Raw genomic sequence first — 72,089 nt, forward strand, 5'->3', positions numbered from 1 at the left:
TCCGGATTGAAGGCCAGAGTAGCTGCAGATGCGATCTCCCGAACACTGTCCGACGGCAGAGTTACGTCATGGTCGTCGTGATTGTGCGGCGCACCTGACATGGGCTCGAATCCGTCGAAGATCAAGTCTCCGCGGATGTTGGAAGTGTAGCTTAAGTTTCCGAACCTGACCTGATGGCCAGGGGTGTAGCTCTCGATCTGCTCCAGATGGCCAAGCAAATTTCCAGGGAGGAAAACCTCACCCTGGACTGCATCGTTACCGATGATCGAAGGGGCCATCGAGCCTTATGGTGATGGCACAGTGGAACTCTCAATGAAAGAACCAATGTCGGTGTCAAAACCGGCGGATCTTGGGTAGGGGGTCCCGAACTGTGCGTCTAAGGCGGATGATAGCAATAGGCAGGGGACACGGTGTTTACCCAGGTTCGGGCCCTCTTGATGGAGGTAATACCCTACGTCTTGCTTGATTGATATTGATGATGTGAGTATTACAAGAGTTGATCTACCATGAGATCGCAGAGGCTAAACCCTAGAAGGTAGCCAATGGTATGATTGTATGTTGTCCAACGGACTAAACCCTCCGGTTTATATAGACACCGGAGGGGGCTAGGGTTACACAAAGTCGGTTACAAGGGAGGAGATCTACATATCCGTATTTCCAAGCTTGCCTTCCATGCCAAGGAAAGTCCCATCCGGACACGGGACAAAGTCTTCAATCTTGTATCTTCATAGTCCAATAGTCCAGCCAAAGGATATAGTACGGCTATCCGGAGACCCCCTAATCCAGGACTCCCTCATTACCCCTTTCTTATTCAGTACATTGGATTGTGTGAAGATTACCCCTCTTGCGACAAACCTACCATGCGGCTATGCCTCTAAGTCATGCCCCGACACGTGGGAGATATAGCCGCATTGTGGGTGTTTTAATATATCACCATAACACAAACATAAAAGATTCTACCTTGCTAGTCAAATTAACCTCACTGCCGGCTGTTCATCAAGGTGATGCACGACGACCTCGCGGGCCCACAGAAAGCGTCACACGCGAGTATCGAGTGTCGTGTAGGACAACCATCAACTTCATGTGGCTAAAACATGTATGTACGACAGGGTTGTGTAATGTTTGAAATAACGATTTCACGACTCTGATGTGGCGTCGGCCTGCCTAACAAAACGGCCAACCCACACGGTGGCTCACAACTCATAGTGTACTGCGAGCCACCCGCCAACCCTAGACGCACACACCCACACACACACCACGAATCCACCGCAACTACGATGCATGTTAAAGTAATTATCCCGCGGTGAACATATATGTTAGCAAAGGAGGGACGTTTTAATTTTAAAAAATCACATAGATCATTAAGACGTTTTAGTACATTAATTGATTGATTTTCTACGGGTATAATGTGCAAAAATCAAATTTGAGCTACATGCACACCTGACAATGCACCTAAATGGATTGCAAAATACATGTGTCTCACTGGGTGCATGTTTACTCCCTGTGCAACAAATTTCAAACATTGAGAATCTTGGTTTTTAAATTCTAGTACATCCAAAACTTATTTGAAGTTCATGAAACTTATCGTGTTGTCATATGGACACCAATACAAAGTGGCATTGTACTTTTTTTTCAAATTTGAGACCAGTTTTGATGTAATCTTTATCTAATTACAGAAGGGAGATTATTAATAATTGGGAACCAATATCCCAAACGGATTATTTATTCGAACCGTGAGTGTTAGACCAACAATGGATACGTACCATGCTTCGGTTAAGAAATTGATAGAGGCAAAGGTGTCCCGTCTTTCGATGAGATGGTGGCTATCGTTTTGGAGGAAGTCGACTTTGATGATCCGACTACGAATGTGCGAGGACGTCACGCCTTCGCAATCGCTAAACCAACTCCCAGAGGTTATTGACCACGCTGGAGCACGATCAACCTAACCACAAAGGTCTGTTCTTGTAGGAAAACGAATAACAAGCAAGAAACTAAGATTGCAATCTGGATATTGCGAATATAAGAGGACAACTTTATTAATCAAAGTGGGGTTCCGTGAGGCCTTTGTCTGGTCGTTGAACACAAACGAAATATGTGAAGTTGCAGCTATGGCAAGCTTTAATCTAAACAAAACGCAAAGTCTAAACGACGCCCTAAGGGCTATATATATGGAGGAAGAGGGGGGGGGGGTTTCATGGCCCTTGGAGGAGGGGTCCGAAACCAACCCTAACTCTTGTTTCCCCACTCATACGGACTCTAAAAACATCCTATACTTAAGTATTTCAAAAATACATGGTCCTGGCCCAATAATAAGGTGACACAACACCTAGAATATCCTCTGGACGAAAATTATGAAGTGGCATCTCGTATATTTCGTCCAAGGTTTTGTGCACTCATTATGGTGGCTTCAAAGTCCTGAAATCATCACTTGAAACTCCGTTCTTGTTTCCCTTGCACATGCCATCAACTCCATGCTTGTCCTTGCTCCAATGTTCATCCGTCTCCAAGCTAGGCCCTTCATTTGTAAGCAAAACAAATGTATCCAATTTAGGCAGCATCATATTCTCATAAACATTAGAATCATTACCAAGAAATGAATGTACCTGATAATTTAATTGGTGTGTGCGAGCTCTAGTAATTGGTCTAGCATGTATAGCAGCAGGGGGTGTGGGTGTAACAATGGTATTGATGTCCTCATCATCCTCCCCTTCTTGAAATGAAGTCGTCCTTGATGGAAGTTCATCTTCCTCACCCAAATAAGCTTCAAATCTGGAATCTTAAAATTGGGACTAACCCCAAAATCTGCAGGCAACTCAAGTTTATATGCGTTATCATTTATTTTCTCTAACACCATAAAAGGACCATCAGCACATGGCATTAGCTTTGATTTACGCAAATCAAGAAATCTATCCTTACGCAAATGTAACCAAACAAGATCTCCAGGTGCAAACGCAATATGTTTTCTACCCTTATCTCCGCCAAGTTTATATTTAGCATTCATACGCTCAATGTTTTCCTTAGTTAACTGGTGCATTTTTAAGATCAATTCAGCATGTTGTTTAGCATCAAAATTAACCTTCTCCAAAGATGGAAGAGGCAACAAATCAATGGGTGCACGAGGAAGGAAATCATACAAAATTTCAAAAGGGCACATCTTAGTAGTAGAATGCAACAAACAATTATAAGCAAATTCAATATGAGGCAAGCATTCTTCCCACATTTTCGTATTATTCTTCAAAACAGCCCTAAGCATAGTAGACAATGTTTTATTGACTACTTCAGTTTGACCATCAGTTTGGGGGTGACAACATTACAAAAAAAGACACATCCGTGACATTTTGGGCTGAACGAAATTTTGTTCTATCATACATATGACACTTCTATGACGATAATTGTGAAAAAACCCAGTATCATCATAGATGTGGTGGGCTCCTACTTCTATGACAAAAAATCATGATGGAAAATGGGCTTTTCGTCCTGGGCAGGCCGGAGATGCAGCTGCATGACATTCTTTGGGTCGTCCATGACGGAAAAAACCATGGTAGAAGCGAGGGGGAGGAAAATTTTGGGGAGTTCTCGGTTACGGTGGGAGGTCGAGGGCCGAGCGATGCGCGTTCCTCTCGTACATGTACGCGCGTGTGTGCGAGGCGTTGGCTCTAAGTGAACCCGAGCGAGGCGTTGGGCTCTAACTGAATCCGAGCGATTTCACTGCAGGCTACGCGTTACTGAACCCGAGCGGTCGATCGATGGTTGTTAACTGAACCCGATTGAGCGATTCCTTCGCTACTGCTGCTAACTTAAGCCGGTCAATGTTGCCTCTGGGATGAACAGTGAGCGTTGCGGGGGATTTAATGAACAGTGAGTGGTGGCGTTGCCTCTGGATGAACATGACCCCGTGGTGTGGTGGAGGGCTGGATGAACAGTAGATGAAGGAGGGGTGCCCGTGGAGGGGTGGTTGAACAGGACCCCGTGGTGTGGAGGGCTGGATGAACAGTAGACGGTGGAGGTGTGCCCGTGGAAGGGTGGTTGAACAGTAGCTGATGGAGTAGCATGCGGTGGAGGCTGGATGAACAGGAGCCCGTGGAGGCTGGAGGAGGTCGACGGTGGAGATGAACAGTATCCCATGGAGTCCCGTTTTGCGGTACGCCACACCCCTCCCGATGAACAGGACCCCTGTTTTGACCGTAGCGCTCCAACACAAGTTCGTTTTGTCCGCTTTGCGGTACACCACAACCCTCCCGATCAACAGGACCCCCGTTTCGACCGTAGGAGGTCTGTTTCCTCCGTTTTGCGGTACGCCAGACCCCTCCCGATCAACAGGACCCCATTCCGAACGTAGGAGGTCCGTTTCCTCTATTGTGTGGTACGCCAGGCCTCGTTTCCATCGCTTGTTCCGTCCAAGCCCTCAAGATGAACACGACCACGCATTCCGTTCCGACCCAGCCGGTTGGCTCCCACGTGTTCCGTTGCCTCCCGATGAACATGACGCATTCCGTTGCCTCCCCATGAACACGAAGCATTCCGTTGCCTCCCCATGAACACGACGACGATGTTGTTTCTCCGTTCCGACCCAGCCATGTACATGAGCCCTGGCCGTACGTATGCGCAAGTAGGCGTTCAAGACCCCGCCCGTATGTACACATATGTGGCCGTATTTTCTTTCTTGCACCCTGGCCGCTGTACGTACGTGTCCATGCTACGTGCGCGCCTCTACTATGACACGTACGCGCCTCTACTACGACATGTGCACGCATCTACATCCACCAGTATATATGTACGTACACATTTGCGACCAGAATGATAATGCTACATACGCTTCGACCAGGTGGGTCCCGACTGTCAGGCACTTCCTTGCCTGCGAAGATGTAGCTGGTGGGTCCCAGCAGTCAGGGGGGCGAATCATTTTTTTTGCCCGGAAGCACTTCCTTGCATGAGAAGATGTAGCTGGTGGGTCCCAGCGGTCAGGGGGAAATGTTTTTTTCGTGAAATACAGTGGCCCGTCCGGTGGGTCCCAGCTGTCAGGTGGAGGAATCATTATTTTCCGCGTAATAAGGAGGCACTTCCTTGCTGCGGCCGTGGACCCAGCTGTCAGCCTCTCCACGTACAGTCCACGTCTGATGGAAGTCGTTCCTTGACCACGTTGACCACACCGCACCAAGAGTACCAGGGCAATGGACGACGGCGAGGCCTAAGAAGGGGACGACGGGGAGCCGGGGAAGACGCGATAGTGGAAGCCCACGCGGAGAGGAGTACGAGGGTTCACTGGTTCGGCTGCGGTGTGAGGCTGCCGCCGCCGCAGGGCCTGGCCAGCGGTGGGAATAGTAGGGGGCTATGAGGCCTCCGTGGTAGCATAGCCGACCATGTGAGGCAGGAGCATGCGGCACGACCGGCGCTTCTTTGGGCGTCTCGAGCAAGAAGACCAGAGGTTGAAGAAGCACTACGGCTGTTGGATGGACATCGTACGGTCACTGGAGCTAGAATCATTTATATTGAATAAGTTGACAAAGCCCTCCGTCCCCATCAACTTAGTAGGCCCACAAGTCGCCCTCCCACCAAGGTGGGTCCCAGCTAGCAGGGGGTATTCATTTTTGTGCTTAATAAGGAGGCACTTCCGGTGGGTCCGAGCTGACAGCAGGGGGGACATTTTTTCGCGAAATATGGTGGCCCTTAGGTGGGTCGCAGCAGTCGGGGGCAAACATTTTTTTCGCGAAATACTGGTGGGCGTCCGGTGGGTCCCTGCTATCAGGTGGAGGAATAATTATTTTCCGCATAATAAGGAGGCACTTCCTTGCGGCTGCCATGGACCCAGCTGTCAGCCTCTCCACGTATAGTATTCTTCCGATGGAATCCGGTCGTTGACCACATTGACCATGCCGCGCCGAGAGCACCACGGCGGTGGATGACGGCGAGGCCTAGGAAGGGGACGACGCGGAGCCGGGGAAGACGCGGCAGTGGATGCCCACGCGGAGAGGAGTACGAGGGTTCACTGGTTCGGCTATGTTGTCGTCGGTGCAGAATAACAGGGGGTGTGGGTGAGTGGAGTGGAGGGATGGCCTAGCCAACGGTGGGAGTAGTATGGGGCGGTGAGGCCTCCGCGGCAGCACAGCCGGCCACGAGAGGCAGGAGCATGCGGCACGACCAGCGCTGCTTTGGGCGGCTGGAGCAAGAAGACCAGAGGTTGAAGAAGCACTACGTCCATTGGATGGACATCGTACAGTCAGTTGAGCTAGAATCGTGCATATTGACTAAGTTGACAAAGCCCTTCGTCCCCGTCAACTTAGTAGGCCCACTATACTGGGTCCCAGCTAGCAGGGGGAGTATTCATATTTTTGTGCGTAATAAGGAGGCACTTCCTTGCGTGCGAAGATATAACTGGTGGGTCTGAGCTGTCAGCGGTAGTAACGTTTTTTTCGCGAAATACAAAGGCCCTTTCGATGGGTCCCAGATGTCAGGTGGAGGAATCATTATTTTGCGCGTAATAAGGAGGCATTTCCTTGTGTGCGGCCATCGACCCAGCTGTCAGCCTCTCCATGTACAGTCCACTTCAGATGCATGTCGGTCGTTGACCACGTTGACCATGCCACGCCGAGAGCACCAGGGCGGTGGACGATGGCGAGGCCTAGGAAGGGACCGACACGGAGGCAGGGAAGACTCGGCAATTGTTTTTGTTTCCCACACGGACGGGAGTACGACTGTATGAGGGTTTACTGGTTCGTCTGCCGTCGCTGGAGAATGACAGCAGGTGTGGGTGATTAGAGGGGTGGCTAGGCCAGCGATGGGACTCCGATGGGGCGGTGAGGCCTGCGCGGTAGCACAGCCGGCCGCGGGGAGGAGGGAGCAGGCAGTCCCGCTGGCGCTTGTTTGAGTGGCTGGAGCAGGAAGAGCAGAGATTGAAGAAGCACGACGGCCGTTGGATGGACATCCAACAGTATATAGGCCATCTGTCGAAAGCCTCAAATCTGTTGAAAACAGCATACAGCCCATCTGCCATTATTTCAAATAATTTACTACCCATTTTCTAATTCTTACGGGTTTTTTTGGATCCCATATTCTTTTTATTAGCATTACAGCCCATATTGTGGCCACGGTTAAAAAATTATATGAAATTTTGCATATGTCGGTACGGTCTGAAATGTTTTTAATCCCGAAATTTCGAGTCACATTCAGACTGATTTTAAAAATAAATGTATATCAATATAAAATCCAATAAATTGTCCACGCATAAAAATCAATGCAATTTAAAATCTCGAAATGAAAAAAAATACATTTGAAACTAATTGCCGGTTTGATGTGTTTTAAAAATGTACAACCCATTTCTCATTACTGATAGGCCATTTTATCGGCCAGCCGAATGAAGCTCTCCTCGTGTTGAAAGATTTGCAGTGCAACAGGCCTGATAAAGCGACTTACTTAACAAATCACAAAAAAACTGGGCTAGCCATTTTTAGAAAGAAAAAAAAACTATTGGGCTGGTCTGTGGTAAACATAAAAGAAAAGGCTGTCTAGACAGGCCAGAGTGTCCCACACAGCCCAGTTGACACCCTGCTTCCGTCTCAAAAACAAATTAGATAAATGCCACTCCAATTATGGCGATTCATAAAAATGCCACTGCAATTTCCAAACTTTGAAAAATGCCACTACAATTTTTACAAACTTTAAAAAACGCCACTGCAGTTTGCAAACTTTGAAAAACGCCACTCCAGACTTCGAAAAATGCCACTAGAAATGGCATGAAATGGAATTTTTCAAAGTTTGGAAATTGCAGTGTCATTTCTCGGATACACCAGATTGGGAGTGGAATTTATCAAAATAACCCAAAACAAAAATAACTGGGCGAGCTGCTGGGTCCCTGGTGTCAGCCGCTCGTTGTGTAATTCTCTCGTTTATTGACTACGTTGACAATGGCATGGGACCCAAATGTCAGAAATCCACTAGGAGGAGCCTTTTTTTATTGGCTTGAAATAAGGAGGCACTTGCTTGCGTACCGCCATGACCTTGGCGGGTCCCTGCTGTCATCCTCTCCACGTACAATCATCTCCTGATTGTGTACGCGTCAACTTGCTAGGCCCACAAGTCAGCCTCTAAACCCGTGGAGGACAAATACAACCCATTTAAAAAAATAACAGCCCATTCCATATGTTCAAACGGAAAGTTCAACATTCAGAGAAAGTAACAGGTCTGATCCACATATAGAGTACTGAACTTCCACGTTGACAACCATCATAGCCAAGTTAACTATCTACTCCCACTAATACTCTAGTAGCGTACAAGTACTAACTTACTCTTAGCTAACTAGACGATGCCGGCCGCCAACTGTGGTACACGCTAAACGCCGTCACCGGCGTCGTGCGCCTCGCCTCGGACTTGCAAGAGGTGCGATAGGGCGCGTTGCTCGTGCGCGTTGGCCCTTTCCATGCCGGCGTGGTCCACCGAAGCTTCGGCTTCCAAGCGGGAAACCCACTTGACGAGCTGGTAGTAAAAATCGGCGTCCCGAACGTGTGCGTGCCCGATAGCTTCCAGGGCTATTTGCCGGGCGCCGGCCTCCACGTAGTCGGCCCAGTTGCAGGCGCTCTGCTCGCGACTCAGAGCGTCGGTGCGCTGCTGCTCCATGTCCCGCTGGCGGCGCAAATCGGCGATACGCTGCTCCTCTGCCAGGCGGTCGCGCTCCAACAACTCCTGCTCCTCCGCCATGCGGTCGCTCTCCAATAACTCCTCGATCTCCGTATTGCCATCTAAAGACAGATAGAATGCCTCCTCCATTCGTCTACCTTCCGGTGAAAACCCGAACACTAGTTCCGACGGTGACCGCCTCTGGCATCGCCTACCGCGGACGGGCGGGGGCATGGCGGACGTGGCAAGCGACGTCGGGCCAGTGGGGGCTTATGAGGATATGACGAGTTGGGTCATGGTGGCACCGGAGAAGGCCGGGAAGTAGTACTTATAGGCGGAAGGTAGCGCGACGGTCATCGGAATTCAGTGCATAATGGCTTAGCGCGCCAGCTTGCCATGGAAAACTAGAGAAACTGAAATTATCATTGTGCCATCCCGTCCCGTCTGGGTCGCACACCGGCATGCCGATCAAATGAGTGCACTCGAACATCTCCCTCCTTGTCAATAATGATTCCACAGACTTAAAAAGCCCGCAACAATTAAATCATATCTTTTTTCGCATCAGTTAGCTGCCTGAATTACGGCCGGCTGCATGCAGGCACTCAGAATCGCTCGCAGGAAGTACGTGAAGCAGCATGCAACGAGTCGCAGCCGAGGGCACACATGGAGCCACTTAAATCGCTGGAATTAATTAGGCTTAAACTTCTGATGCCGTTAATTATTGCCATGCCTTGGTCTTGCTGCTTTGCTCATGGAATTAATTAGGCTTAAACTTCTTCAGAGGTAGGCATTTTTATCCGTGTAGGATCGATAGTGTAGCTTGTCAGTTTCTTTAGAGGTAGGCATTTTTATTCAAAAAACAGCCACTTCGCATCTTGCGTCACAAATAAAACTGCCAGGAGCGCATTTGTAGGCTAGCTAGTGATCGATCAGTAACTTGTAAACATTGAGCGAACAAAAATAAGTAACTGTTGATGCATCTCAATGATTCACAGATCATATACAAATATGTAGCTCCAAAAGCAAAGATCAGCCACTTCGTATCTTGCATTGCAACTAAAACTAACTAGTACGATTCCCATACATAAGATCAACATGTTAATGCATCTCAATGATTCACAGATCATATACAAATATGTAGCTCCAAAAGCAAAGATCTAGAAAAAACATATGTTCTTCCTACTAACATGGATGCTTCTCTTTGCCAACATTAAGTATAGACTGAAAGACAAATTTGTTTGTGAAGTCTACAATTCCTCTTGCAAACGTAAGTGGTTTCACCAACAGCTGGAACAATGAGAATGAACCACACATGATGGAGGAACATCCACTACAATATGATTTGGTCTTCTCCTGATCACACCGCGAGACTATTTTCGGAATACAAACTTTAACTTAGGAAAATGATGCCCATTGTATAATCAGACCAAAGCAATGAAGCACCTAGTGTCGGCCAATAAATAGTATAGTACTACTTTTCTGCAGTCCATGAAGTGACTATCCAATCTTTCTGTGTCTATTTTCAAATGTTACTGCATACAGTGACTATACTATTCTCTTGTGCAGTTCAACCAAAATTGCGGACACTTTGTTTGTTTGCCAAATAGCAATGGGCAGACATCTCTATCTGCACAAATATCAAGCAGCTAGTAAACATATACCACACCTTGTATTTTCAGTTTAAACATGTCTCTTCTGCTTAGCATCTGTCATGTTCTGCACTGGACAATCTAATACAGTTATGTTTTGCCCTGGACAATTTCATACTGAATTGATTTGCTGGTTTAGAGCAGAAATATAGCGCCTATTCTTTATCAGACCAAGGATATCCATGTTCGCAGTAATGGAAGAGGTGAAATCAATACAATCGAAATTGAGCATCCAATCATTGAATCATGTCCTGCACCTCCAATGTAGGTCCACCCTGCCAATAAATTCACATGCAAACCACTAGTATTACTATCTAATGACAGTACAAAAAGAGTAGCAAGATAGTAGCAAACCATGTACCTTCGTAATGAACAGCTCATAGTGCCACCAATTGGATATAAAGGTTTGGAAAAAAAACATGCTCCTAATGTTGAACCAGTTGGACTTTTTGTGCAGTTCCACTAAAATCGAGCATCCCTGTTTGCATAGATATTGAAAGTGTGATTACTCTAAAAATGGCACTAGTTGAAGCATAGGCTCACAAATATAAGCATTCCAATTTCTTAATGGGAAAAGGTAGCAATACTGTTTCTAACCACCTGTTTGAAGGAATAAATAAAGCAACAGCGGCTAATGTCAGGAAGGCATACATAGTTTTTTCTGAAAAACTGAGCCATTCCTGACCTTTCCTCTTAAGAAAATTTTGTGCAGTTCTACTAAAATAAAATGCCATCACCGCCTTGACAATTCAGTGACACTGTACAAAAGGAAATGACTTAACATTACATCATGATGTCAGGTATGTAGTCGACAGGCATTAGAGACAAACATACAGACCTCCTCCGATAACATAATGAACATTAATTTTAACAAAGGTGTGACTAGCCTTACCGGGATAATTTGAGTGAACTCTACACCCTTTGTTCCTTAATATAAGACGTTTTTGAGGTTCAATTTAAAGTACCCAAACGTCTAGTATTTGGAAAAACAGGTAGTAGTTTTCTTGAGCACATATATGGGAAAGCTTGACACACTTTATTTATGTCCATACGCTAATGCAACACCATTCGAATACTACAAATATACACTAATCCAGTGGCTAGTGCAACAGTGCAGTAGTTAGTTTATTATAGGGTATAGTACAATGGTTTTACTGAACAGATTTCAATAAACTCTAGCACTGGAAGGTTTATATAAGAATTAACAATACAAAATGTAAAGGTAACAAGTTTCAGCATTGGTATACTAGTTGTGCATGAGCATTAAACCAAATACAAAAGTCTGAAGGTAACTAGCATTATTAACTAATGATAGTATAAAAAAATTGCAAACCATGTACCTCCAAGGTAAATATCATTTCGAACTCGGGGGGACCTTAAAAATTGCTATCCCAATCTTGATAATCGATCAAACATAAAAACTTGATCGAACGAATCAAGAGAACAGCCGGAGGAGGAGGTGCCCACTATTGACCTTTCCTCTTGTCTTCATAATTGTCTGTGCAGTTTAACCAAAATAAAATGACATCAGCGTCTTGGCATTTTGGTGACACTGTACAAAACAATTAACATATCTCATGAAAGTGAGGTATGTAATCTATAAGCATTAACAGTGCAAAAATCTGAAGGTAGTAACAAGTTTCATCGTTGGTATACTGGCTGTGCAACATCATTAGAATGCCTTAGCTGAAAAATCTTTAATACATTCACAATCAACAGCTAACCCTGAAATAATCCAGTGACATTAAATGGCATTGCTTAAATTTATCGGTGGCATTAGACTGAGAGCGACATTAGTTAAATGTGGCATCACTTTAGCAGTAGCATTGCTTGACTTGACCGCTGGCGTTATACTAACAGCAAAAAAAGTGGCAATAAGAGCATGGGAGGCCCATTCGGACAGTGGGCGCACCAGTACGATGTACCTCCACGGACGCAGAGTGGTGAGGGAGGTATGGTTGCCCAAAGCAACAAATATCCAGGCAACATATGTGGATTACGTCCCATTTTTGTTCTCTTTAGACACCTTTTTTCCTATGCGAGGACAACAAACCGATCGACCTGGTCATTCTCTATTGCGTTGTCATGCCTTTCTACCATTCTTCAACCAAGAGACACGAGACTCGTTCCTTAGCTACTGATTTTCCCCTTTTCAACCTAGATGCGGGTTCGATGCCTACTCTCTTGGACAGTACAGTCTCCCTTCCTTCCCTTATTCAACCCAGACATGGATTAGTCTGCATGAAGTAGGGCTTCCTTTAATAGTGCAAATTATGGTTTTCCTCTGCGTGGCTAGCAGAGCAGAGGATAGCAAATTGGGAAGATGGTGGAGTGGAAAAAGATCCACATGCAATGACGTGGTAGATGGGGCAATAGAACAAGGTTATGGTTCGAAAAGAGGTAGCATACCTGAGGGTTGGTGGGAAGTGGCTTCGCTCGTGGTCATCGTCCTCCGCACACACTACGGCAGCGAGCTTGGGGACGGAGGCCATCCCGTGTGGGCGCTAGGTCTGAGAGGACGGCCTTGTCGTTAGTGCATGACCTCGCTCGCCGATGACGAGTGCGTCAACGCTGCACGTCCTTTTCTTCCCAGGCGGATCTGTGACCACCGATGAGGAGGGAGAGAGGGGCCTTCTTTTTAGATCTGGAGAGAGGGTGGTAGTGTGAGAAGCAAGTGGGCAGCCCTTAGCAAGAAAGCGCTCAAGCTCCAGCCTATATATCTTTTTTATACTACTAGTACTGGAGGTGGAGTAGTGGTAGAGTAGTTTATATTTTCTCTGCGTACAGTACCAGTTAGTCGTGCTTCAAAACTGATCGGCACGCCATTAAAAAAATAAAGGTTGATAACTAATGCGGCACCTCGGGCCAACGCGGCCAGATCGCATTTTGCACGAGAAATTACACACCATGTTTCGTTGACATGTGGCCCCGTTCCAACAAATCAGTGAGACGACGGCGAGTAGTAGGAGTATTTCCGAATGGCCGTGTAGGCCGGGGCACCTCTTCGTGAACCGTGGAAAACTCGCAACCGTCCACCAACTCTTCGCCTTTCCCTCTCGATTTGGAACTGTTGTCGCACACTCTTCCTCTCCGTCCTCCATTTTCCTTCAGCCCTTCACCCTTTCTTCTGCCATTGTTCGATCGTCTTCTCCATGGAGGGAACAGGCCGGAAACGACCCCGTTATTCTTGCCCTGATCTGAAAGATGACGTGGTGGATGAACTCATTGATCGGTTAGCATGGCAGGTTCGTTCAAGCCCATTCTCAACTCAACTAATAACATCATTACAAAGAACCCAAGAGTCAAGGAGCGGTTTGATCTCCCCTATCTTCTTCGCCGTGACCCTGATGACTGGCGCCGGCATGATGGAGGCCTTGCCTTGTGCCAGTTGATGCCGCTTGATAATGATACGTATGATGTTAAGATGCCATCGCTTGAGGGCAAGGCTTGGGCGGGCGCAAATGGAGATTGGTTGTTTACATTGGGTCCAACTGCGAGTGGGAACTTGTGAATGTGTACACTCATGACCGGGTTCCACTTCCAAAAATCTCAGCAGACTGCCCAGAGGTTGAGCACACCGGTATTGTACGCATGTTCAAATACGATCATGGTGACTGTCTTCTACGGAAGATAGCAATTTGTCGAGTTCACAACCGCTCTTGGAATTACAACAACTATCAAGTTTTTGCTATCTTCGACAAGCTTGTTGCCGTCCTTCGTGGTTCGACTCGATGGATATTGCTCAAAAATCAGTTTCTGTACACGGATGAGTACTGTGATGCAATTCAATACGAGGGCCTTGTGTTTGCTGCCACCACTCGTGGCACTGTTTTTGCATGGGATCCTCATAGTTTCGGTACGTTTGTCTTCCACCGTAATTATAATTGTTTCATCCACATCCATGCGGGTTAGCAAGTTTCCCTTTACTAATTAACCTTCTTCTTGTGTTTCCAAGGTCCTGTGAACATCCCACCACCTATACTTGAAAAAAAATTTAACCAAGGGGGAGATGATGATGGTGATGATCACGAGCATGAGGACAAGCAGCGCCCATATTCTCTGTAGCGCCTGGCAACTAATTCTGATGGATCACCTCTTCTTTTGTGTATACAGCCCACTGATGATCTTACTTCTAAGGAAGCAGGTGTAGTCTCCCATGGTCGCACTCTCCGGACCTATTCCAACACCCGTTGCATGGTATTCGGGATGGATACTAGTGTGCTAGCACCAACTCCTTCTCCCTGGTACAGAATTGATAGTCTTGGAGAAAACTCGCTCTTCCTTGGACAAAACTATCCGATGATGGTGAAAGGCAATCCAACTGTTGTTGACACAACGTTAACAGTACCATTTATGAGAAGCAACTGTGTCTATACCTCGGACATTTGGGTGGTTCCCTACCATGGTACTGATATAGTAGGCCGCTTCAGCCTGGATGACCAGTCCTGCGTTGGTTTCCAGATCGACAATCGATGGCCCGTCCCAGCGAATCACTTGTGGTTCAAAGCAAGCGTTTCCAACGCCGAGGAATGGTTGAGTTGAAGTTCATTTCATTGCTTGTTATTTGTTGTGTGTTGAAAACTTTAGTATTTATAATGTATCCCCGTTGTCGATGTGGGTTGATGACCTATTGTATGTAATAAAATGATATGCCTGTGATAAACTTACTAAATTTATGAATGGCTTTCGAGTCGCTTCTCTGAGTGAGTGGTGCGACGAGGCAAAAATATATTTTCCGAATACATAATTGTACGTGCATTGCAACAGGTTATCGGATGAGGCCAATCAACAATAGTAGTACACTATTTGTACTAGCTTCACATGCTTCACGCGTCGGGTGGGTGTTTTTACTGTAGCCATATGTTAATGTGTTCGCTGTATGTAACCAGCACCTCGAATCCTCAATACTAGTACTATATAGTAGGAGTAAGTAGTAGGAGTAGTAGGGTGGCATGGGCCAGACCAAGCACTCACGTCCAGGAGTACAGCACACGCCACCACCACGACATCCATTTGACACCATATTATTTCTTGGAGTCCGTGCTAGAGCAATCTCTTCAACCTCGTCATTTCTCTAACTTCAGCCATCGCGCGGCGGGCGAGGTGGGGCTTTGCCGATAGTTGGTTTCCTTAACCGCGGTCCCACTAGTAAGGCCAACTCCAACGCACGACCCCAAACGGACCTCCGTTTTGCATGAACTCCAACGATAATTTTGACTAGAAAAGCAAGACCAAAGAAAACAAGAACGACAAGAATACATTTTACCACTCCTGTAGGTTGGATTAGTGCCTTCTCGATGCATTCATTGTTGATCTGCGGAGGCTCGATCTTGCGTGCTTCTTTCTTCTTCGAGTGTAAAGAAGTAGATGTTGCTTCCTCGCATCTAGTCTCGTGTCTAGCCTCTATTCTAGTAGGAGTATCAACAAGTGCACTAATCTCATCTCTAGCCTCTGTGCTAGCTAAAAGTGCTAGAACATCTACTAAATTGCGCTCTATCAATATATGGATGTACTCTTCTTCCCAATACAAAAACTTGCATCCATTCTACTCCCTCCGTTGCACAATACATGCCTTCTATTTGTCAAAAAATATATGTATCTAGACATGTTTTAGTATATAGGTACATCCATTTTTGGACAAATGGAAGTCAAGTATTTTGGAACGGAGGGAGTACACAATAAAATTTTTAAGTTAGCACAACTAGTCTAATCCGAGAGCACAACCGAAGATTTGGTCGGGTTCTTCCTCCTTTTCCTGACACGTGGGACATCCAGCATCCAGGTCGTGTCATCAAAGAAAATAGAGTGGTAGTTGAAGCCACTATATGTGCATCTTGGGTTAAGCTGTAAATAGAATCTTACTAATCTTGAGTAACTCCAAAAGCGGCCACCGAAGATCTTTATTGGATTTGTTTTTCATCACCAGCACATCGAGGTGAAAGATGTGTAGGTTCAGTGGGTCCTCTTGCGTTTTCACTGACATGTGGGGCCGCATGTGAGCAAACAGACGATGGGCTGCGCATGTCTGCTGGCTTGCTGAGAAGAGAGATAGAGGAGGGCTGAGCACGGACTGCAGGAAATTTGTTCTACGTACCTCGATATAGGCTCGATATAGTGGGGTGGCATGGGCATCATTCACGTCTAGCAGTATGGCACACACCACCCACACGAGTCCCATCCGACACCAATTTTCTTGGAGTCTATGCTACATCCATCTCTTCTCCCTCCTCTCAGCCATCGTGCAGTGGGCGGGTTGGGGGTTTGCCGATAGTCGGTTTGCTCAATTGCGGTCCCACTTGTAAGTGAAAATGCAACACCGCACGCATTCCCGCTTGAGCGGCGTGCCGGACCAACCGTGTGGGGGTGCGACGCAAACACGGCAGGCTTTTCCTTTTGAACTCGTAACTTGTAAAATTTGGTTCTGCTCCATGGCGTGACCGATAGATTGAAAATAACGATTTTTCCTAGAGTAATGAGAAGTTTGGTTCTGGCGCCGTTCATGCATGGAGTACGTACGAAAATTATGAAGTTGATGCGAAAGGTAAGATAATTACTGTAGTATCATATACTACTACATGGATTTGACAAAAAGATAAAAATACATACAGATCCATCAACGACATCCTCATGCCCTAGTGCGTTGGGTCACCAACTGACGTGTGAGGAGCAGCGGCGTTGACAGCGAGCTCAACGTGCTTCTGAACAGTGCCGTCCAAGGTTGCCCTGCGGTCCAAGAAGGCCCGCGTCCTATCGTCCTCCTCTTGCATGTAGTAGTCCTTGTGGACGATTTGCCCGTAGACATGGGTGATTATGTCGATGGTGTCTTGCTGCGCTAGGCGCTGCGCGGCGAGCGCGACCTCGAGGTGGACATTCTCCGGTGCGACGGCGGGCAGTCGCGAGGCCACAAGTGCGTCGAAGAGGTTGTCACCATAGTGGCCGTTGAGGGTGGTGGGTGTCATAGAGCCTGGGTGTGTCGGCTGGAGGCTTACGTCAAAGTCGTCCGCAAGTTTCTTGACGACGGTGAACTTGTCGAGGAAACCGACGAGGACCTCGTCGAACTAGGAGACGAAGCTGTCGTCGAAGCGGCCCCTCGCCCTGGCGGCCTCAAGCAATACTACCTGGAGACGTTCCTCGGTGTCGGGCCGCAGGCCGGTGTCGTGGACCATCTGTCACAGCCGGCTGATGCTCGCGCTCATCGCCTCCATGGGTCTAACTTAGCTTCTAGTCAATTGATCTTGCGATCCAAGTGATCACTCTTGCCCTTGGTTAGCGTGCGTAGGTGCGTAGGATTTTGTACTACTCCTCGGCCCTCTACTGCACCTGCCTTTGGCTGTATGATAGGTGGGCTAGCCACCCCCTGGGCCCACGTGTCATTCACCCAAAGGCAGTTGCCGTAAGTCAATGAAGCTGCGTCCCCCTCCGTGTCGGTGCAGTATAGTCATCTCACCAGACCTCTAGTTGGGGCCAAACAAGAGAAGTTTGATGTTTACTGGTTTGTTGGTCCCCTTTGCATTTTGCGCCAAGTTTTGACTTTTGATTTAACTAATAAAATGTTAATGCATGTAAACAAAAATGTTGTGTAAGTCACCTTACAAAAACCAAATAATCCCAAAATACTTAGGCACGGTGCATTAACTCCCTCCTTGTTTCTTATTTCGTGACATATCAACCAATGAGAGATGCGGTGTTTAGTTCATTGCATGTAATCCTATTAGTACTCTAGTTAGCAAAAAAAACATTAAGTTCTCTCGCCGATAGGAATAAAACACCATCTATTTATTTACAGAGGGAGTAGTACATTTTTTGTGACATGCATTACTAGATATTGCTAGTCAAATACTAAAATCCAGATGGACGTGGTAGTACTCCTAAATCCAGACGGTGGTGCTACTAGTACTAGTAGTAGTACTACCAATGTAGTAGTAGGAGTACTAGCACTGTACTACCCGCTGTTCAAATTATTACATGTTGCTCCTTACAGTGAAGTGACAAGACCCTGCGCCGGAGATGACACCTGAGTATAGGCGCCGTGTTCGGCATACCATAGTCAGCCTCACCGTCTGCAGTCACTATCATCATGGCTGTAGAGCTAGCCTGCTTACAACTAGCCCTGTTCGACATAATTCCCCGTGCGTAGATGCCCGTGCATTGCACGGAACACCAAGATTGGGGGTGGACGGCTCCGGCAGTGGCCATCGCGCCAGATTTTTCCACGGCCTTCTAGATGTGGTGGAGAGGAGATAAGGCTGATTGTGAGAGAAAAGGAGTTGTTTGTAAATAGGGAACAAGTGCGGGCATCTTTTTGCAAAAATGGAGAAGCTTGGTTTGTATGCGTCAGATCTAGATCCGACGGCTATTGGTGAAAGATGGGAGGCACAACATCATCACCAACTCAGCACCTGTTTGATTCGCAGGATTTTGAAAACACGGGAATAGGACACGACAATATTACAAGTTTCAAACTGATATTACAAATGTTAGGAGTAATGCTGCACCTATGAAGAGGGAATTACTAGGAAGTTTACGTAAGAACTTTCGTTACTTTAGGTGGTTGCAGCATTATCGTACAAACTAAAATCCACCGCCCTGATAAGTCATTAATGGGAAAATAAGTTTTCGAGTCTCTGGCCACTTGATGTTTCAAAAACAAATTCAGCTTCTGCGGAGACTTTGTCATTTAGGCTTAGACACTTGCGGTGATCAGCACTCCATTCATTGTCGCGCCAGAGAACGCCAACCTCATTACCTTGAGCACACTTTCCTCCAGAACAAAGAACCTAGCCAATTTAATCTCAGATGTGCTGCCTCGATAGTCGATCAAATAAATTTCTGTAAGATGGAGATCAAGGCATTCGATGAGATTGTTATAGTGCAGCACATTTTTCACTTTCGGGTCTTTTTTTATCTGCAAAAGAAGAGAACATATTAGAGCAGTTGGCTGCATAAGATTGCCGTGTCATCAAGAGGTACCAATATCATTCGCTCATACGATAGGGTTGGCTGGCTAGTGATATTTTTCACCCTCTCTCTTTCTGTTTCCTCTCATTTAACTAGGAGCACGCGAAGAGCTTGGGCATTTGTTGCCTTCCACTATGTGGCCGATGCCATATTTTGCAAAACTATGCCACATAATACGCATCGATGTCAAATCAAAAGATTTTGGCACCGCTCTCGCGAAGTGAGAGAGTTGGCACCGATGTGCACACAGACCCACATGTATAAACAAATCAATCAAACCAACTACACCAGCCTCTCACTCTCCCAAACAAGTGTTTTTTATTGCCTCAGTCCTCTCTCTCTGCCACGTAGTGTTTTTTCAATGCGTGAGTTAATTTGGCACCGGAGCAAAGTATGTGATCCATATTGGGGCACCAGGTGAGCAATGGAGGGGCATCAATGCCAAATGCATCACAAGTGAATTTGGCACATGTTTTGGCCTACATAGCCCACTTTTGTACTCCCTCCGTCCCAAAATTCTTGTCTTAAATTTGTCTAAATACGGATGTATCTAGTTACATTTTAGTGTTAGATACATCCGTATCTAAACAAATGTAAGACAAGAATTTTGGGAAGGAGGGAATACTACCTCGTATTTAGTATAAAATTTTGACCATAGATTTACCTAAGAAAATGCCAATGCATGTCACTAAAAATTACACCATTTGATATTATGTTCAGATACGAATCCAACGATATAGTTCTTAGTGACATGCATTAACAATTTGTCAGTTAAATCTATGGTTAAATTTTGATACTACAAAATTGGAAGAGTAAACCAGGACGGAGGTAGTACTTGCTCTTAGGGTAACCATAGATTTACTGGAGTAGTCTAAGTTACTTTCCACTATGACTAGCCTAGGCTACTATAGTAGTACAGCAAAAAATGATGCAGGTGATCACGTGAGAAAAAATACTAAAAACATTTCTTTCGGTGTAGTGCGTAGATGTAGTTTTGAACAATACACTTGTCATCGTAATTTGGGAAAATTACGAAAAAATTGAGCTACGTTGTGATTACCGTTTACTTATAGGAAAGAAGTTTCACCTCGATGAGTAGCTTCTCCATGCACGAAAGGCATGTAAGGAATCCAACAACTTGATCCATATTGGGGCCAATAGATTTTAGTGCTAAGATCTTCAATGTGCGCATGGACTAGGTCAAGCTTGTGGGAATCATTTTTTGGAAGACGGTCGTAAATACATCAAGAAGAAATTAAAAAAATGTGAATTTCAAGAAGACGGAGAAGAAGATGAGTGCTGTACCTGAACGATTACGGATCCAATAAAGAGTTCGGAGAATTTGTCAGACGAGTACACCAACGCTGTCAATTTCGGCATGTCAATGACTCTGATTTTTGTTGGACCTTCTAGATTCGATACAAGCAATCTCTCAAGGAAAGGCGCATTCTCAATGAGCATAATGTGGAACAGCTGGAGTGATCTCTTCCCAATTGATGTCTTGTTGCGGGGCCAGCAAGACACATAAATCCATCAGAGATTCGCCAAGGCGATGTGGAGGCTAATGAACCCATGGATCTGCTCAAGACGAAGGTACTCGAGCGCAGTACAGCTGCGGAGCAGGTGCTCCATAGCCTTCTTCGAGATGACAACGTCGAAGAGGTCGAGCTGCTTGAGTAGAGGGAGAAGAAGGGCGGGCGCGACATTTATCCGGGGAGGATAGCAGGAGCTGAAGCTGGCGCGGCGCAGCGTTGGCGTGAGGCGGAGCGCAGACGGCAGCAGAGAGTGACATTGTCCAGCTTCAAAGCTGAGCTCCTCGAGCTGATCTAGGGCGGGGGATAAGAACCACTCGTCGAACTTGGGTTGGACCTTGCAGTTGGTACTGAACATGCGGATGTCAAGGCGTCCGGCTGGCCCAGGGTGCGATGAAAGGATCTTGGAGACTGCGGCCATGCGTTTGCAATCCCCATCGCAGAGGCAGCTCTCGATGGTGAGGTTGAGGGGGACGCAGCGCCAGAGGGGGCGCCACCATCGGGAGAGCAGGGCGGTCCGCACGGCAGATTTTGTGGGGAGGAGGCCGATGATGACGAGCAGCATGTCGTCGGGGAGGCTGCTAATGAAGTCCAGGCTCGCCGAATGCGGTTTTGGCTCGAGCCGCCTCCGCTTGTTGGCTGCCTCGCCGTCCATCTCAACCGGCGGCAACGCTGGTGTACACGTGTGCTGGTGTGTGTTGTGTGTTGGGTGTGTGTGAGTGCATCCTTCTGTGCATGCCGCCGCATAGTGGTGAATTGTGCGCGAGTGTGTCCTTCACGCGCAAGAAGTTTGTCCTCAATGCGCCCTCAATTTACTAGCATGCGGGGTGCTACCCCGAGTGGTTTCAACTTTGTTTACTTCACCGCGTGTCAGATGGGCCTCTAGTTTACTTATTTTCACCCACTTCCACATGGGCCAGCACATGAAGATACGGAACACGAGCTGACAAGGCAGCATGTGGATTGGTTGGCCGGTCAAATAAACAATATACGGAGCTATACGCTGACAGAGTGAGCGTATAATCCGTCGGTATAGAGAGTTCGAGTGAGAGGGGAGGCCCGTGAGAGATAGCAGAGAGAGAGAGAGAGAAAGAGCTACTCCCTCCGTTTGATAATGTAGTTCCAACATTTTTTTAAGTCAAACTTTTGAAACTTTGACCAAGTTTATAAAGAAATTACTTATATCTACAATACCAAAGATAAATGATAGTATGAAGTAAGTACATGTTGTGATGAATCTAATGATCGTTCCAGATGTAAATGTTTTTCTCCACATATACCTGGTCAAACTTTTCTGAGGTTTGACATTACAAAACATCCATATGCTTATGGACGTGACAGAGTCCCTAACTAGAGAGAGAGAGAGAGAGAGTGAGAGAGAGAGAGTGAGTGAAAAAAGTGTGTGTGCTTGTGTGAAAGAGACATGGACAACACATGATAAAAGTAGAGAAAAAGCATGCGTGTCTTATGCAAACATATCATACATGCATCTTCGACAACGGAGGCGGGGTGAGGAGATAGTGTGTGGTTGTTTGGAACCGAGAGAGCAAGACCCCTAGCACGTGGCCAAGAGGGGTCTGACAAACAAGGGAGAGAGGTCGAGAGAGATGTACGGAGAAAATGTAGACATGGGGAGGAGAGAGTGTATGTTTGTCATAGAGAGATCCCCTGGAGCTCGTGATGGGACTACATGGGTGGGAGATCGAGCGACAAGGTGTGTGCGCGATAGAAGATGCCCCAAGAGATATCGAAATAGACGTATGGATGGAAGGAGACAATACGTGTGTTCCTGATGGCTAGTAAGAGATAATCATACTTAGGAGGGGGGAGTGCTTGTGCCTATGATGGAGTGAGGAATTATGGTACTTAGGGGGGCTGCGTGTCACATGGAGAGAGAACAAGGGCGGAGAGTGTTGGATGGGTCTATATGTATAGCGCGAGCGAGACATGTGTATGTGTGAACCAGGGAGATATAAGTCCAGTTTGGCTTGCGTCTTGAGCATCTTTTGCCTGGCCTGGGGTTGTGGCTGGATTTCATGCACGCTTGTTTGGTTGCTACCCTGTGAAAAAGAAAGCCCGCCTGGCCTGGGTTCCCATGCAATTTAATTAGCCTGGCTGAACTCCAAACATTGCAAGTAGCCTAGCCCAGGCGACCAATTTCGAACGCCTGGCCGTGCCTGGTCGTGTGGCCACGAGGGTAACAACAACGTGGATGGATATTAGCATTAAATAATTGATGCATGGATTGATTGATGGGACGTTGATGCTTTGCCTGGCCCAGGCATGAACCAAACGCTTCAGCACCACACAAGACTGGCCAGGCAGAAATATTTTACATCTCACGTCCAAACTAGGCAGTACCGGACATCAAGGCATGAGGGTCAGGTCACGAACCAAACTGACCAATAAAGTTTGAGAGAGATTGAGGAGCCCCGATAAGGCTGACTGGTGCGTCAGATAGCTGAGAGGGGGAAAGAGATATTCCATCCGCTCGATAATGCAGTGCATGTAAATTTTTTAGAAGTCAAACTTTGGATACTTTGATCAGGTTTACGCAAATGTTATTTATATCTACAATATCAAAGATACATCATACAAAACTACATCTCATGGTGAATCTAATGGTATATGTTTGCCGTACTAGATGTAATTCTTTTTCTCCATGTACAAGGTCAAACTTTGTGATGTTTGACTTTTCAATAAATCTATATGCTATGGACCGAGGAGAGTGCCTCAGTAGAGACAGATCAAGTGCGTGTGAAGGAGAATGAGTAAGTGTGCAAAAAGAGTATGTGTGTGAAAGAGAAAGTGACAACAAACGATAAATTAGAGAGAGTGTGTGTGTTTTTCGTTTCTTATGCGAGCATATCATGCATGCATCTCTGAGATGGAAAAGCGAGGCGAGGAGATACACGAAGATATATAGTGTGTGATTGTTTGCAACGGAGAGAGACACCCCTGTAGCACATGTCCAATAGAGGTCTGGCCAACAAGGAACAAAGGTCGAGAGGGACACATGGATGGCATGGACACATGGGGAAGGAGAGAGGGTGTGTTTGTGATAGAGAGATCCCGTCGAGATCGTGAGGAGACTATATGGGTGGGAGATCGAGGGAGTGCGTGCGCAATAGAAAGATGCCCCGAGAGAAATCGAGATAGACCATGCACATGTTTGTGATGGAGACTAAGATTAGCTAGTCATATACATATAGGGGGGACTGCGTGTGCCTACAATTGAGTGAGAGACCATCATACTTGGCTAGCTGGGCATGAGGTTGTGTGTGTGCGCGTGTAAGATGGAGAGAGAACGAGGGGGAGAGATAGAGTTTTAGATGGGCCTATTGAGTGCGAGTGAGATATGCATGTGTATGTGTGACCCAGGTGGATGGAGAGTTTGAGAGAGGGGGGGAATAGCTCCGAGACGACATAGTGGTGCGTGAGAGAGTTACGGGCAAAGAGCCAAGGAATTTGTGTGCGTACGATGAGTGCACCCAAGATATCTAGCTTGGACTAGCTAGAGTATCATACATAGTGTGCGAGAGAGACCTATATATGGTGTATATATGCATGCAAACTTGAAAGACCCCCCCCCACACACACACACACACAAAGAGAGAGAGAGATGGAGAGAAAGGGAGAGGCACCAACAAGGTTTTTGTGTCGGATGCGTGTGACAGAATTGAAGATTGTCGGCGAGAGAGAGGGAGAGACAGAGAACAGGAGTCCGGGAGAGGGGGAGGTCGCATTTTATGCATCAAAGACTGATATAAACCATGTTTCGATATAAAATTGCATTCAAATATTTAAATTGGAGAACATGTTGTCTGCAATCCACATATTAATGGATATATGCGTATATCAAACAAGTTCATTAATTTGACTTTCAACATGTTCATGGAGTACTATAATACTGTACAACATGCTACTCGATTGAGGTGTTCAATTTTGGATTTAGTTCACTGTTTTGACCTACTGAACGAGCTATTTCATTGAATCGAGATATTTCATTTTGGGTTTGATTCGCGTTTTTGAGTGGGTCAAGTATTTGTCATATAGTAAATCGCTAGCAACGAGCATGTAAAAACACATTACTCCCGAGCATCATCTCTCCATCTAAAAAATAAGTGGCAAGCTAATATTTCAAAATTTGATCCGAATTGACTTGGTAAGGTAGACGTGGATGCTCGTTCTCCCAAAATTTGAACGAACCGTTAAACATCCTCTCTGCTCGGTGGAATTCTCCCGAGCAAATAAATGGGAGACGCGAAATTACCATCCTATGTGGGACACGTATAAATTGGCCCGTTGTATATCGAGGGTAGGTTTGTAACTTCATCCAAGCGCGCCTTCTCCTTGGCCGAAATGACATGGGCAAGCAAAACCATGGTCAGCAAAACACGCTCTCCTCGCCCGAAATTGCTCACGCCCACTATTTCAAAACACGCTCTCCTCGCCCGAAATCGCTCGCGCCCACTGTAGTTCAAAACACGCCCTCCTTGCCCGAAATCGCTCCCACCCACTATTTGGGGAGAAGCAAAGTTACTCTACTATCCCCGACCCTCAGTACACAAACCCAAGCCAAGAAGCCTATAGGCAAGGGTAGAACTATAACTCCCCCTCATATTTCAGACAAATGCGTCCGTAAGACATGGTTCCACTCCCCTCCCAATTCGCCCCCCCCCCCGCCGCCCCCCATTCATACCTCGTTGGCGACAAATCACGTTCTCCCCGGGAAGCTCCCTTCTCTCGAGCCGCAAAACCTCAGCCCCACCTCCATGGTGCCCCCACCGCACCAATTTCATAGCCGCCCTCCTCCCTAATGCCGGAGACGCTGTCCATTTGCGTCGTGCACTGGTCCGTGTGCCTCTTACTCCATGCTGCTGGTGCTGCCTCGACGACGGCCGCATGAACCGTACAGGAGCCAATTCACCCCCGCCATTGTTCACGGCGCCGTAGCAGCTCCAACTTCGGATCCGTCCAGAGTCCTAGTGCTGCTTCCGCGTAGCCGTCGACCGTCACGACATCGCTCTTTCCCTGCCGCCGGTCACCACCGCAACAGTGCCGGCCTCACCGACTCAGCAGCTGGACCTGCCTACTTCACCATGCCGCCAGATAGGTTGCACCCTCATCTCAAATCACTTTATTTAGGCGTCAGTTGTTTGAATTTTTATTCTGGGCCAATCGATTCCCAATGGGAAGCAGCACCCTCGAGGCGGCGGAGCTCCTAGGCTCCCGGTTGGCTGGTGTCTAACGTAAGGGTGCGGGGCCGCAAGTTCGCTGCGGAAGCAGTGCTTAGATGGCTATCTTTTAGAGTTGCGTGGGTTAAAGGTACCGCTGCCGCCGGATCTGGATGACGGGGAGTCTTTGTGGATTAGCCCGGGGGCGGCGCAACCATGGCAGTGCGATGGGGCGGGGAGCGGGGTTTTGGCCGGGGCCACGGACGGCGGAGGCAGGCTGCTCTACCGTTGTTCGCTGGCTCTTTGGGGAAGATTCTGAACAGTGTTAGTCGGGAGGCACAAGACGGCCAGCCATCCGGCGTAGATCGGACAGTACCAAGATAAAATAAAATCGTGTAACCCCAATTTAGTCTTCAGTCAACAGACGTGTTACCACTCTCGTACCTTGCTGTTGATCTCTTAGTGTATTTCTTCAGATCAAAGAGATATGTCGTTCTTAACATTATGCGTTATCTGCATCTTCAGACACACCGTCTTCCGACTCACCGCATCTGCTCCAACAAGGGAAGCATACACCAGAAGGGAGCTATAGTTCTCACTCAACAGTTTCCCTGCATCGAATGCGCGTGCCCGAGATGGACAGCCACAACAACTGCAGGGCCATCGACAAGTCAGCACATGATGCTCACTCCTATGGATGGCAGCCAGATAGGTTGTACTCTCATCTTAATTGTGTGCAACATTTATGGCTTTGTTATTCATCTAAGCATGGAAAATAGATCATCATATTTCACTTATTATTCATGCTGATCTCTTACGGGTGTTTTTCAGGAGTTAACGCTATTCCATAGTTCAGCTAAGATACTTGTTCTTTAGGTAACGCTGTTGAATAGATATCATCCAATGCTATCCCACAGGATGGTGATTATAGTATTATACCACTTCTAGTATTACCTATGTTGTTCTTTAATACTTTTGCGTGCCATCTAGTTAATCTTGAGTACAAATGATACATATTCTGTAGCTTTCATCTGTGTTCTCCCTTTAGTTTATGAGACCTGTTGCTGCTAGTTAACCCCAGTCCTACTATTTATGTCGTCTCTTACAGGCACTCATTACATAAATCTAACTACTAGTTGTCTTCCATGCATGTAAGATATAATTACACACACTATATATCCACAAGAACCTCACGGAGCAATGCAAAGGCCAATAAACTTGATGTCAATGATACCCAATATGATGGAACATGTAAAGGCAGTTCTTCAGAAGACTTGCAGAAAGATGATGAATCCTCTTCACCCCACAAGGGCCTTGCTCTAACTTGGCCTGTGATATGGTTACAACATGCATATAATGTCCTGGAGTGTATCTACTCTGTTGCAATGCCATGTGCTTAGCATGCCAATCATGCATGTAAATATGTCATGCCTTCCTGTTTTTCAGTACCTATTCCATTCATGATAACATGTTTTCAAATTCAAGTACTGTCATTCTACTCTATCGCAATGCCATCTGCTTAATTTGGACATCATGCTTCTGAATATCTTATGCATTGTTATTCATCAGTATGTACTTCATCTGTCTACTACACCATGTTTTTTTACATTGAAGTGTTGTTCTAGTGCCCTGTTGCAATGCCATCTTATTTTCCCAATCATACACGTGTATGTTGCCTTAGTTATTTCTGTACGTATTCCGCTAGCATACAGTTTTACATTCAACTAGTGTTTTTTGGCTGTATTGTCCTGTCGTATCCCTAGCTCTTACACCATAATCCCTCCGCCCGGATTACATGTTGCCGAAATGGATAAAAAGGATATATCTAGAACTGAAATACGCCTAGACCCATCCATTTTTTTCCGGATGGAGGGAATACATGTCAATATGCCATGCCTTTCTATTCTTCAGTACCTATTCCATCTCTCTGCTGTCGCATGTTTTATAATTAAAGCACCATTCTTCTATACAAGGCATGCAAGGGGAAGACGACTATGTTAGAATCTGAAGGGTTACAAACAAGGCCTTTGCAAAGGATCCAAATGCTAGGAGATAATAAACCAACTCCAGTTTTTGTAGATACTACTCCAGCACAGAGAAACCCAACTCCTACTGATAATAAGCAGATTCCAGTGGCCAAAGAACTCGTCCACTCCAGTCCATCAAAAATATGTCAACTCAATTTTAAGAAGCGTGTGCGTATCCTTGCATCATGAAATTTTATAGCATGCTGATCATATTTTCTACATGTTTCTTACCCATCTCTCTTTTAGAAAATAAGCTTAACAGATAGAAGAATTTCTGCAATGGTATCGTTTATGAGGAAAGATTCTTGCAGGAATTCTCTGTGCTCCAATGTAGATGTAAGTACCTGTTGTATGTCACTATATTTTTACATCAGCATGTATTTTGTTAATCAGCGTGAATCCAACCTTTATCTGATCTAAATTTAGTTGTACAAAATGTATGATTAAAGGCCAAAATGTTGATTTTTGCAAGGAAAACTGCCTGGTAGTTTTGCATCCTGAGCTGCATGAGTGTACTATCTCATATCAGTGGGTTTGAGTATTTTGGTTCCGCAGTGGGTTTTTCAGTGTTTTTTTATTGTGTTGTCATGTCGTATCCCTAGCTATTACATCATACTCCCTCCTTCTAGATTAAATGTCGCAGAAATGGATAAAATTGGATGTATCTAGAACTGAAATACACCTAGACCCATCCATTTATTTCTGGATGGAGGGAATACATGTCAATATGTCATGCCTTTCTATTCTTCAGTACCTATTCCATCTCTGCTATAGCATGTTTTATAACTGAATCACCATTCTTCTATATAAGGCATGCAAGGGGAAGACGACTATGTTAGAATCTGAAGGGTTACAAACCAGGTCTTTGCAAAAGATCCAAACACCAGGAGATAACAAACCAACTCCATTTCTCATAGATCTTGCTCCAGCATAGAGAAACCCAACACCCACTAATAATAAGCGGATTCCAGTGGCCAAAGAACTTGTCCACTCCAGTCCAGCAATAGAATGTCAACTCCATTCTAAGAAGCGTGTGCGTATCCTCGCATCATGAAATTTATAGCATTATGATCATATTTTCTACATGTTTCTTACCCATCTCTCTTTTAGAAAATAAGGTTAAACGATACAAGACTTCCTCCATTGGGATCGTATTCGAGGAAAATATCTTGCGGGAATTCTCTGTGCTCCAATGCTGATGTAAGTACCTGTTGTATATCACTATATTTTTACATCAGCATGTATTTTGTTAATTGGCGTGAATCTAACCTTTATCTAATCTAAAATTAGTTGTAGCAAACTGTTAAAGGCGCCAATGTTGATTTTTGTAAGGAAAACTGCCTGGTAGTTTTGCATACCGAGCTGCATGAATGTAGTATCTCATATCACGCACATTACTGAATTGTAGTGCTTCTCTGGTTGCCCATTCATTCATTGTGTCAATGTTGCTTTCGTATTACCTTACCTGGCTGATGATAGTTGTGCCATATTGTGTTAATTTGGTGTAGGATAGTTGCCCAAATGTTTGTTGTGTCAATGTTGCTTTCCTATTATCTGACTTGGCCAATGATAGCAATGCTAGTGTGTTAATTTTGTGCATGCTGCTGAAGATAAGAAGGCAAACTCTAAAAATAGCAAGGCACCATTGTTTCTTCCAGTAAATCTAGGCCAGGTAATATTGCAATGACTCATGATTAATCTATTTGGTTCCTGTCCTAATTTATGTTATGATGCAGTGGTCGAGACACTCTCCACTATCAATAATACAAGCCTGCCAAAATCGCCATCTGAATGTGTTCAGTATCCTCTGTCTCGAATGCAATGGAATAAACGTATGTTTGTGAACCAATTAATGGCTGAAGCAATGATGGAAATGGTGGATGAATCAGAGGTGCAGAGTCGTGCGACACAACAACTGATCAATGTTTTCAGAGACAATGTAGCAAAGCAGCAAGAACTTGCCCACATGCTTATGGGAGTCATCTGTGCTGAGGTTGCAGATTGTGACGTTGTCGATGGTTAGGTTCTGCACATTTATTTACACTGGCATCAATCTTTGATTGCCCAGTGGATGTAATTTCCTGTAATATATGCTGGATATGCAATGTTATTCCCTGTATGCCGTACCTTTGCTTGATCAGTTTTGGTCCTGTGCATAATTGCTTGTCGTAACGGGCTCAAATTATCTAACTTGTCCTAAAGACATGAACGAACTTTAGTGGGCCCATTAAGTTAATGGGCCGTTACTAGTCCGAAAGTTAATGGTCGGCCCACTTACCTCCAGGGTCGTTAATAGGCCATTACTAAGTTTGGGCTACATATGGCCCAACTATACTATAGGCCTTTAGCAGGCCGAAAGAGACAACGGGCTTGTACTGGACCATGAAGAGCATGTGCTGCTAAGAGGCCGAAAGTTAGCTCGTATTGTAAATGGCCCAACTATGTTGTGGGCCTTTAGCAGGCCGAAAGAGAAACCAGGCTGGTATTGGACCATGAAGGGCATGGGCCGTTAAAAGGCCAAAACTAAGGTCCGACTGCAAATGGCCCAACTCATTTATGGTCCGTTTTTTTGACTGGGAACTATGGGGCAAACCCCCACAGCATATCAAGACCTTTATTTAAAACAAAGTAACAAGATACAAAGCTGATTACAAGGGGTAATCTACAGAGAGAAACTAAACTAAAAGGAGGGAATGGAGGCAGAGAAGCCTTACTACACTAAGCCTTAAGGGGGAAGGAAGGAGATCCACTTGAGAAGGTCATCCTTGTAGGCAGATTTAATCCTATGTTGCAACAGAGAGATATCATGCCTAAAAGCAGCACGCCATTTATAAAACTAGCCCTGTCATTTCTTAAAACCTTGGCATTTCGAATGATCCAGATGTTCCAACATGCAGTGAACACCACTTCTAGAAAAAAAAGGCTTGTTAAAATCATTCCTAGCATGAATAACCACATCAGACATAGAGTGCCCTGCAGGCTAATCAATTTGTAGATAATTCCAGACACGAACGCTGAAATTGCAGTTGAAGAAAAGATGATCCCTAGTCTCCCGAACCTACAAGGGGCAGAGCCTGCAATGCACTCCATCCTCCATGTGCCAATGCCTGCGTTCTACCATATCCTTAGTATTCAGCCTGTGCATGATGAGCATCCAAGCAAAAACCTTAATCTTGAGAGTACATGAAGATTTCCATATCCAATAGAGCAGAGGGTTAAATGTTTCAGACTGAAATGTGTGGGCATAAAACATCTTGGGCCTAAACTGCTTAGATGAGTTCTGCCAAAACCACACATCCTTAGAGCCAGATACTCTGCTATGAGAACCCATCATAGATTGAATAATGCCCAACTCTCCAAAATCCTGAGCAGACAGGGCAAGATGAAAGTGCTGAACAATATCCTGAGAACTGAAGAATTCCTTGACTGTAATCCATGGGTCCTTAACATAAGAAAATAACCTTGGAAATCTTAATTGAAGAGGAGAGACTTCATCACCAATATTCCAGTTATCTGACCAAAACAGAGCAGTGTCACCATCATTAACCTCAACCCAAGAGCACTCTCTAAAACTGATCATAACCTTGCAAATATCCTTCCACCAGGAAGAGCCACATGCAGAGGTTCCTTGTGGCACCCTTTCATGGTAGTAAGAATTCCAAATGAGAGAAACCCAGGGAACATCTTTTTTATTGAGGAAATTACTAACATGCTTGAGGAGCAAGGCAACATTTTGTACCCCCAAATTGAGAATACCAAGATCACCCCTGTTTTTTGGCCTACAAATAAGCTCCCAAGCTACAAGGGAGGGGGCAGGTTCATCTCTGTTTTTCTCCACAAACACTGCCTCTGAATTCTCTCTAATTGCTTGAGGACACCAGCTGGAACAGCCACGCTGCACATGAAGAAAATGGGCATTGAGGACAGAGCAGAGTTCAGGAATTGGAGCCTCTCCCCTTGGTTAAGAAAAGAGTAACTAGAAGTCATTCTTCTTTCCATATAGTCCACCAGAGGGAAAAAGTCCACCATTTTGGGCCTTGTGGTTCCCACTGGCAGCCCAAGATAGGTGAAAGGCATCTTTCCTATCTGGCAACCAAAAGAAATAGCAAGATTATTCATCACAATAGGATCAACATTTATGGGAATAAGGAAAGATTTGTGGTAATTGACATCAAGGCCAGTGGACTGAGCAAACACTTGGAGCATATCTTTCAAGGCCAGAAGCTGAAACCTGTCAGCAGGTAAGATGATTAGAGTATCATCAGCATATTGGATCACAGGGTAATCCTGGTCATGAAAAGGGATAGGCAGATGAAGAATTCCTCTTCTGAGCATGTCATTGATGACAGATTGCAAAAGGTCAGCAGCAATAACAAAGAGTAAAGGAGAAACAGGGTCACCCTGCCTGACTCTCTTTTACAAACAAATTTTCTCCCAGGAACTCCATTAAGAAGAACTGAAGAAGTACCAGCACCCAGCAGCTGCTTTATCCAGAGAATCCATTTCTCATTAAAACCTTTGTGCCTAAGGATATGAAAAAGAGCTTCATGCTCCAAAGAGTCAAAAGCCTTTTCAAAGTCTAACTTAAGGATTACAATTGGCCTTTTAGATTGATGGCATTGATGCAAATACTCAAAAGTCTAGCCAATACAATCTTGAATTGTTCTGCTCTTAATAAAACCATATTGGTTCTTGTGGCTGCAGTGTAAAATCAACTCTTGAAACCTATTTGCTGCCATTTTAGAGAGAAATTTCAGGCCCATACTAGTGAGGGAAATAGGCCTATAATCTCCCACATCTTCAGGTGAAAGCTTTTTAGGTAGAAGAGTAATGTAAGAATCATTAATGTTATCCAGGATAGCATTGCCCTCATAGAATTCCTGAGCTAGCTCATAAAAGTCCTTCGAAATTATATCCCAGCATTTTTTGAAGAAAAGGCCATTGAAACCATCAGGACCCGGGGCTTTATCAACAGGCATATGTTGAACCACATTGTCCATTTCATCTTTTTCAAAAGGCTTGGTGAGAATGTCAAGGCCAGCCATAGGGGTGATGAGAGCAGACAAGTCAAAACCCATGACAATGCCTCTTGATGTGCCCATTCTATTTTCAAAACAATTCCATATGATTCCTACCATTTGAGCATGATCATTGACTACAGTATCATCAGTCAATTTCAGGCTTGCAATAGAATTCCTCCTGTGCCTTTCAATGGCCATGGCATGGAAAAACTTTGTATTTTCCCCTCCCACCTTAATATATCTGACAGTACACCTTTTTTCCAATAAAGGAACTGCAAATGTAGCAATTTCTTCAGGTGCACTTTGACAATTTTCCTAAAATTAAGCTCCTGGATAAACAGAGGCATCCACTCTTCCAAGTCATCCAGCAGAAAAATAACATGATTACATTTAGCAATGAGGAGCTTCAACTTTGAGACATTCAATTGCCATCTTTTAAGGCACATTCAGAGAGACTTGAATTTATCAGCAATTTTAGCAGTTATGTGCCCCTTCCTAGAAGGGATATTCCAAGAATTAGCAACACAATCCATAAATCCTTCCAATTACAACCAATAGTTCTCAAACCTAAAAAGATTTGACTTAGGGATAGATGTTTTGATTGTGACAACACAGGGGATATGGTCAGAAGTAGTCCTAGCAAGGGGAAGCACTTCAGTCATAGGATAGACAGATATCCAGTCTACTAAGGTAAAAAACCAGTCTAATTGCTCCAAAAGTGGGCTATCTTGCATATTAGACTAGGTGAAAGCTCTTCCCTTGATGGGCAATTCCAGGAGGCCCAAATGTCCTATAATCTCATTAAAAATGAACATATCATTCAGGTCCCCTCCAGGCAAATTCCTGTTATCTATGGACCTAATGAAATTAAAATCCCCTAGAAGCAGCCAATTCTCATCAACAGGTATATTTAGGTTATAAAGCCGAGAGACAAAATTGTCTCTAGCTTCACCCTGACAAGGTCCATATACAGCAACCAAAGTCCATTTTTCATTGTTCTGTCTGGAAACAAACTCAACAACTACAGCAAACTACTGAATTTCAATTAAAGAGCCAAGAAAGACAGAGGAGTTCCAGACCACAAGAATTCCCCCACAGGCTCCCATTGCAGGAGAGCAAACAAAGCTGTGAAATCTCTTGGGGCAGAAACTCTTAATTGACCTAGAGTCAAAAGAAGAACATTTGGTTTCCTGCAAACAGGCAACAACACATTGACTTTCATTGATTTTTTGCCTTACTACTCTCTGCCTAGCTTCTGAATTTAAACCTCTGACATTCCAGCACAAAACATTCTAGTTTCTATAGAGATTACTCATTAAAACATAAAGTGATAATGTCCAGAGAGCATATAGCACACAATTCCATATGAACAAAAGGGCACATAACAGTCAGACCCAGCATCATTACAATAAAGTTTGCATAATAAGGTGACCAATAAAAGGACAGAAATAGAGCAAATTTAGAGGCTTGCCAGACCCAATAATAAAGAAGAACGCTAATCATTTGCATTAGTGGCAGTAGCATTGGGTGGTTTCATCATAAGAGCATCCACAGATAGGAGTTGAGCATCAATCTCCAGCTCCCTGCCAATCTCCTACAGTCGAGCAAGAGGTGTAGCTGGTGGGATGTCCTCATGGGCTGGGTCATCTGGCATCTCAGCAGTGAAAGGCTTTGCTCTGGGCTTCCTCCTTTTGGGCTGCAGAGAAAGCTCCTGAAAGGTGGGCTTGAAACCATCCCGTTGGGCCGAGCTTCTAGTGCATCTTCGAACTAAAGTGTCAACAATGGGAGTGGGCGCCAACGTCTTGCGAGGCCTCCTAGCTTTAGTGGGTGTAGCATATGGTGAAAGCTGAGTGTCAGGAACATCTTCAGAGAACAAAGCTCTGGCAACCGGCCTAACTGGCGTCTGCTCCCTCCAGGTTAGCATAGGTACATCAATGTCACCGAAGACTAGGTCCCAACTCCTCTTAGATAAAACTAGAGGCTCAAAAGGCTGCAAAGCAACAGGTTTAGGAACATTGTAGACAACAGGAGCCTGCAGAAGATTTTCAAATGACCTTCTCCACACCATCTCAGGAGGTAAAGGAGGCCCAAAAGGAACAGCAGCAGGCAGTTCCACTTGAGGCACAACCAGAGGAGGCTGGTAGATCACAATAGCCTAGTTTCTAACATCATTGATGTCATCTGCCAAAGGAAAATTATCAGCCTCAGGCAGCTCCTCATCTGAAGAAATAACAGGGATAACATGATTCTGCTGGACACCATCAGAACTGGGCTGAGCAGAGATGTCGATCACCATAGATTCCTGATCTTGCGGCACAGGCTGGTCCACTGGCGCATTCCAATTACCCCAGTTGTTGTCTTCCACATCATTAACGGCAGGCTCTAGAGGGGGAGGAGGGACATCATTCCATCCCAAGGCTAGATATGGAGGCAGATTGAAAGGTGGCAGTTCTGGAAATGGAACCCCGAGAACCGGATGTGGATTGCCATTGATGGGCATCCAATCTTCATCCTGCGGCATCTGTTCAGCAAAATTCGCCCCCAAGATATACAGAGGGGCCGTCCAAGATACCCTCGCGCCACCCCAGGCCGCATAATCCATGAAGACAACATCACGGGGCACAAGAACATCTTCAGGGAAAGAAGCGAACACAAGAGATCGAACCAGATATGGATCGTCACTAATCCAATGGTGAAACTTGCCAAACGTGTTCACATCAACTCTGATACAGTCAGTATTGCGAAGATCCAAAGGGATGCCCAAGAACATGAGTAAACCTTGACGGAAACCTTGGGCGCCCCTGAAAGATTCCCCCTCACCATGCTTCATGAAGCGAACAAAAAGATCATTGCCCAACGGCTGCGGAGGTAGTTGAAGCAAATGGAAGCGGACAACAGCATCATGAAGCTCAAAAAGACCTACAGAACGAATCCAGGGCTGCACCGACCTGACCAAAACACCATGCGCTTGCAGATACTGCACAACCTCTTCCCTAGCAGCACCTATCTGATCGGGCAGAGGGATTGACATTACCTCAGCGAGCATAAACTCCTCATGGCGACGCACAATTGGGGTTTGCGGCATCACAAAGGTGCACGGCACCCGGTCTTCACCACCGTCAACAATGTGGTGGCCAGCCCAGACATAAAGTAGGGGATCCAGATGGAAGTTTGCCATGGGAGCGGAGCACTCATGCTCCGGCGACGCCGACAGTGAGTGAAGCGGCGGAGGAGGTGTAGCAGACGGCAGAGACGAATGAGTCTTTTGTCCAAGGCTGATGGGAGTGGACGAGGGAGTAAATGTGGAAGTGCAAGGGAGGTCCAAGATTGGTAAATGCGACGTCAGGGAGATATTCTCGCAGGAGACCTCGGAAGTTGCAACGTTAGCGGGTTTTGGTTGCCAAACCCAACCCAAGATCCGAGCGAATTTGTTGCAATCCTTTTTAACATGCCCCACACGGCAGCAAGAGAGGCACCTGAGTTTTGATGTGCAAGCAGAAGAAAAATGTCCCTTTGCCAAACAAATCTGACACGTGTGAACTTCCTCAACCATACGAGAGATCAAATTATCAAAATCATCTCTCGCTTGTTGCGACGAAGGAATATTAACAAGCCCAGGCGAGTCAGCCCTATCCAACGGCCCAAGACGCGTGCGCTCCTCCCGGCCCGTGGCACACACCGAAGATGACCCAGCATGGCCAGGTACGTCCACATTCAAAGGACCATGATTCCCGCCCGAGGATGGCGGCGCCCGATCAGTCGAGGACAGTAAATCTTGCACTGTGCCAAAAGATATTGAAGGCCTCGTCGACGTCCACCGGAGATTCGCCGGCAAAGTGGGACGAATTACTACCCTCTCATGCGGTGGAATAGAATAACCAGCATCCTCAGTAGTTTGGATGCAATCTTCAGAGGCCGGAAAACGATAACCACGACAAGCTGCGTAGTTTTGAAAAACTACAAAAGAAGCTTTCTTGCTAACCGAATTAGCAGATTTGAACGATGACTTAGGAGGTCTCTTGTGCATGGCCAACAAACCCAAAGCAGCACGTCTTTTGGAATGGCTAACAAGAACCCATTCAGCATCACATTCTAATTCCGAGATCTTGAACTCACGACCCCAATTTGGGCCACCGTTACCCCAAAATGGAAGTAACATTCGAAATGATCACATGCAAACGATCTAAGACTTAGAATAATCATGGCTACTGCTTTGCAAGAGACTTGAAAACCAAAAACCCTATCCTTGATCAAGAAAACCATGAGGTCAATAGCCGAACCACCAAGGGTTGCTTCAAGTGCCGCCGCCATAGAATCCTCAGTCAGACGAAAATCATGACGCCCAAAGGAGACAACCATGGTGAAGATCTATGAATCCTCAAGAGGGTGAACAGAAAAACCAGTAGATTGAAAAACCATATCTGCAAAAACCAAACCCTTGGAGAAGTCTAAGCCAAGGGTGGATCCATCATTGGAACCCATAGGAAATGGGTATGAACGTATAGATCTCGAGACGCCGGAGAGATTTAGTGGAGAGAAACTAAAATTTGGTGGCTAGTGGAAGAGATCGCCGGAGGAGGGTGGAGATCGCCGGGGAGGGGGTGGGAGGGGCTCATCTTTTTGTAAGTTCTATCCATTAACAGGCCGAAAGGCACACAGGGCCGGGAATTGGCCCAACACTTAAATGGGTCGCTAAAAGGCCAAAACTCAGGTCCGACTACAAATGGACCAACTGATTTATGGGCCATCAACAGGATGAAAGTGACACCGGGCCAGAAATTGGCCAACACTTAAATGGGCCGCTAAAAGGCCAAAACTCAGGTCCGACTACAAATGGCCCATCAGATTTATGGGCCGTCAACAGGATGAAAGTGACACCGGGCCGGAAATGAGCCCAACATTTAAATGGGTCGCTAAAAGGCCGAAAGATGTATATCCTGAAAATTGGCCCATCCATTAAATGGGCCTTTAACAGGTCAAAATCTCATCGGGCCAATATTGAGCCCAAATATATAGCGGGCTGTTAACGGGCTCAAACTGAAGATGGGCTGCAATGGTGTCAAATCTTTAACGGGCCGTTGACGGGCCGAATTGGCACATCTCGTATGGGCCATGGGCTTAAATGGACCTGACACAAGTAGGCCTTATATGGGCCGGCCTGCTAAGATTTACTGGGCCGGCCTTTTTCACCAGAATGGGCCACTGTTGGTCCGTGCCACGTGTCGACCTATCATAGGCGCCTCCTGTCCAATGAGTGGATGACATCTGTCCCAACGGTGAGGCAACACGTGTTTCCTTTGGCCAATCAGAATTTTACATGTGGAAATTTCCCATTGGTCAGGGTTTTTAACGGGTTATCGGATCCAAAATCCGACCAGATAGCTTAACGATGTTCCGTTACGGTGGATGCCACGTGTCGGTCACCCTTGACGAAAGCACTTCCGTGACGCGCGATTTATCGTCATGGAAGTGGACACTTCCGTGATGATAATTTTGGTAATGTCATGGAACACTTCTATGACAGCACAGGTATGACTATCTTGATTCTGTCATAAAATCGTCATGGATGTAAATGTATGACAAAAAACGCGACCTACTGTGACAAACACGTATCATCATGGAAGTGTATTTTTTTGTAGTGCAAGTAGTACTAAAAAGGAGTTTAGTCTCCAACTTAGCCCATAAACATCTCCAGAAGTAGCTAAGAAATTTAGTATCATGATCTGAAACAATAGTATTTGGCACGCCATGCAAGTGAATAATCTCACAAAAGAACAAATCAGCAACATTAACAACATCATCACTTTTATGACATGGTATAAAGTGTGCCATTTTCGAGAATCTATCCACGACAACAAATATGCTATCCCTTCCCTTCTTTTTTCGAGGTAAACCTAAAACAAAGTCCATAGACATATCGTCCCAAGGAACACTAGGTACGGGCAAAGGCATATATAAACCATGAGGATTGAGTGGTGACTTAGCTTTTTGACATGTAGTGCAGCGAGGAACAAAACGCTCAACATCCCATTTCATCTTTGGCCAAAAGAAATGTGTAGCAAGTATATCCTCCGTCTTCTTCATGCCAAAGTGCCCCATTAATCCTCCTCCATGCTCCTCCTGCAACAAAAAAATACGAATGGAGCTAGCTGGAATGCATAGCTTGTTAGCACAAAACACAAATCCATCGTTATCGACGAACTTGTTCCATGTTCTACCTTCGTTACAATTCTGCAATACATCTTTGAATTCAGCATCATGCACATATTGATCTTTGATGGTCTCCAAACCAAATATTTTAAAGTCAAGTTGTGAAAGCATAGTATAACGACGAGACAATGCATCATCAATAACATTTTATTTACCCTTCTTGTGTTTAATGACATAAGGGAAAGTCTCAATGAATTCAACCCATTTAGCATGTCTACGGTTCAGTTTTTCTTGACTTTTAATATGTTTCAAAAATTGATGATCAGAATGTATAACAAATTCCTTGGGCCATAAATAATGTTGCCATGTTTCTAAGGTCCGAACAAGAACATATAATTCTTTATCATAAGTAGAATAGTTCATACTAGGCCCACTCAATTTTTCAGAAAAGTATGCAACATGTTTGCCATCTTGTAATAACACACCTCCTAATCCAATTCCACTAGCATCACATTCAAGCTCAAAAGTCTTATTAAAATCAGGAAGTTGGAGTAAAGGAGCACGTGTCAACTTATCTTTCAATACCGTGAAGGCTTCTTCCTGTGTGGTACCCCAAACAAAAGGCACATCGTTCTTTGGAAGCTCATTGTGAGGTGCAAAAATGGTGCTAAAATCTCTCACAAAACTCCTATAGAAACCAGCGAGTCCTAGAAAACTCCTCACTGTGTGACCATTTTGGGCTACGGCCAACTCTCGATAGATTCAATCTTGGCTTTATGAACTTCAATAACCTGTGGAGTAAAAACATAGGCAAGAAAAGATAGTCGGTCGGTGCAAAAGGTGCACTTCCCAAGGTTACCAAACAAACGTGCATCATGTAGAGCAATAAAAACAACACATAAATGTTCCAAATATTCTTCCAAAGATTTGCCGTAAATCAGTATATCATCAAAATAGACTACCACAAATCGTCCATTGAAAGCACCTAAAACTTCGTTCATTAATCTCATGAAAGTACTAGGTGCATTAGTTAACCCAAAAGGCATGACTAACCACTCATATAAACCAAACTTAGTTTTAAATGCCATTTTCCATTCATCTCCCAATTTCATACGAATTTGATGGTATCCACTACACAAATCAACTTTGGAGAATATTGTAGAGCCACTCAATTCATCAAGCATATCATCTAGCCTAGGAATAGGATGGCGATAACGAATAGTAATATAATTAATGCCTCTATAATCAACACATACTGGATGTACCATCCTTTTTCGGCACTAGAATAATAGGAACAATACAAGGACTAAGGGATTTGCGTATATAACCTTTGTCGAGCAGCTCCTGGACTTGACGCATAATCTCCTTCATCTCGTTTGGATTGGTATAGTATGGTGCACGGTTAGGAACCGAAGCACCAGGAATTAAGTCAATCTGATGATCAATCCATCGAATAGGTGGTAATCCCGGTGGCACATTTTGTGGAAAGACGTTAGCGAACTCCTGCAAAATGTAGTAACAGCGGGAGGCAAAGAGGAAGGCACGTCCTCGAATGAAAATAATGCCTCTTTGCACACACAAACATAGCAAATAGATTTGCTGAAATCTGGATCATCAATATTAGATTTGTTGGCAAGTAAACATGCACTTTTCAATTTAATTTCAGAAGCAGCACTAGATGGTTTACTGTTAGGCTTCATTTGTCGCTCAAATTCTTTTGCCACAATCTGATTTTCACTCTTATGTTTCTCCTATTTTTCTTTATTAGCTCTATTAATATCATCTTTCAAATTGGAATCAGGAGACATAGGAAGCAAAATAATATGTTTATCCTTATGAACAAGGGTATACTGGTTGTTTCTACCATGGTGTACAGAATTCTTATCAAATTTCCATGGTCTATCAAGTAATAACGAACAGGCTTGCATGGGTACCAAATCGCAATCAACATAATTAACATATGTAGAAATACTAAAATGCACACGAACAATACGTGTTACCTTGACCTTGCCACTATTGTTGAACCATTGGATGTAGTAAGGATGTGGATGTGGTCTTGTGGTGAGAGATAGATTCTCCACCATCTCCATGCTAGCCAAGTTGTTGCAGCTCCCTCCATCTATGATGACGCGAACAGAACATTTCTTCACAACTCTCTTTGTATGGAACAAATTATGCCTCTGATTTTTCTCAGCTTGTGTGACCTGCACACTCAAAGCACGTTGAGCAAATAAACATTCATACCTGTCAGCATCTTCAGGAGCCATGTATTGCGTCTCATGATTAGAATCATCTCCACCATATTCCTCACATGTAATAAGAGACAAAGTCTCCTCATCATAGTCACTAGCGGACTCCTACCCACCATCCTCAGTAGAAATCATCACACGCTCATATTTGCATTCTCTTGCATAATGACCTCTTCCCTTACAACGACGACAAATTATATCACTTGTGTGCCCTGTTGATGCCATGGAAGAAGAAGGGCTCTGTGTAGGCCCTGCAGGTGTGCTCTTGGCAGATAGAGGTGGTTATGCCTGCTTTCTTGTATCACGGCTGGAGGTGCTGGTGTAGTGGAAGTAGAGGATGCACGTGGTGTCCATGATGAAGGTCGACCTGCAGAAAAGTTAGTTCGCACCAATGCTTGTCGATCCTGCACTGCACATTCAGCTTTACAAGCAAGATGGAATAAATGAGTGATATTATTATACTCCTTATACTGTAGAATGGTCTGAATCTCTCTATTTAATCCACCCATAAAATGTGCAATCATAACTTCATTCTCCTCAACAATACCACATCTAATCATGCCAATTTGTAATTCCTGATTATATTCTTCTACATAATTTTTCCCTTGTCTTAAACGCTGCAATTTTTGAAGTAATTCACGTTGATAATATGGTGGAACCCAACGAGTATGCATAGAAGTTTTCAAAGCAGCCCAAGTAGCTGGAATAGGATATAATCTACAATGTTCAGACCACCAAACACATGCAAAGCTAGTGAAAGTACAAACAGCAGCAGGAACACATCTCCCCTCAGGATATTGTAAACATGTAAATCGTTGTTCAGTTTCTAACTCCCAAGTAATATTGATATCAAGAACATATCTACCCTCAAATGGTGGAATATTCAATTTTAGTTTAGGAAGATGGTCATGATATCGTACCTCAGGTGGTGTAGCCCTGCCGTTGCGATGATATGCATCAGGACGACCTGGTGGTGGTGGTGCTGGTGGTTGCACGTACTTTTGATTTTGATCAACCTCATCCTCATAATGGTCATCCACCTCTGCAGTAGCCGCAGGAGCTACAGAAGCATCAACAGTAGGTACAGCGGCACCAGAAGTTTGACCAGGCTCAAAGGGAACGCACTGTGCTCATCCCACTTGACATGGAAGGCGATGTTGTTGTTGTTGTTGTTGGTGGTGGTGGTGGTGGTGGTGTTGTAGAGGTGCGACAGGTGCAGTGGGCGGTGGTTGTGGAAGACGCGCAAGCAATTCATTAAACTTGTTATCGAGCTTTGTTCGAACGCCTTCTCAATGCCATCTATCTTCTCCATGGCCTCTTCAAATCTGTTTAGAACATCTTCCACCTGTCGACTCATCATTTGTTGAAACTTATCATGTAACTCTTTGTTCGTCATGTTCTCCTAGTTAGTCTCGTCAGCTTGTGATCCTGCCGTGGTTAGCAGCAATAGAAACACACAAGAATATGATCCTATAGACTACTAGGAAGTGGTGCTGGTGTGTCACAAATCCGTCAAGAGAATATCAAAATCTTACCAGTTCTTACCAAGCAGCAGGTGGTGATCGGCAATTGTTGTAGGCAAAACTCTCAAAAGCTTCGATACAGCGATTGCCAGGGAGAGTCAAATGCATGACGTAGATGTATGTGGAGCTGTGAAGGCTTATAATATGGTAGCAAAAAGGGTCAGCAATAATCAATTCAGAGATGCAAAGTCGAATAAACGCTCAACGACAGTACTGTGCTGGTCCTAGGCTAGACCGTACTAGAGACACGAGCTTAGAACATGAACAAAATCATGGCTTGGCACGTAAACAAGGGAGGAGCACTCTCTAAATTTGTTTTCCTTTTTCACTTTTTTCACTTTTTTCCTCTTTTTTTCTCTGCAACAATTTCAAAAAAGTCTACAAATGGTCAAAAAACTGCCTAGCCAGAATTTTCCAGACTTAGTTTTTTTTGAGTTTGGAACTATTTTTCTATTATGGGTAGCACGGAAGTTGGGGAGTCTGACTTGGTCACGACTCGAAGTATCGCGTGATACGGAACTTGAAAACAAAGCAACAAATACTGGACTTGGACTAGGACTGGTGGTTGTACATGGCGATGGTATATCTGGAATCGGATTGGTGGTGGTATATGGCGATGGTATATGTGGACTCGAATTAGTGGTTGTAGATGGAGATGGTATATCTGGACTCAGATTGGTGGTTGTATATCGCAGCGGCGATGTATATGGTGGGGTGGTGGTATATGGCAATGATGATGATGATGGTGCGGCGGCGGCGTGACAACCTGTGAACAGAACTCGAAATTGTATGGGACTAGACGGTAAGACCGGCAACTCGACACAATGAGGCATCCGAAAATTCAACAAAGCAAAACTCTAAAAATACTATGCCAAGGCTCAGATTGGTTCGGATATGATGAACTAACCCTAATTTCTTTTGGCTTTTTCGTGGACTATAGGTATGAAGAACAGACTCGACCTAAACTACAAAAAACTATAAAATCTCACCAAGCAACCTGGAAATCTGATACCACTTGATAGAGGCAAAAGTGTCCCGTCTTTCGATGAGATGGTGGCTATCATTTTAGAGCAAGTCGACTTTGACGATCCGACTACGAACGTGCGAGGACGTTGTGCCTTAGCAATCGCTAAACCAACTCTGAGAGGTTATTGACCACGCCGAAGCACGATCAACCTGACCATGAAGGTTTGTTTCCTGCAGGCGAACGAAGAATAAGCAAGAAAGTAAGATTGCAATATGGATATTGCAAATATAAGATGAAAGCTTTATTGATCAAAGTGGGTTTCTATGACGCCTTTGTCTCGTCGTTGAACACAAACGAAGTACGCGAAGTTGCAGCTATGGTGAACTTTAATATAAACAAAACCCAAAGTCTAAACAACGCCCTAAGGGCTGTATATATGGAGGAAGAGGGGCAATTTCATGGCCCTTGGAGGAGGGGTCTGAAACCAACCCTAACTCTTGTTTCCCCATACATACGGACTCTAAAAACAACCTATACTTAAGTATTTCTAAAATACATGGGCCTGGCCCAACAACAAGGTGACACAACACCTAGAATATCCTCTGGACGAAAATTATGAAGTGGCATCTTGTATATTTCGTCCAAGGCTTCATGCACTCATTATGGTGGTTTCAAAGTCCTTAAATCGTCACTTGCAACTCCGTTCTTGTTTCCCTTGCGCATGCCATCAACTCCATGCTTGTTCTTGCTCCAATGATCTTCCTTCTCCAAGATAGACCCTTCATTTGTAAGAAAAACAAATGTATCTAATTTAGGCAACATCATATTCTCATGAACATTAGAATCATTACCAAGAAACGGAAGTACCTGATAATTTAATTGGCGTGCACGAGCTCTAGTAATTGGTCCAGTATGTATAGTAGCAGGGGTTGTGGGTGTAACAATGGTATTGATGTCCTCATCACCAATAAAGCGACAACATTAATTATCCAAATAGAAAAACAATATATGTGCCGCCGCGCGACTGTCGGGGGAAACGACACCTATGGGATCGCCGAGGTCCCTTTTTGCTATGGTTGGCGGGCACAAGGCTGTGCAAAGAGTGGGTCTAGAAGCCAGCACGAGGATCGTTTACCCAGGTTTGGGCCGCAAGGATGCGTAATACCCTAGTCCTGCTTTTGGTGTATATTTGAGTGTTCTTGAGTTCTTGAACTAGCTACGATGCGTGTGTTGTCCCAAAGATCCGAATCCCCCCTCAGTATGCCATGGGCCTCATTTAATATTCAAAAGGGGCTGCCACAGTGGCACACGGGAGGTGGAAAGGTATATAGTGCACAAGCCTATCGCATGTCATCATAGGACAAAGTGTATTAAATGCACTACTTAGGTGTCCACTTTCTTTATCGGGGGCGGTAACAAGGCCCGTCCTGTCCGTCGCCGCTCCGCTTTGCTCCGACACACGTCCAGGCCAACGAGGCATGTAGCGCCACATAGGTTGACATACTGCTGAGTTGGCGTGGTGGTAGGGTATCCACGAAGATCTGCATGCCTATAACACCCACGATGCGGCTATATCTCCCACGTGTCGGAGCACAACTTAGAGGCATAACCGCATAGTAGGCATGTCCCAAGACGGGTAATCTTTACACAACCCATGTACTGAATAAGAAAGGGATAAAGAGTTGGCTTACAATCGCCACTTCACACAATACATAAATATAGCATTACATCATCCAGAATAGAATCAAGGTCCGACTACGGAACCAAAATAAAGACAACCCCAAATGCATAGGTCCCCGATCGCCCCAACTGGGCTTCACTACTGATCGAAAGGAAACGAAATAACACGACGAACACGATCTTCATCGAGATCCCACTTGAGCTCAGCTATGTCATCTGCATTGGTATCAACGACACCTACAACTGGTTTTGGAAGTAATCTGTGAGCCCCGGGGACTCAGCAATCTCACACCCGCGAGATCAAGACTATTTAAGCTAATGGGTAGGAAAGGGGTAGTGAGGTGGAGCTACAGCAAGCACTAGCATATATGGTGGTCAAGAAGTGATCCTGAAACTACTTATGTTCAAGCATAACACAAGAACCATGTTCATTTCCCGGACTCCGCCGAAAAGAGACCATCACGGCTACACACGCGGTTGATACATTTTAATTAAGTTAAGTGTCAACTTCTCTACAATCGGACATTAACAAATTCCCATCTACCGGGCACGGCTTTCGAAAGTTCAAAACCATGCAGGGGTGTCCCAACTTAGCCCATCACAAGCTCTCATGGTCAGTGAAGGATATTCCTTCTCCCAAGAAGACCCGATCAGACTCGGAATCCCGGTTACAAGACATTTCGACAATGGTAAAACAAGACCAGCAAAGCCACCCGGATGTGCCGACAAATCCAGATAGGAGCTACACATATCTCGTTCTCAAGGCACACCGAATTGTCCAAACTTCTGGTAGGCTAACCCAGAGTTGCCCCTGGTGGCCACCGGCGGCTGACAAGTTGGACCAACACTCAGAGGAGCACTGGCCCGGGGGTTTAAAATAAAGATGACCCTTGAGTCTGCAGAACCCAAGGGAAAAAGGCTTAGGTGGCAAATGGTAAAACCAAGGTTGGGCCTTGCTGGAGGAGTTTTATTCAAGGCAAACTGTCAAGGGGTTCCCATTATAACCCAACCGCGTAAGGAACGCAAAATCAAGGAACATAACACCGGTATGACGGAAACTAGGGCGGCAATAGTGGAACAAAGCATCAGGCATAAGGCCAAGCCTTCCACCCTTTACCAAGTATATAGGTGCATTAAAGTAAACAAGATATAATAATGATATCCCAACAATAATCATGTTCCAACAAGGAACAAACTCCATCTTCACCTGCAACTATCAATGCTATAAGAGGGGCTGAGCAAAGCGGTAACATAGCCAAACAATGGTTTGCTAGGACAAGGTGAGTTAGCGGCTTGACATGGCAATATGGGAGGCATGATATAGCAAGTGGTAGGTGTCGCGGCATAGCAATAGAGCGAGCAACTAGCAATCAAAGATAGAACTAATTTCGAAGGTATGGTCATCTTGCCTTAGATCCCGCAAGGAAGAAGAACGAGTCCAAGAAGAAGACACACGGACGTAGTCGAACAAATCCTCACAACTCCGGAATGGAACCGAAGCTAACGAGAGAAGTAACCAGGAAAGAAGCAAGCAACATAGTAAACAACCATCACATAGACATGGCATGATGCGCAAACAAGTATGATGCATGTCCGGTTTGAATATGCATGGCATGGCTAAGTGCAACAAACAAAACTACAAATTAAGTGGAGCTCAATATGCAACGAGTTGCATATTGACGGAACACCACATGGCTTATTTAGTTCTCTCCCGTTTATGTACCCAACAATATTAAATGTTGTTAAACATGGAAAGAGGAGAAGCATAAAGAAATTATCTATTTAGGCAAGTTTAAATGAGGCCGGAAACATCAAGCAACAATTTCGGTAAATCCCCATATGCATTTAGCAATTTAAATGCAACAACAGTTTTAAACATTTTTAAAAGTTGTTATCATGATGAGGATGAGATGTTCAAGTTTATGCAATGTTTATGAAAATGTTGCTATGAACAAGATATGAAGCATTTGCCATCGTGGCGGAAACGAAAGGGGTGCCACGGCAACGAATCCAAAAAATGATGCCACGGAAACCTAATGGTTCCGGTAACTCGATTGAGATGCCGGAGAAAATTATAAGGCATGAGCGAGTTGAGCAAGATGGTGGGGTGCTCCCGACTACTAGGTTCCCACGGGTTAGTGGCATGGAAACGAGTGACAAACCGGACACGGTGCAGACAAAGGGTGCATCTCATGCAACACAAGCATTCATTCTCGGACGGTCATCTTAGGGTTATACTTTAAAGCGTGCGGTTCGGGAGGGTGCAATGCAGAGGAAGTAGATGTTCACGGAACGGTCGTAGTGGAAGTAATGGTACTATCGGTCCTCAGCGATAGTAGTGGTACTTAGCGATCTTGGCGGCGGTAGTCGTTCACGTTCTTAGGCGCACAAGTTTCGTAGATGTTCACGGTCACGGCGAGGAACTTAAAATCCACGGAGTCTTTGAGGGTCGACGGTACTTTATGTCCAAGTGGTATCTAGGGGTACTTGGCATTTGTGCTACCCGGGTGTTCGGCGCCTGAAGTTGAACAAGGTCCACGAGTCGTCGATCGTTCGGGGTCCGACTTGCGGGTCTTGCCAACATGAAGTGGTACTTGGCGAGTCTGCGTAGTTGTACATGGGTTGTTGCACACGTGACGAATCCGAGCCTTTTGGGGTCGGTCTTGTAGAGGAATGGTCGTAGTGGTACTTGTCGGTCTCGGTCGGGGCGGCAAAACATAGTCGAACTTGAGGTGGTCTTGACGATCCCAAAAACGCTCCTGCTCGAGGAGGTCTCTGTCTCGGTCTTCACCGATCGTGGTACGTGGCAAAAGGGATCCACGAATGCGATAGTCCTCGGACTTGAGGCTTCGTGCCCGGAAATGGCCTTGGCCTTGGCAGTGATTTGCAAAGGGGCCTTTCGGAGACAACCCAGCGAAGGCATGCTGCGATCGAAGGGCATGGGTCTTCTGCCCGCAAGGAACAAAACATGGCGGCGACTGCGCCTGATGCGACCGAGCAAAAGAGTGAGCAAGGCCAAATTGGCCATGGTGGATATGAACGAGGAGGGGCCATGAGGTGATGCAGGGGTTCGAACGTCGCGGACGAAGGCTGGAGGCGGGGCATGGCGTAGGACCTGTGGGCGCTGGAGGCGACGCCAGTCCTCGAGCGATGACGAGGAGGAGGCCGGGGTTGCAGAAGGCGGCGGCGCGGCCTGGAGCAAGGAAGCAGAGGCCGGTGGCGCGAGGGAAGTTCTTGCGGCGACGGGCACCGGCGAACGGAGGCAACGGCGGAGGACGACGCTCTTCTTGCGGCGAGGTGGCGGCCTGAGCAAGGAGACGAGCGCGGGAGGTCAGCGGCTGTGGGCGACGAAGCAGCAGAAGCGCGGGCGCCAGGCCATGGCGACCGAGAGACGAGGCTGGGGTGACAGAAAGGTGCGGGGGTTGAGCGGATCAGGCGCGGCAAGAGGAAGGGGAGGCCGAGGCGTCCGACGCGACTCCCTGTTGCGGGAGGGAACGAGAGGGAGAGGTTGGATCGGGAATCAAACGTGGGGCTTCTAGAGGCAGGGTGGATACGAGGGAGAGGGAGAGGAGATGGGATCGGGCATCCCCTTGGCCGGCTAGGTTTAGGCAATGGGCAGCTGGGCCTTGGCCTTGGGCCGCACTGGTCGTTGGGAGGCCCAGGTGGGCTGGCTCTCCTCTCACCACTCTTTTCCTTTTTAAAAACAAAACATAGAAAGACTTGCTTGAATTTAAATAAAAGAGAAGGAAAAGAAAGAGAAGGTAGGGGCAGAATCTGGGCATGAGGACAATTTTCCCGGACTCATAAAAATATGAGGAATTTAAATAAAATGGTGAAAGGGATTTTTGAGAGAATAAAGTTCACACAAAGAAACATGTTTGAATTTAAATCAAACTTGCATGAATTTATAACCTAACCAAACTGAATCCAAAAGGGCTTGAATTTTATAGGATGACCCTACATAATAAATATGATTTATGGGCAAAAGATGAACATTTATTTGAGCAATTCTATTTGCAACTCAAATAAATAGAGAAAAGGGAAAGAAAGAAGTGGCATAGGGATTTGAAACTTGGGTGAAACCAAGTTGGAAGTGAGCATGGGGTTGATGGAAAGATCAAGAGAAGAAAAGAAGTTGCAGTGCACATGAGAAACTAAATTAAACAAATGCAACAATGGTATGGAGAAGATGCATGATGCAATGCACATGATGCAATGATGAATGCAACAGACAAAACAAATCACACAATGAAACTCGGAAAACATGGAACGCGTCTGAAGCTCCAGTCTTGGGGCGTCACAACACTCCACCCCTAACAGAGGATCTCGTCCCGATATCTTGGATGGCACCGGAGGGAAAAAGAAGAGGAAGATAAGAGGTAAAACTAAGTTGCTTCTTTGACAAGCGAGTGAAACCAAAGAACCTTGAGAGGTTAAACAGTTTTGAGAAGAGAATACAACGGAGATGAACGAGATTGAAAACACTCCGTTACAAAGGAGGAACAAGGAAAATTACGGGAACCTTGTAGGTTGACGGATATAAGAAAAGGGTTTCAAAGGACAAGAAGTACATGCAAACACTCTGGTAGAATGAGATGCACAAGGAATGATAAGGATCAATTAGGACAACAATCCGGTTGGAAATGGAAGGTAAAGAATATGAGCTTGGCAAAATGAAAGCACTTGGATGAGAGTCCGGTTAGAAGAGGAATAATAGACACAACACTCCGGTTAAAACAAGATAGAGAAGGAAAAAGAATGGTGTAATTTGGGCAGCACTCCGGCTGAAAATGGAAGGAATTGAACATGAACTTGGCAAGAGGAGAAGATACTTGATGAAATCAACAACACACTTCCTTCGGAACTATTGAAAGAAAGGAACAATGGGTAAGAAAAATTTCAGACATCACTCCGGTTGAGAAGGAAGGTAAAACTGATAAGATGAGAGAACTTGAATGAAGGACACGACACTTCGGTTGAATTGATAGACAAAGGAAAGAGCATGATCTTGGAAAAACGAGATGATAGGACAAAGAGAGCAACATCACCATGCCTCCAGAACAAATGAACGGAAAACTAGATGGTTGGGAAGAAAAAGAAAACGGAGAAGACGAATGACAACTCTCGCAAATAAAATTTACACTACTAGGGAAAACCTTATACACAGAATATTACCAGCAGCGCTCTTCAAAATACGACGCTACTGCTATTTAGCAGCAGCGCGTGCCGGAAAAACGCGCTGCTGAAAGAAAAATAGCAGTAGCGCGTCATCTCTAAACCGCGCTACTACTCTAATTGCCATGACCTCGCCGTCCAGCTAGTTATAGCAGTAGCGCCTTACACCGTACCGCGCTACTGCTATTCTCCTTACCTGCAGCACCTTTTCATACCCGCGCTACTACTAACCCCACCTTATCCCCACGCGGTTGACCCTCTCTCTCTCACTCTCCCTCTCAGTCACTCTCGCCCGCGCCGATAACCATTGTTGTTCGTCGCCGCCGCCGCCGTCGTCCGTCTACCACCGAGGTACTCCCTCCTTCCGTCCTCCCCCCACCGCGCCCTCCTCCCTCCTCCTCCCATCGCGCCCTCCTCCCACAGCCCCTCCCTCCTCCTCCTACTCCTACTCCTCCTCCTCCTCCCACCGCCCCTCCCTCCTCCTCCTCCGGCCAGCCCCTCCCCCTCCTCCTTCGGCCGCCCCTACCCCTTCTCTCTCCTCCCTCCCTCCCTTGTATCTATTTTTGCAAATCGTAGGTAACTAGTTTATTTAGCAAGTGATTAATATAACAAGCTTATTTATATTAAGTGCTTAATTGACCTAGTTTATTTAGTAAGTGCTTAATAGAACTAGTTTATTTAGTAAGTAGTTAATAAAACTAGTTTATTTAGTAAGTAGTTAATAAAACTAGTTTAATTAGTGTTAGGATTTTATATAAGATATTTTCGAATGTTTTTTTTTCATATTTTGAATCATTGAAATGCAATGACCATCGATAAGTGGCCTATGTTTTGTCGGAGTGTTGATTAATTTCCGTTCCAGCAAATTTCAGGCGCTCGATGTGTCCTTTTTTAGCAAAGGTCATGCCGGATTTTTTGGGTTTTGCTGTCGAGTTATAATCTCTGAATTTTGAACACAGGAGATGTCTAATGACGATGGGATCCCGGAGTGCGGGTACTGCTATGATGACCGGAGTGTGTGCGACATGTTTCCTCACCTGCAAATTGATAGGTTTTTCACCATGAAGCTGGAAGAGACCTTCGATGTTTGTACGGTATGCAATGACAAGCATTTCATCGTAATTAATATCATCACTTGTGCTTCTTTTGTTCAACGTGTAATTTATGGATTTTTTTTCAATTCGGTTAGTACATCCCGTGCCATGCTATACCATATGTATTGGAGAAGCTTGGTTTTGGTTTAGATGACTTTGAGAATGTGGAGACGAGGAGGGATCACTTAAGAACTAAACATGGTTACAAGTTTCTGGTTAAGTTCTACAATACGGTCGATTGCTCCCATTTCGGTTGCTCTAAATGGGAAGCTCTCTGCAAGGCATATGGATTTGAGGAGGGAATGCGAATAAGATTTGATATTCGTACCGAAGATTATGATGATGATGATAATATCGACATCTAGGTGGATGTGGATATGCCTCCAGTTTTGCCTAGATGTGAGTTTCTCAAACTAATTTGTTAAGTTCAGTAATTTATGTTGTTAATTTAAAAATATTTGGTGTTCGTCCATACTAAACTTATTTATTTATAATTTTCAGCTTATTTCTTATCTTCAAGAAATACTCGAAAGATAGTAGACAACACATACTACAACTATGACTCCAAGATTAATTGTGAGGAGAAAGGTTATCTTATCTCATTCATAGAAGATGTTGAGGCCTTCAAAACCAGTCACTCTATCAGCCAAAATTATACTAGATATGTGCCACTAGTCCATACATTGCTTGATGATAACTTCATTGCTAAAAACTTGGTAAGATTTTGTTAATGATGGTAACTTCATTGCATACATTATTCTTAAGTAAACCATTGCTAACTATATATGTTACTATTTCGTTTTTGAACAGAGGCTCCCGAAGCAGGTTGTGCCTGACATGATATTTACCGAAGGTGATATGCATATGGTTAGCTTATGACCAACTCCTTCGGACGCTTACCATACTGCATACTCAATTTCTTCAAACGATGGAAGGCTCAAAATCAAAGAATGGAGCAAAGTGATGAATGCGCACATGCAAATAATTGGAGACAAAATGAATGTGCGCAAGCCATAAGTTGGAGATAGGTTTATGTCCATTCTTCGTTATGGTGAAGGACCGATTTATCTGTTTTATGGTATTATAGCTAGGAGAGAGGAGTAGGTCCTAAGTATTAAGAACAATTAGTTAGTGTTGATTATATATGACTACAATGTCTTAGACTTGATGGTGATGCTGAGTAGGACTAGTGACTATGAGTACTATGATGATGATGAGGACGAGTTGTTATTATAACTAGTGACGAAGTTGTTATATGATGTCCCATCATGGACGAAAATGATGATTATGAGGAGTTATATGACAATGATATATTATGATGATAAGTTGTTAATGATATTATGATGATGATGAGAAGTTATTATGTCATTGGGTGAAAGAACCACCGATTAGTTTCAAATGGATGGATCCAAAGTGACCATTGGTTACTTTGGATCCATGCACTTGAAACTAATCCAAGGTTCTTTCACCTAGTGATTTAATAACTCATTACGATGTAAAAACAATCTCTAAATTGCTACTGTATGAAAAATTGTATACAGGTATATGAATACGACCTAAAATTCAAAAGAAATGGAATAGGGAATAATAGTAGTAGCGGTTGTTTTCGAAAGCGCTACTAATAATTAGCAGTAGTGATTGACTTGGAAAGCGCTACTACTAAGTAGATATAGCAGTAGCGAGTGCCAGTAGGCGCCACTGCTAAGCATTAGCTATAGCGCCTTATCAGTAGCACGCTTACCCGCGCTACTGATAGGCCAAAAACCAGCTCTACTGCTAGGCTTTTCCCTAGTAGTGTGAAACAGAAAAGGTTGAACGATGTTGTTGGAAAACCAACAACGAAAAGAGTAAGCTTGTTGTGTGCTTATGGAAAACATATCAAAACTATGAGGTGAAATTCTGCCACTAACGAAAAACAATAGATTGGATTGATATGAACAAGGAGACGAGAAACTTATTTCACTGGGAGGATAAATGAAGAACTTGGGTCGTTTATAAGCACCATAAATAGCAACAATCCTTAGGGAAAGCTTTAGGTGAAATATAACCCAAGATAACTCCAATGAAGAGATTGATTGGTTGAAAAGATGACTTGAGCGAAAATAAAATGATGGATTTAGATATATCACTCTTGAAAACTTGTGTATCATGAAACACGAAGGGAAATTATCAAGAATGACATAATACCACCTCACAGATAAGGTTGAAAGAATTGTACTCCGAATTGCAAGTTGAAGAATGCTTGGACTCCTCTAAAATAATCTCAATGAACACTTCGAGAAGGAATTAGATCCTTGATGAACCATCATGTGGCGCCTCCATGAAGAACTCCGGTAATAAAAGGATGATCAAACGAAAAGAAGGATGAAAAGAATAAGATTGAAGCCTTGCAATGATTAGATGGAGCTTCGCGACGAGATAAAGAGGAAAAACTTGGAAATCCGGGGAAAGAAAGATGAGCAATTGAAACGGAGAATTTGATTAGCCTTCGGAATAATGAATTAATCACTTGGATGAAACAAGAATAAGAATTATGTTATGAGTACCCTTCACCAATTTAAATTGATGACAAGCAACAGATTTGGCATACTACTTATTCTCGTGAAAAGGATTAAGAGAGATATAGCGCAAACTTGAGAAGGTCTTCGACGAACTACCTATAGGATTTGAAAGAACGAATGAATTGATATGATAACCAAGGAATAGAACCCTTGAATGAACCACCGTAAGAATAGAAAATGAAAGTAGCAGAGGCACAAATCACCAGGAAGACTTGGAAAACGATTGAAGACACTTGAGGGCATTTGATACAAGAGAACGAAGAGATCATGAGCTAATTAGAGAATACTTGAATGAAGCACCTGTAAGATTTGGAGAATGAGAGATGAAAGCTGAGAATGAATAAACCCGAAATGATGGCCTTCGGAAAATCAAACTGAAAAGACTCCTGAATTGCTTTGGATGGGTGAAAAGAATTCTCACAATCAAAAACAATTATGAGAGGATGGCATAAAGCTAGCACCAAGAATCTACAAGAGAATGGATATGATTGCAGAGAAACTCTTCTTTGGTCTTCAAATGTTGAGAATGATGAAGAGAACCACCACTGAGAATTGTTGAGGTACTCCGGAATGAAAAATTAGAAAGGTTGAACCGACGATGAAAAGAATTTGAAAGATCTTAGAGAAAGACATATGACTGATGACAATTCATACTTACATCAAACTTGGAGAAGAATTTGATAGTAACTCCTGGAAAATAGAAGAGTCAGGTAAGATCCTGGGAAAAAGACCTGTGGGTTAGGGCCCACTTAGAAGATACACCGTTGCACAATTTAAAAGATCGATTGCGCCGGTAGAATTAAATGGCTTGAATGAGATAACAACCTCGAAATAGCTTAAACGAATGCAGAGTGAAAACACGAATCTTCGAGATATCTTGAGCACTCCGGAACAATTGAATAGCGAGAAATGAATGAATATGAGGTGCACCGGCATGGAAGGTATTTAAAACGAGGAAAATGATATGATCAACAAAGCTTGAATTGGATCCACCAGAGAAGAAAAGAGAACGAAGAATGATAAACTAGAAGCTCCATTAGAATCTTCATGAGAATCACCGGATAAGAACATTGAAAGACAAGAATGAAGGGTCTTCACATCCATAAGATGGATACTTGATTAAGAAAACTGAGTCCTTGAAAAAAAAAGGGGGGGGGGGGGGGGAAAACAAAGGCAACTTGGGATGGATGAAACAAACAACATTGAGAAGAACTGATAATTAATCTTGCTGATGTTGAAATGATCGGATCCACTTGAAGAGAAACACGCCGGTTGAAAAGGATTGACATGACAATCTCGATTATCATGAAGGATTAGTATTCACATAGAAATATGAGAACACCGCTTAGGAAAAGATATGGAATCAACACTTGACTTCGAAGCAACTCGAATACCACAACTAAAAAAATAGAACAAAGGATTGGCTTGCAAAATAAGCCGGAAACAAACATAAGATAGAGCCCATGTCGTATCATGTGTCTGTTGGAAAGATATTCTAGGATCTACTTGAATTCCCACTTATAAACTCCCGAAACTTTCTGGTTATGCAATCAGGTGTTGGGGATACAGGGGAAGCATAATATCTCACCTAAACTAAAAATACCTACATCCAGCTGTATCCATGCTTCAACACATAACCAAGAAACCTTTGGAAATCGCTTACCTCAACCTTCGAAAAGCATCCATTATACGATTTATGGCAATACTCCCGAACTCCTACCCCAACACAGGGTGACGTCGAGGTTATCTCACCAACAACTGCATAAAAGAGATTTTCGATGTTGGCGAACTCAGGTATTCCAGAACTGTAACGATAAAATTGTGACGACAACACCTTGGAGCTCAACTCCCCGGGACACTGCCACAACCCCTAAATGTCAGGAGGCACCAAGAACAATGTTCTTATCACAAAACCATCGGAACGATTCCAAGATACCCGCGTGATCCTAATTTTTTTTAGTGAAATTTGAGAAGAGAAGAGTCAAAACTGTACGTCAGGAGGCCTCACCAGAGCGACGAAGGGACTGAGTAGTAAAAATAATCCTACTCTCCGATATATATAATCCTATAAGACTCAAAACAATTTTCTAGACTCAACAATGCCAGCGATTCGATCAAGTCGGGGGCTCCTAAGTTAAGGAAGGCTCTGATTACCAACTTGTAACACGCACGATGCGCCTATATCTCCCACGTGTCGGAGCATGACTTAGAGGCATAACCGCATAGTAGGCATGTCGCAAGAGGGGTAATCTTTACACATCCCATATACTAAATAAGAAAGGGATAAAGAGTTGGCTTACAATCGCCACTTCACACAATACGTAAATATAGCATTACATCATCCAGAATACAATCAAGGTCGAACTACGGAACCAAAATAAAGACAACCCCAAATGCATAGGTCCTCGATCGCCCCCACTGGGCTCCACTACTGATTGAAAGGAAACGAAATAACACGACGAACACGATCTTCATCAAGCTCCCACTTGAGCTCAGCTATGTCATCTGCATTGGTATCAACAGCACCTGCAACTGGTTTTGGAAGTAATCTGCGAGCCACAGGGACTCAGCAATCTCACACCCGCGAGATCAAGACTTGTCGGGGATATACCCCGCGGCGTAAACCGGCCGGAAGTATAACTCGGCCGGACTAGGCGTTTCATTGGTAACCCGCCAGAGGATTGGCGACTTACGTGTCTGGAGGTTCTCTGGTATGACGATTCACGAGCCTGAAGACTCATTAGTGACCCGGCGCATGTTCCATATGGATGACAAGGCCCAAGGCCTAGCAGGCCGGTTTATGTTAGTGGTGGGCCGGTTTAAGAGGAAAGGCATGAGGAACATTTATCTTACAAGGAGTTAAGACCTGGACTTGTATCCGGTTTGTATTAGAAGGTAGACTAGTCCTAATCCTAATAGGACTCCACATGTAACCCGCCCCTTCAACATATATAAGGAGGGGCAGGGCTCCCCAAAAGGGACAAGATTGACAAGTTCCACAAGTTGGACAAGTTAGGTTTAGACAATAGCTCTCGAGATAGAGCACTCTTGTAACCGTGATCATCATCATCAATATCAATGAAGCAGGATGTAGGCTTTTACCTCCATCGTGAGGGGACGAACCTGGGTAAAACATCACGTCTCTCATCCCGCTCAACCCCTCTCAAGCTACCACATAGATGCGTTGGCCTCGTGACTAAGTCCTGACACTAAGGACATCTGCCGTGACAATTCCACGACAGTTGGGGCCCACCGTGGGGCTAGCGCATGGTGGTGTTGAGTTCTTGAAGGGATCTCTCGAAGGGATCGAGAAGCTTATGACCCACCGGATGAACAAGAGTCAGTACAGAAGGATCTACGACGACCTTGAAATAGTCGACAAATCCATTGTCTTCCGATCAGAATCGTTCCTTCAGAACTTGATACGAGATATTAGACTCAACAGAAATTAGGAAGGTTAGGTTTCTGTGCGCTGCCCCAATCAAGTCTTCAGTGCATCGATCCGAGGACAGATGGATTTTTTGCTACAGCCAAAGACTGGCGGGGATTCGGTGAAGCTCTTCTTTTTATTGTACCTAGCGTTTTTTAATCCTGAGAAGATTTCCACCTGGGCCCGAGGCGTTGATATGCTAGCCGCAAATTGCTGGTGTTGTTTCCTATGTTCATAGCTGTTGCTAACTCCTGAAAAAAGGTAAAAAAAAAGAGGGCCACGACCTGGATACGGAGCCAGTTTGGACTCTTCCACAAATCTGTGCCCTGGCCTCACGTTTGAGCCGCCGGATTCCGCCTCCCCAGGGACCTCGTCTAGCGTTATTTTCTGCCAGGAACGACCCGCGTTGCTCCGCCCCGTGATGGACTCTTCATTCACGATCGCAACCCGAGCCGTCGGGACCGAAGCCGCTTCAAAGCATCACTATTTTCCTTCAGTTACCGGGGCCGTGCGACCCGTTTTTTGTCTCTGCTGCTATGGCTACAGCCGCACGTCAAAACCGCCTGTCACTCCTCTGCGGCGGGTCTCGCCATGGACCCGTTTTTTGAGCTGCCGCTTGAGAGACGGCCGCACGCTTCGGACTCCATGAAGATTTGATCAATATGTGGACAAGAAGAACCAGATTGACCAAAAAAGTCATCAAACCGCCATTGCCTTGCTCGTCACCAAGCCGCCGTCGCGTGGACATCTCACCACCACGGCTGGACGTGACCGTCCTCTAGTGCCCGCCCATCTTCTTCGGCTGCACCATCACGGAGCCGCCATGGCCCTCACTTCGCCTCTGCTGGCTTCACCGCCGAGTGGCCGAGCTGCCGCACTGTCTTGCCGCCCCTGCCGCGATATGGCTGCTGCGCCGGACCGTCGACTTGCTGGGGGGGGGGGGGGGGGGGGGGGCGTCGAGTCGCTTCGCCTCTGCTCGTTGAACCGCTGCTGCTGCGTTTCGCCACTGAACTGGCCGTGAATCAATACCAGTGCTCCGACCTGCCGCTGTGAGTCGCCTGCGAACGGACGTTTCGTTCATCTCTGCCATTATTGACCAACACAATTGCTAATAGGAAAGACAGTTATGTATGGAGTGGGAGACCTCTTACGCGCCGGATTTAAAGTCAGAATCACCAGCTGTGGAACATGTCCAGTATACAGTTGGACTTGCATCAACATACTACTAGCCAGAGTCAGTCAATCCAGTTGACCAACACACTATTAGCCTGTTTTGGGTCGAGCTTGTTTTTTGTCGGATGATTGTGTGAGATACCAAAGTTTTCAGGGTGGTCGCCTCAGAGTTTGCTTTTACTTACGTGGTTCACCTACGCGGTGCTCGACCTGCCCGCACCGCCGCTGCTGTCGCTGCGTCTCATTCTAGTTTTGAGCCGCCTTGCTCTAGCCTTGACTCATCTCACTGTGATATTCCTCAGACGCCGCCGTGCCAAGCCGCCGCGACCTCGAGCCACTGATGTTTGGAGTCCACGAAGGTTCAAATATGCAAACCAACAGACATCAACTATGGAGTGGTTTGGTCATATGGTACTAATTGAGCGAAGCAACTCCAGTTATAGAGTAGTACTCCTTGAGTACTGTTTAAGCTTATGGGTAGGAAAGGGGTAGTGAGGTGGAGCTATAGCAAGCACTAGCACATAAGAGCGAATAAGAGCGATAAGAGAAGCAATGCAACGGTCATGAACTAGAAGTGATCAAGAAGTGATCCTGAAACTACTTACGTTCAAGCATAACACAAGAACCGTGTTCACTTCCCGGACTCCGCCGAAAAGAGACCATCACGGCTACACGCGCGGTTGATGCATTTTAATTAAGTTAAGTGTCAAGTTCTCTACTACCGGACATTAACAAATTCCCATCTTCCCATAACTGTGGGCACGGCTTTCGAAAGTTCAAAACCCTGCAGGGGTGTCCCAACTTAGCCCATCACAAGCTCTCATGGTCAACGAAGGATATTCCTTCTCCCAAGAATACCCGACCAGACTCGGAATCCCGGTTACAAGACATTTCGACAATGGTAAAAAAAAGACCAGCAAAGCCACCCAGATGTGTCGACAAATCCCGATAGGAGCTGCACATATCTCGTTCTCAGGGCACACCGGATTGTCCAAACTTCTAGTAGGCCAACCCAGAGTTGCCCCTTGGACCAACACTCAGAGGAGCACTGGCCCGGGGGTTTAAAATAAAGATGACCTGTAACACCATCGATGCGACTATAGCTCCCACGTGTCGAGGCACGACTTAGAGACATAAACGCATTGAAGGCATATGTCGCAAGTAAGGTAATCTTTACACATCCCATGTAATATAATAATAAAGGAGAGATAACATAGTTAGCTTACACTCGCCACGTCAATCAAGGTACATAAATAACATTACATCATCCAAACACTCATGGCCCGACAACGGTGCCAAAATAAAAGATAACCCAACATGCGACATGGTCCCGATCACCCCCAACTGGGCACCACTACTAATCGTCAGGAAAGGAAACATAGTAACGTTCAGAGTCCTCGTTGAACTCCCACTTGAGCTCAAGCGCATCACCTGGAGCGGAATCATCAGGCCCTGCATCTGGTGTAATAGTAATCTGTGAGCCACAGGGACTCAACAATCTCAAACCCTCGTGATCAAGACTATTTAAGCTAATAGGTAAGGCAAGGTAAAAATAAGTGGGGCTACAACAAGCGACTAGCATATATGGTGGCTATCCTGTTTCGCAAAAGAGAGCGAGAAGAGGAGGCAAAGCGCAAGCGAGAAACTAGAGAGCAACCTGCGCAAGCATTACTCCAACACCGTGTCCACTTCCCGGACTCCGCCGATAAGAGGCCATCACGGTAACACACTCGGTTGATTCATTTGAATTAAGTTAAGGTTCAAGTTATCTACAACCGGACATTAACAAATTCCCATCTGCCCATAACCGCGGGCACGGCTTTCGAAAGTTCAAATCCATGCAGGGGAGTCCCAACTTAGCCCATGACAAGCTCTCACGGTCAACGAAGGAATAGACCTCCTCCCGAGACGTTCCGATCAGACTCGGTACCTCGGTTCTTCAAGACACTTCGACAGGTTAAAACAAATCCAGCAACACCGCCCGAATGTGCCGACAAATCCCGATAGGAGCTGCACATATCTCTTTCTCAAGGCACACTCAGATGAACACTATGTACAACTAAAACCAACCCTCGAGTTGCCCCAAGGTGGCGCTGCAAGTGGCTCTATTTGGACCAACCCTCAGAGGTGCACCGGCCCGGGGGGGCTAAAATAAGATGACCCTCGGGCTCCGGAAACCCAAGGGAAAAGAGGCTAGGTGGCAAATGGTAAAACCAAGGTTGGGCATTGCTGGAAAAGCTTTAATCAAGGTGAACTATCAAGGGGTTCCCATTATAACCCAACCGCGTAAGGAACGCAAAATCCGGGAACATAACACCGATATGACGGAAACTAGGGCGGCAAGAGTGGAACAAAACACTAGGCGAGAGGCCGAGCCTTCCACCCTTTACCAAGTATATAGATGCATTAAGATAACAAGTTAATATAATGATATCCCAACAAGTAAATAAATGTTCCAGCAAGGAACGGCCTCCAATCTTCACCTACAACTAACAACGCTATAAGAGGGGCTGAGCAAAGCGGTAACATAGCCACTCAACGGTTTGCTAGGACATGGTGGGTTAGAGGTTTGACATGGCAATTTGGGAGGCTTGAAAGCAAAAGGATAGGCATCGTAGCATTGGCATAGCAAAAGAGCGAGCAAAACTAGCATAACAAAGATAGTAGTGATTTCGAGGGTATGATCATCTTGCCTGCAAAGTTGTCAGAGTTGACTGGATCCTCGAAAGCAAACTCAACGGGCTCCTCGTTAGCGAACTCGTCTCCTGGCTCTACCCAAACAAGACAAACAAGCAACAAGGACACAATCAACCACGTGCAAACTCAAACAATATGATGCAAAGATGATATGCGATGCGGGATGCGAATGCAAGATTTGATAAAGAATGCATGAATCTGTCCTCAACTTGGAAATCCATGTGTACCACTGGAAATATGAGATGGAATCGCTTGAAAACGATATAAAGAACGCCGGAATCAGAGTTACGGTTTGGAAATGGCAAGCGATTCAAATATGACACCGGTCTGCGATTTACAGCAAGTAGGCATCTAAATGCAAACAAAAGTCTAGCACTGAGCTACGACCAATTCATCCAATAAAAGGTTCAAACAAGCATGGCAAAAATGCATATGGTAAACAGATCTCAGACTTAGTGAAATTAACACTTGTCTAGAATTTCAGATCAGGTAGCCCTCTTCGGAGCCACAAAACTACATGCTACAGGACCTGAACACGGCAAAGTAAAGCATGGCATGGAGCTACTCAAAGAGGTTAACAAAAGTCCCTTAGTGACCTTGAGCCAAGAGGGATCAGAAAATACAGTTGCAAGCATGTGAACATGGCAAAACATAATCAGATCACAGACTTAGTGAAAACTGGAGCATGCTGAAAACAGATATCAAGTAGGCATGTTTACGAGCTCGATGCACTCACTACGGAGCAAGTCATGACAAACTAAGCATACACCCATCAAGAATACACAAAATGCAAGCTAGACATGGCAAAAACAATAGCATAGCATGCACGGATCAACTACAACATCATCGGCAAAATTGCAAACAAGTTGACAATCTGCCCAGATTCACAAAGAAGCAAAAGTAGAGCTCGATTGACTCAAGCTAGGGTGCTCCATAATTGCAAACAAGTACATGGATGGATAGAGCACTACAAGATTAACAAAACATCCTTACTGGTCATCCTCAAAAGAGGAACGGATCACTTGGAAACAACATGAACATATGGCCATATGAAAAAAACAGCCCAAGGACTTAGTGGAATTACTAAGTCCCTGAAATCAGCACTACCAAGTGCCTCACTTCGCAAGCTTGCACTAGTCACCACACACATCAGAAAAATACATGGGTTGCACCTCTAGAAAGATGGCAAAACTCTTAACAAAACATATGTAGAGCTCATGGGCATAACATGCACACAATAATCATGGCAAAAATGACAAATATGCAAATGGAGTAGTAGATCTGACAATTAACTCAAGTATCCCTCTTCTAACAGCATTTCGGGCATCAAGATGAACTCAAATGAAAATTATAAAATGTAATGAAATGATGTACTCTTTGAGATGAACATTTTGATATGCTATATGCCCAAATCGGAGCTACGGATGAAAGTTATGGCACGATGAACAGGAGCATATGAGCTAGGGTTTCGGGCGAAAAAGTCAACCGTCTCAGATTCGGATCTAGATCGGGCACGCAATCTGAGGTTTGACGCCGGGGCTTCGCCGGAATTACTGTAGCAGAAGAAGAACTCACAGGAGACGAGGAGGCCGGCCGCAGTCGGGGACGTCGGAGGGCGGGGCCGGAGGCGGTTGGCGGCGGGGCGGCGCGCTCGCCGGCGCGGGACGGTGGCCCGAGCTCGCCGGCTCAGCCGGGGAGGGAGGCGAACGTTGACGGAGCTCGCCAGGCAGCCGGAGCGAGTGGGCGCGGGCAGCGGCCCGTGGAGGACGAGGGCGGCGCGCGGGAGGCAGGGCGCGGCCCGGTGGCGCGAGGGAGAGGGCCCGCCCTGGGCCGGGACGGGCCGGCAGCGGCGGTGGCGGCCGGGGCCATGTGGCGCGCGCGGAGTGGGCGGCGGCGACGTGTCCGGCGCCGGCGGACAATGTCCGGCGCGCGGAGAGGAATGGGACTAGGGTTAGGGGCGGAATGTACCGCGAATTTCGGAGGGGGTGATATTTATAGGCGTAGAGGGAGCTAGGAGAGTCCAAATGAGGTGCGGTTTTCGGCCACGCGATTGTGATCGAACGCTCTAGATGATGGAGCAGGTTTAGGTGGGTTTTGGGCCAACTTGGAGGGGTGTTGGGCTGCAACACACACGAGGCCTTTTCGGTCCCTCGGTTAACCGTTGGAGTATCAAACGAAGTCCAAATGGTACGAAACTTGGCAGGCGGTCTACCGGTAGTAAACCAAGGCTGCTTGGCAAGTCTCGGTCCAATCCGGAAGTGTTTAATCCCCACACACGAAAGAAAGCTAGAAATGACCACCGGAGGAGAACGAAGCGCCGGAATGCAAAACGGACAACGGGGAAAATGCTCGAATGCATGAGACGAACACGTATGCAACTGCAATGCACATGATGACATGATATGAGATGCATGACAACGTCAACAACACATGGAGGCAAAAACCCGAACCCGAGAAAATAAAATAAGTTAATGCCGGAAATGGCAAGAGTTGGAGTACAAATTGGAAAGTTACATCCGGGGTGTTATAACACTCCACCCCTACGAAAGGATCTCGTCCCGAGATCTAGGACTGAAAGAACGCCGGGTACTCAGAACGGAGGTGATCCTTGCGTTCCCAGGTAGCTTCACGGTCGGAATGATGTGACCACTTGACCTTGAGAAATTTGATTGACTTATTGCGAGTCTTGCGTTCAGTCTCTTCAAGAATAGCAACGGGGTGCTCATGATAGGAGAGATCTTCTAGGAGCTCAGTGTCCTCGAAGTTGACGGTGTGATCAGGAGTCTTGAAGCACTTTCGGAGCTGAGAGACATGGAACACATCATGAACATTTGCAAAGTTTGAAGGAAGCTCGAGTTGATAGGCGAGATCGCCTCTCTTGCTGACAATCTTGAAAGGTCCCACGTATCTAGGGGCAAGCTTCCCTTTGATACCGAAGCGACGAGTACCTTTCATAGGAGAGACACGGAGGTAAACATGATCTCCGATCTCGAAAGCCAAATCACGGTGCTTACTATCATAGTAGCTCTTCTGGCGGGATTGGGCTGCTTTGAGGTTATCACGAATGACTTTGCACATTTCCTCTACCTCTGTGATTAAGTCATTTCCCAAAAGCCGACGTTCACCGGTTTCAGACCAGTTGAGAGGGGTACGACACTTCCTGCCATACAGAATTTCAAATGGGGCCTTGCCCAAACTTGCTTGAAAACTGTTGTTGTAGGAGAATTCAGCATAAGGAAGACAATCCTCCCACTTCATGCCAAAAGAGATCACACAAGCCCTGAGCATATCTTCAAGAATCTGGTTGACACGCTCGACTTGACTGCTAGTTTGAGGATGGAAAGCTGTGCTGAAGCGGATGTTGGTGCCCATGGCCTTCCGAAAAGAATCCCAAAACTTGGAGGTAAAGATGCTGCCACGGTCTGAAGAGATCACTTGTGGGATACCATGCAGAGAGACAATCCGAGAGGTATAGAGTTCCGCCAATTGAGCTGCAGTGATCGACTCTTTGATAGGCAGAAAGTGAGCCACTTTAGTGAGTTTGTCGATGACAACGAATATAGCATCATTGCCACGCTTGGACTTTGGAAACCCAGTCACGAAGTCCATCTCAATGTGGTCAAACTTCCATTCTGGAATGGCAAGAGGTTGGAGGAGACCAGCTGGCCTTTGGTGTTCTGCCTTCACTCTTCTACAGACATCACATTCATTCACGAACTAAGCAATCTCGCGCTTCATTCAGTCCACCAATAAGCCTGCTTGAGGTCCTGATACATCTTCGTACTCCCAGGGTGGATGGAGAGGAGAGAATTGTGAGCCTCGTTCATGATCACTTTATGAAGTTCACCTTTGGGCACAATAATACGATCGTCGAAGAAGAGAGTGTCCTTGTCATCAAGGTGGTAGCACTTGTACTTGGGTTGACTCTTGGCAATCCCAATCTTCACCTTTTTCACCATAGCATCATGAAGCTGGGCTTGGCGAATCTGGTCTTCTGAGGTAGGAGAGACTTGAAGGTTGGTGAGGAAACCTTGAGGAACAACTTGCAGATTAAGTTTGCGGAAGGCTTCACAAAGCTCGGGTTGATAAGGCTTGAGAATCAGACTGTTGCAGTAAGCCTTTCTGCTCAATGCGTCAGCAATCACATTGGCCTTGCCTGGAGTATACTCGATACTCGGATTATACTCTTGAATCATTTCGACCCAACGAGTTTGCCTGAGGTTGAGATTAGGCTGAGTGAAGATGTACTCGAGACTCTTGTGATCAGTGAAAATGTCCACTTTTCTTCCCAATAGAAGATGTCTCCAAGTCAAAAGAGCATGCACAACTGCCGCCAACTCGAGATCATGAGTGGGGTAGTTCTTCTCATTAGGCTTCAATTGGCGAGAGGTATAAGAAACAACTTTCTTCTCTTGCATCAAAACTGCGCCAAGACCTTGGAGAGAGGCATCACAAAAGACCTCGTATGGTTTGGATTCATCATGCGGAGTCATAATTGGAGCAGTGATCAATTTCTCTTTCAAAGTGTTGAAAGCAATGTCACACTCCGGAGACCAAACGTACTTGACGTGCTTCTGGAGAAGATTTGAGAGAGGCTTCGCGATCTTAGAAAAGTTTTCAATGAATCTTCGACAATAGCTTGCGAGACCGAGGAAGCTACGGAGTTGCTTCACGTTCTGAGGAGGTTCCCAATTCACAATTGCAGACACCTTCTCAGGATGCACGGCAATGCCCTTGGCAGAGATGATATGACCAATATAAAGAACCTCATCGAGCCAAAATTCACACTTGGAGAAGTTGGCGTAGAACTGATGTTCTCTGAGCTTATCAAGCACCAAACGCAAGTGTTTGGCATGATCTTCCTTGTTCTTCGAGAAAACCAGAATGTCGTCGAGATAGACCAAAATGAAGTCATTGGTGTAGGAGTTGAAGATGAAGTTCATCATGCGAGAGAAAGTCGGAGGAGCGTTGATGAGGCCAAAAGACATGACAGTGTATTCATATGAACCATAGCTTGTTCTGAAAGCCGTCTTGGGAATATCTTGCTCACGGATTCGAATCTGATGATAACCCATACGGAGATCAAGCTTGGAGAATACTTGGACACCTTTGAGTTGTTCGAACAGCTCATTGATATTGGGAAGTGGGTATTTGTTCTTGATGGTCTTCTTGTTGAATGGACGGTAATCAACACAAAGTCGGTCCGTTCCATCCTTCTTCTTCACAAAAAGAACACCACAACCCCACGGAGAAGAACTAGGCCGGATGAGACCCATTTTCTCTTGAATATCGAGTTGCTTCTTCAGCTCCTTCAACTCTTCAGGTCCGAGCTTGTAAGGACGCTTGCACACAGGTTCCGTGCTAGGCTCAAGATCAATGACGAATTCAACTGGCCGGTGCGGAGGCATTCCTGGAAGCTCTTCTGGAAAGACGTCTTGATAGTCGCAAACGACTGGAATTTGCGAGATGGCATCGAGTTCACCCTTCTCATTGAGAGAAAACAGACGGATAGTATCATCACGAGCGGCAAAGACAATTACATTCTCAGACGAATGAGTCAATTGAATCTGCCTTGGAGCACAATCAAGATGTGCCTTGTGCTTAGAAAGCCAATCCATTCCGAGAATAAGATCAATATCCGAGTTACCAAGAACCACCGGAGAAGAGAGAAACTTGTAATCGCCCAACATGATAGAGACATCCGGAACGCAATTGTTAGAAGTCATTTGCTTGCCCGGAGACACAATCTTCAACGGAACAGGAATCCTTTCGGTCACAAAATCATGCTTGGCCACAATTGGAGTTGAAATAAAAGAAAGCGATGCACCAGTGTCAAAAAGAACTTTTGCAGGAACATCGTTAACAGGAAGGTTACCCATAATCACATCTGGCGAGTCCTCTGCCTGAGCTGCGTTCAACAAATTGACCTTGGCGTGCTTGGGGTTATGCTTGACCACAACTGTACTTGCCGATCTGACAGGAGGAGGAGGAGGGAGACGTCTCTGGTTGAAACACTTGTTGGCATAGTGACCCTTCTGTTGGCACTTGTTGCACATGACCTCTGAAAGCGGACGGTGATACTGAGCACTTGATCTTGGAGCTTGAGATGAAGTCTTGTTCTGAATGCCAGGGTTGGGTGGGTGGGAAGATCCACTGCCACCTTTGCTCTTCTGCTGATATGGCTAACGGAACGGAGGAGGAGGAAGCCAATACTTCTGCTGCTTGGCCACTTGAGTAGAGGAAGGAGTAACATCTCTGACTCGCTTCTTGGAAGCATCACACCTCAACTGAGAAGCCTCTTGCTTCAATGCCATGTTGTAGAACTCATCATACCTCAAGGGCTCAAAGAGAACAAGAGCTAGCTGGATTTCTTCTCTAAGACCACCCCTGAACTGGTATATCATGCTCTTCTCATCAGGGACGTCCTGCTTGGCAAAGCGGGCGAGCTTCTGGAACAACTTGTTGTAGTCATAGACAGACAAAGAGCCTTGCTTCAGATTGCGGAATTCATCACGCTTGCTTTCAACCATGCTCTGAGGAATATGGCGAGCTCTGAAATCTTGACGGAATTCATCCCAAGTGATAACACGTCCACCTCTGGAGTCCTTGTACTGCTGGAACCATTTTGCAGCTTGATCTTTGAGTTGGAAGGAAGCGAACTTGACAAAGTCCACAGGCCTGACGTTACTGCACTCGAAATGCTTGCACAGGTCCACAAGCCAATCGTCAGCAACATTTGCCTCAACACAATTGCTGAAAGACTTTGGCCCGTTAGCAAGGAACTGGTTGAGTGTAGCAGAGTGATTCTGATTGTTGCCTTGGTTCCCTTGGTTGCCTTGATTGCGCTCTTGGAGAATTTGCATGATCAACTGTGTGTTTGCATTGGTTGCGGCCATCACAGCTTGCCATGCCTCCGGAGGAGGGGGAGGTGGTGGCGGATCAGGATTCGGAGTCGTGCGCGTTGGAGGAGCCAACCTGAAGAGGTTCACATCCATTAGCACATTGATAGACAAATATTGAAGCTAAATCCAACGGAATGAAAATTGCAACATATAGTCTTCACATCCGAACAAAATGAACGAATGCATTCCTCTTGAAATGGTCACATATCCATAAATTGAGAAGCCACGTAGAATTTAGGTAGAGAAATAAATCAACAAGGTACGGATCAAGAACGAATAATCGGTAAGAAATCCCACTCTCAAACCAATATCCGTGGAAGAAGAACTAGAGCTACGAGAATTCCCACCTATGAAACTCCCGAACCTTTCCGGTTATGCAATCAGGTGTTGGGGATACAGGGGAAGCATAATGTCTCACCCAAATCTAGCAAATCCTACTTCCAGCTGTATCCATCCTTCAACACATAACCGAGAAAAACTTCGGAAACCATCTACCTCAACCTTCGAAAAGCATCCGTTATACAAGTTATGGCGATACTCCCGAACTCCCGCCCCGGTACTGGGTGGCGTCGAGGTTATCTCACCAATGAACTGCATAAAAGAGATTTTCGATGTCGGCGTACTAAACTCAGGTATTCCAGAACTGCAACGATAAAATTATGACGACACCTCAGAGCTCAACTCCCCGGGACACTTCCACAAAACCCCTGACAGGAGGCACCAAGACAATGTTCTCGTCATAAAACCATCGGAACGATTCCAAGATACCCGCGTGATCCTAAATTTTTTTTAGTGAAATTTGTGAAGAGAAGAGTCAAAACTCTACATCAGGATGCCTTACCAGAGCGATGAGGAGACTGGGAAGTAAAAAGAATTCCTAAACTCTCCGGTATATATTTCCTAAATGACTCAAAACATTTTTCTAGACACAACTCGGCCGCTAAAAACGATCAAGCAATGGGGCTCCTAAGGTCGGGGAAGGCTCTGATACCAACTTGTAACACCCTCGACGCGACTATAGCTCCCACGTGTCGAGGCACGACTTAGAGACATAAACGCATTGAAGGCATATGTCGCAAGTAAGGTAATCTTTACACATCCCATGTAATATAATAATAAAGGGGAGATAACATAGTTGGCTTACACTCGCCACGTCAATCAAGGTACATAAATAACATTACATCATCCAAACACTCATGGCCCGACTACGGCGCCAAAATAAAAGATAACCCAACATGCGACACGGTCCCGATCACCCCCAACTGGGCACCACTACTGATCGTCAGGAAAGGAAACATAGTAACATTGAGAGTCCTCGTCGAACTCCCACTTGGGCTCGAGCGCGTCACCTGGAGCGGAATCATCAGGCCTTGCATCTGGTGTAATAGAAATCTGTGAGCCACAGGGACTCAGCAATCTCGCACCCTCACGATCAAGACTATTTAAGCTAATAGGTAAGGCAAGGTAAAAATAAGTGGGGCTACAGCAAGCGACTAGCATATATGGTGGCTATCCTGTTTCGCAAAAGAGAGCGAGAAGAGGAGGCAAAGCGCGAGCGAGAAACTAGAGAGCAACCTGCGCAAGCATTACTCCAACACCGTGTCCACTTCCCGGACTCCGCCGAGAAGAGGCCATCACGGTAACACACTTGGTTGATTCATTTTAATTAAGTTAAGGTTCAAGTTATCTACAACCGGACATTAACAAATTCCCATCTGCCCATAACTGCGGGCACGGCTTTCGAAAGTTCAAATCCCTGCAGGGGAGTCCCAACTTAGCCCATGACAAGCTCTCACGGTCAACGAAGGAATAGACCTCCTCCCGAGACGTTCCGATCAGACTCGGTACCGCGGTTCTTCAAGACACTTCGACAAGTTAAAACAAATCCAGCAACACCGCCCGAATGTGCCGACAAATCCCGATAGGAGCTGCACATATCTCTTTCTCAGGGCACACTCAGACGAACACTACGTACAACTAAAACCAACCCTCGAGTTGCCCCGAGGTGGCGCTGCAAGTGGCTCTATTTGGACCAACACTCAGAGGAGCACCGGCCCGGGGGGCTAAAATAAGATGACCCTCGGGCTCCGGAAACCCAAGGGAAAAAGAGGCTAGGTGGCAAATGGTAAAGCCAAGGTTGGGCATTGCTGGAAAAGCTTTAATCAAGGCGAACTATCAAGGGGTTCCCATTATAACCCAACCGCGTAAGGAACGCAAAATCCGGGAACATAACACCGATATGACGGAAACTAGGGCGGCAAGAGTGGAACAAAACACTAGGCGAGAGGCCGAGCCTTCCACCCTTTACCAAGTATATAGATGCATTAAGATAACATGACAATATAATGATATCCCAACAAGTATATAAATGTTCCAACAAGGAACGGTCTCCAATCTTCACCTGCAACTAGCAACGCTATAAGAGGGGCTAAGCAAAGCGGTAACATAGCCACTCAACGGTTTGCTAGGATGTGGTGGGTTAGAGGTTTGACATGGCAATTTGGGAGGCTTGAAAGAAAGTGGAAGGCATCGTAGCATTGGCATAGCAAAAGAGCGAGCAATCTAGCAAAGCAAAGATAGTAGTGATTTCGAGGGTATGATCATCTTGCCTGCAAAGTTGTCAGAGTTGACTGGATCCTCGAAAGCAAACTCAACGGGCTCCTCGTTAGCGAACTCGTCTCCCGGCTCTACCCAAACAAGACAAACAAGCAACAAGGACACGATCAACCACTCGCAAAGCTCAAACAATATGATGCAAAGATGATATGCTATGCGGGATGCGATGCGGGATGCATATGCAAGATTTGACAAAGAATGCATGAATCTGGCCTCAACATGGAAATCCAAGTGTGCCACTGGAAATATGAGATGGAATCGCTTGAAAACGATATAAAGAACGCCGGAATCGGAGTTACGGTTTGGAAATGGCAAGCGATTCAAATATGACACCGGTCTGCGATTTACAACAAGTGGTCATCTAAATGCAATGAGATGGACATGATACAGCACCCAAACATGACAACAAAATACATGGCAGGGAGGCATTCAAGATGCTTAACAAAAGTCTAGCACTGAGCTACGGCCAATTCATCCATTAACCGGTTCAAACAAGCATGGCAAAAATGCATATGGTAAACAGATCTCAGACTTAGTGAAATTAACACTTGTTTGGAATTTCAGATCAGGTAGCCCTCTTCGGAGCCACAAAACTACATGCTACAGGACCTGAACATGGCAAAGTAAAGCATGGCATGGAGCTACTCAAACAGCTTAACAAAAGTCCCTTAGTGACCTTGAGCCAAGAGGGATCAGAAAATACAGTTGCAAGCATGTGAACATGGCAAAACATAATCAGATCACAGACTTAGTGAAAACTGGAGCATGCTGAAAACAGATATCAAGTAGGCATGTTTACGAGCTCGATGCACTCACTACGGAGCAAGTCATGACAAACTAAGCATACACCCATCAAGAATACACAAAATGCAAGCTAGACATGGCAAAAACAATAGCA

The sequence above is a fragment of the Triticum urartu genome, chromosome 4 (assembly GCF_003073215.2).
Source record: "Triticum urartu cultivar G1812 chromosome 4, Tu2.1, whole genome shotgun sequence".
Lineage (NCBI taxonomy): Eukaryota > Viridiplantae > Streptophyta > Magnoliopsida > Poales > Poaceae > Triticum > Triticum urartu.